Here is a 72089-nt window from a genome sequence, read left to right as displayed (position 1 = left end):
GATGTGTGAATAAATAGATCACAATGTGTCCCTAGCAAGCCTCTAGTTGGCTAGCTCACTAATCAATAGATGATCATGGTTTCCTGATCATGGACTTAGATGTCATTGATAACGGGATCACATCGTTGGGAGAATGATGTGATGGACAAGACCCAATCCTAAGCATAGCACTAGATCATATTGTTCGTATGCTAAAGCTTTTCTATTGTCAAGTGTCTTTTCCTTCGACCGTGAGATTGTGCAACTCCCGAAAACCGTTGGAGTGCTTTGGGTGTATCAAACGTCACAACGTAACTGGGTGACTATAAAGGTGCACTACAGGTACCTCCAAAAGTGTCTGTTGGGTTGGTACGAATCCAAATCGGGATTTGTCACTCCATGTGATGGAGAGGTATCTCTCGGCCCACTTGGTAGAACATCATCATGAGCTCAATATGACTAAGGACTTAGTCACAGGATGACGTGCTACGGAATGAGTAAAGAGACGTACCGGTAACGAGATTGAACAAGGTATAGGTATACCGGCGATCGAATCTCGGGCAAGTTCTATACCGATAGACAAAGGGAACTGTATACGGGATTGATTGAATCCTTGACATCGTGGCTCATCCGATGAGATCATCGTCGAACATGTGGGGGCCACCATGGGTATCCAGATCCTGCTGATGGTTATTGGCCGGAGAGTGTCTCGGTCATGTCTGCATGCCTCCCGAACCCGTAGGGTCTACACACTTAAGGTTCGATGACGCTAGGGTTATAGGGAATTGTTATACGAGGTTACCGAAGGATGTTCGGAGTCCCGGATGAGATCTCGGACGTCACAAGGAGCTCCGGAATGGTCCGGAGGTAAAGATTGATATATAGGATGGATGGGTTTGGACGCCGGAAATGTTTCGGGCACCACAGGCAAAGTGTCGGGACCACCGGAAGGGTTCCGGAGGGCCACCAGGAGGGGCCACAAGCCCCGGAGGGCTACGTCGGCCAAGTGCGGGAGGGAACCAGCCCCTAGGTGGGCTGGTGTGCCCCCCACAGCCAACCCATGCGCACCAAAGAGGGAGGGATGGGAAACCCTAGGCGCTAGTGGGCCTAAGGCCCACCTAGGGGTGCGCCACCCCCTCTCCCTGCCCTGGATGCCGCACCTCCCATCTCGGGGGGGGGGCTGCCACACCACCTAGGGTGGGAACCATAGGGGTGGCACACCCCCTCCCCTCCTCCTATATATAGAGAGGTTTTTGGGGCTGTTTGGCACAGAGTTTTACATCTCCCTCGGCGCATCCTGATACGTCCATTTTGCATCATGCTTTCATGTTGATATTTATCACTTTTTGGGTAGTTATTTCACTTCACGGTACAATACTTATGCCTTTTATCTCTTATTTTGCAAGGTTTACATGAAGAGGGAGAATGCCGGCAGCTGGAATTCTGGCCTGAAAGTGGAGCAAGTTTGAGATACCTATTCTGCGCAACTCCAAACGTCGTGAAAATTAACGATGATTTTTTTCGGGATTTATAAAAAATACTTGGCCGAAGAAGTGCCAGAGGGGCGCCAATAGGTGGCCACAAGTCTGCTAGGTGCGGCCACCCCCCTGGTCGCGCCTAGGGGTTTGTGGGCACCCAGCTGGCCCTCTGGCTCCCCCCTCTGGTTACAAGAATGTTTCATCCGGAAAAAAATCAGAAGGAGTCTTTTCGGAGGATTCGCCGCCGCCTTGAGGCGGAACTTGAGCAGAACCATTCTAGAGCTCCTGTAGGACGATCCTGCCGGGGAAACTTCCCTCCCGGAGGGGGAAATCGTCGCCATCGTCATCACCAACACTCCTCACATCGGAGGGGACTCGTCACCATCAACATCTTCATCAGCACCATCTCATCTCCAAACCCTAGTTCGTCACTTGTAACCAATCTTCGTCTCGCGACTCCGATTGGTACTTGTAAGGTTGCTAGTAGTGTTAATTACTCTTTGTAGTTGATGCTAGTTGGATTACTTGGTGGAAGAGTGTATGTTCAGATCTTTGATGCTAGTCATTACCTCTCTGGTCATGAATATGAATATGCTTTGTGAGTAGTTACTTTTGTTCCTGAGGACATCGGATAAGTCATGCTAATTGTAGTCATGTGAATTTGGTATTCGTTCGATATTTTGATGTGTTGTATTTTTTTTCCTCTAGTGGTGTTATGTGAACGTCGAGTACATAACACTTCACCATTGTTTGGGCCTAGAGGAAGGCATTGGGAAGTAGTAAGTAGATGATGGGTTGCTAGAGTGAGAGAAGCTTAAACCCTAGTTTATGCGTTGCTTCGTAAGGGGCTGATTTGGATCCACTAGTTTAATGCTATGGTTAGACCTTGTCTTTATTCTTCTTTCGTAGTTGCAGATGCTTGCGAGAGAGGTTTATCATAAGTGGGATGCTTGTCCAAGTAAGGGCAGTACCCAAGCGCCGGTCCACCCACATATCAAACTATCAAAGTAACAAATGCGAATCATATGAACATGATGAAAACTAGCATGACAGAAATTCCCTTGTGTCCTCGGGAGCGTTTTTCCTCCTATAAGACTTTGTCCAGGATTGTCCCTTGCTACAAAAGGGATTGGGCCACTTTTCTGCACCGTTGTTACTTTTGTTACTTGCTACTTTCTACGAATCATCTTGCCACACAATCACTTGTTACCGATAATTTCAGTGCTTGCAGATATTACCTTGCTGAAAACCACTTGTCAGATCCTTCTGCTCCTCATTGGGTTCGACACTCTTACTTATCGAAAGGACTACGATAGATCCCCTATACTTGTGGGTGATCAAGACTCTTTTCTGGTGCCGTTGTCGGGGAGTGAAGCGCCTTTGGTAAGTGGAAGTTCGTAAGAAAACTTTCATATAGTGTGCTGAAATTTATTGTCACTTGTCACTATGGAAACTAATCCTTTGAGGGGCTTGTTCGGGGTATCTTCACCTCGAACGGAAGCATAGAGAGTTGCTCCTCAACCTGTTGCACCTACTGAAAACATTTTCTTTGAATTTCCTTCGGGTATGCTTGAGAAACTGCTGGCTAATCCTTTTACACGAGATGGGACAGCACATCCAGACTTGCATCTAATCTATGTAGATGAAGTTTGTGGTTTATTTAAGCTTGCAGGTTCGCCCGAGGATGAGGTCAATAAGAAGGTCTTTCCTTTATCTTTGAAGGATAAGGCGTTGACATGGTATAGCCTATGTGATGATACTGGATCATGGGACTACAATTGGTTGAAATTGGAATTTCATCAAAAGTTTTATCCTATGCATTTAGTACATCATGATTGGAATTATATTTATAATTTTTGCCGTCATGACAAAGAAAACATCGCTCAAGCTTGGGGAGGCTTAAATCAATGTTATATTCATGCCCCAATCATGAGCTCTCGAGAGAAATTATCATTCAGAACTTCTATGCTCGGCTTTCTCATGATGATCGCACCATGCTTGACACTTCTTGTACCGGTTCTTTTATGAAGAGAGATATTGACTTCAGATGGAATTTATTGGAGAGAATTAAACGCAACTCTGAATATTGGGAGCTTGAAGAAGGTAAGGAGTGAGGTATGAATTTCAAGTTTGATTGCGTTAAATCCTTTGTTGAAACAAATACTTTTTGTGACTTTAGCGCTAAGTATGGACTTGCCTCTGAGATAGTAGTTTCATTGTGTGAATCATTTGCTGCTCATATTGATCTCCCCGAAGAGAAGTGGTTTAAATATAATCGTCCCTTAGATGTCAATGTAGTTAAACCCAATCCAGTTGAAGAGAGAGTCATTGCCTATAATAATCCTGTTATTCCCAGTGCTTACATTGAGAAACCACCTTTCCCTGTTAGGATAAAGGATCATTCTAAAGCTTCAACTGTGATATGTAGAGGCCACATTAGAACACCTACACCCCCTGAGAAAATTAGAGTTGAACCTAGCATTGCTATTATCAAAGATCTTCTGTCCGACGATGTTGAGGGACATAATATTCACTTCTGTGAAGATGCTGCTAGAATTGCGAAACCTCACGCGAGAGACAAACATAGGCATGTTGTTGGTACGCCCGTTGTTTCTGTTAAGATAGGACATCATTGTTATCATGGTTTATGTGACGTGGGTGCTAGTGTTAGTGCAATACCTCAATCCTTATATGATGAAATCAAAGACGAGATTGCACCTATTGAGATAGAACCTATTAATGTCACTATTCAGCTTGCCAATAGAGATACTATCTGCCCTGTGGGAATTGTTAGGACGTTGAAGTCTTATGTGGTAAAATGAAGTATCCCGCTGATTTCCTCGTTCTTGCTACCATGCAAGATAGCTTTTGTCCCATCATATTTGGCAGACCCTTCCTCAATACCGTCAATGCTCATATTGACTGTGAGAAGCAAACTGTCACCGTTGGCTTTGAAGGTGTGTCACATGAGTTCAATTTCTCCAAGTTTGGTAGACAACCTCATGAAAAAGAGTTGCCTAGTAGGGATGAAACTATTTCCTTAGCTTCTATTGCCGTGCCTCCTACTGATCCCTTAGAGCAATACTTTCTTGAGCATGAAAATTATATGCACATGGATGAAAGGGATGAGATAGATAGAGTTGTCTTAGAACAATATCCTATCCTTAAGAATAATTTGCCTGTTGAACTGCTTGGGGACCCACCCCCACCAAAGGGTGATCCTGTGTTCGAGCTTAAACAGTTGCTTGATACTCTTAGGTATGCTTATCTTGATGAAAAAGAGATATATCCTCTCATAATTAGTGCTAGCCTCTGAGAGCATGAAGAAAACAAATTAATAAAAACTCTGAGGAAGCACCGTGCTGCTATTGGATATACTCTTCATGATCTTAAGGGCATTAGTCCCACTCTATGCCAGCACAAGATTAAAACTGATCCTGATTCCAAGCCAGTTGTTGATCATCAAAGGAGATTAAATCCTAAGATGAAAGAGGTACTAAGAAAAGAAATACTAAATCTCCTGGAATCAGGTATTATCTATCCTGTTGCTCATAGTGATTGGGTGAGTCCGGTGCATTGCGTTCCTAAGAAGGGAGGCGTTACCGTTGTCCCTAATGATAAGGATGAATTGATCCCACAGAGGATTATTACTAGCTATAGGATGGTGATCAATTTTAGGAAATTGAATAAAGCCAGTAGGAAAGATCATTACCCTTTGCCTTTTATCGACCAAATGCTAGAAAGACTGTCTAAACACACACACTTCTGCTTTCTAGACGGTTATTCTAGTTTCTCCCAAATACCAGTTGCACAATCTGATCAGGAGAAAACCACTTTCACCTGCCCTTTTGGTATCTTTTCTTATAGGCGTATGCCTTTTGGCTTATGTAATGCACCTGCCACCTTTCAAAGATGCATGATGGCTATATTCTCTGACTTTTGTGAAAAGATTGTCGAGGTTTTCATGGATGACTTCTCCGTTTATGGGTCTTCCTTTGATGATTGTCTCAGCAACCTTGATCGAGTCTTACAGAGATGTAAAGACACCAATCTTGTCTTGAATTGGGAGAAGTGCCACTTTATGGTTAATGAAGGCATCGTCTTAGGATAGAAAATTTCTGAAAGAGGTATTTAAGTCGATAAGGCTAAGGTTGATGCAATCGAGAAAATGCCATACCCCACAGATATCAAAGGTATAAGAAGTTCCCTTGGTCCTGCTGGTTTCTATAGAAGGTTCATTAAAGACTTCTCTAAGATTTCTAGGCCTCTTACCAATCTCTTGCAAAAGGATATTCCTTTTATTTTGACGATGATTGTGAGGAAGCCTTTGAAATACTTAAGAAGGCTTTGATAACTGCACCTATTGTTCAACCACCTGATTGGTACTTGCCTTTTGAAATCATGTGTGACGCTAGTGATTATGTTGTTGGTGCTGTCCTAGGGCAAAGAGTTGATAAGAAGTTGAATATTATTCACTATGCTAGTATAACTCTAGACAGTCCCCAAAGAAACTATGCTACTACGAAAAAGGAATTTTTAGCAGTCGTGTTTGCATGTGAAAAGTTCAGGTCTTACATAGTTGATACCAAAGTCACTATTCACACTGATCATGCTGCTATTAAGTACCTCATGGAGAAGAAAGATGTTAAACCTAGACTTATTAGATGGGTTCTCTTGCTACAGAATTTGATTTGCATGTTGTCGACAGGAAGGGTGCTGATAACCCCGTAGCAGATAACTTGTCTAGGTTGGAGAACATTCTTGATGACCCACAACCTATTGATGATAGCTTTCCCGATGAGCAACTGAATGTCATCAATGCTTCACATAGTGCATAGTGGTATGATGATTATGCAACTATATTGTTGCCAAATACATACCACCTAGTTTCACATACCAGCAAAATAAGAAATTCTTCTTTGACTTGAGACATTACTTCTGGGATGATCCTCACCTTTATAAGGAAGGAGTAGATGGTGTTATTAGACGTTGTGTACCTGAACATGAACAAGGACAAATCCTACTGAAGTGTCACTCCGAGCCCTACGGAGGACACCATGCGGGAGATAGAACTGCACACAAGGTATTGCAATCAGGTTTCTATTGGCCCATTCTCTTCAAGGATGCCCGTAAGTTTGTCTTGTCTTGTGACGAATGTCAAAGAATAGGTAATATCGGTAAACGTCAGGAAATGCCTATGAACTATTCACTTGTCATTGAACCATTTGATGTTTGGGGATTTGATTATATGGGACCTTTTCCAAAATCCAACGAGTATACTCATATCCTAGTTGTTGTTGATTATATTACTAAGTGGGTAGAAGCTATCCCACTAGTAGTGCTGATCACAACACCTCTATCAAGATGCTTAAAGAAGTTATTTTCCCTAGATTTGGAGTCCCTAGATATCTAATGACCGACGGTTGTTCACACTTCATTCATGGTGCTTTCCATAAAACGCTTGCTAAGTACGATGTCAACCATAGAATTGCGTCTCCCTATCACCCTCAGTCTAGTGGTCAAGTAGAGCTAAGCAATAGAGAGATTAAACTAATTCTGCAAAAGACTGTCAACAGGTCTAGAAAGAATTGGTCTAAGAAGCTCGATGATGCACTGTGGGCTTATAGAAGTGCCTATAAGAATCCCATGGGCATGTTTCTGTACAAAATGGTGTACGGTAAAGCATGTCTCTACCTCTTGAGCTAGAGCATAAAGCTTATTGGGAAATCAAAGAGCTCAACTTTGATTTCAAACTTGCTGGTGACAAGAGGTTATTTGACATTAGCTCACTTGATGAATGGAGAAGTCAGGCATATGAGAATGCCAAGTTGTTCAAAGAAAAGGTTAAGAGGTGGCATGATAAAAGGATACAAAAGCGTGAGTTCAATGTAGGTGATTATGTCTTGCTATAGAATTTTCGTTTAAGATTCTTTGCAGGCAAGCTTCTCTCTAAATGGGAAGGTCCCTATATTGTTGAGGAAGTATATCGTTCCGGTGCTATAAAGATCAACAACACGGAAGGTAATTGTCCAAGAGTGGTAAATGGGTAGAGAATTAAGCATTATATCTCAGGTACTCCCATAAATGTTGAAAGCAATATTATCAATACCATAACTCCGGAAGAATACCTAAGGGATATTTATCAGCCTGTTTCAGACTCCGAAAACAAAGAGGTATGTGATTCGGTAAGAAATCAGACTCCAAAACTTTTCCAGTAGGAATTTTTCTCCGTTTTGGAATATTTGAAAAAACATAAAAATTGGAAGTAGTCCAGAAAGCGCGCGAGGAGGCGACAAGCCTGCCAGGCGCGGGCCCACCCCCTGGCCGCGCCTGGGGGGCTTGTGGCCACCTCGTGTGCCTCCCGGACTTCGTTTTCGTGCGGAGTACTCCTTCTGGTCTGGAAAAATAATAATTATATATTCTCCCGAAAGGTCTGACCCTCGTATCATGCAGATTTCCTCTGTTTTTCGTTTCTAGCCGGTTTTCTGTCGCAGATTTAGAGCAAGATGCCGTCTCAGGAATCTATGGGGGAGAACAATCTCCCTCAAGTTTATGGAGAAGTAAGTGCTGATGTGAAAATGATGGAGGTCATGGAGGCTAAGGAAAGGCTACCTAAAGAAACCAAGGTCAAAACTAAGGAGAAGAATCAGGCATGGGACGAAGTGCAATCTGTGCTCAACAAGGAAGAAGTTGAAGAAGTGGATTTCCTCCAACCCTACCTCCACCTACTGTCTCCATCCTTGATTGAACTCTTGAGGTTTTGTGAAACAACTCGTGCTCGCAATACTTATCTCACCCGTGAAGTTGTTTTGCTGGAGAAACATATCACAGATCTCCAAGGTATAAATCAAAGATTGATGGCCCTCTCGGAATCAAAGACTGCAGCAACTCCACCACCATCACCTCCAAAGGAAGAAAACTAAGCATGGGTATGGGCAGTCCCCTTGGCTTTTGCCAAGCTTGGGGGAGTTGCCCCGGTATCGTATCACCATCACATCTTTTGCCTTTACCTTTGTTTTAGTTTGTCCCTTTTCAGTTTTCTCTTTCTCTAGTAGAATAAAAGTCTTAGTATTTTAGTCTTGAGTTTTTCTTTGTGTCATCCCCGATGTATTCGAGCTCGTGAGCCATATAATAAAGAGTGTCTTAGTTGAGGGCTTTGCCTCTAGTCATGATCAAAAGATTGAGAAAAGAACAAAAGCATGAAAGATCATGTAATGATCTTATGGGAAGTGATGGTTTCACACATAAAAAGAATGTTGACTAAAACTTGTTGAGGGTAGACTAATGTAGACCTTGGTCATTGTTGCAATTAATAGGAAGTGATAAAGAAGGAGAGGTTCACATATAAATATATCATCTCTGACACCATCTATGATTGTGAACACTCACTAAACTATTGCATGCCTAGAAGTAGATGTTGGACAAGGAAGACAACATAATGAATTGTGTTCGCTTGGTTCCGAACAATGTTATATGACTAGAGATCCCTAGCATGTGATGATTGCTTCCACCTCATATTAGCCAAACCTCCCGCACTAAGTAGAGATACTACTTGTGCATCCACAAACCTTCAACCCAGTTTTGCCATGAGAGTCCACCATACCTACCTATGGATTGAATAAGATCCCTCAAGTAAGTTGTCATCGGTGCAAGCAATAAAAATTGCTCCCCTAACATGTAAGATCTGTTAGTGTGTGGAAAATAAGCTTTGTACGAACCTATGATGAGGAAGACATAAAAGCGACAGACTGCATAATAAAGTTCTTTATCATAGGAGGCAATATAAAGTGACGTTCCTCTGCACTAAGAGGACACGCATCCAAACCTCAAAAGCGCATGACAACATCTGCTTCCCTCTGCGAAGGGCCTATCTTGTACCTTTACTTTTTGCCCTTGAAAGAGTCATGGTGATCTTTACCAATTCCTTATTTCGCCTTTATCTTGGCTAACGTCATATGCTAGGGAAAGATCTATATTCATATGTCAACTTGGAGGTAAGTATTCATGAATTATTGTTGTTGACATTACCCTTGAGGTAAGTAGTTGAGAGGCAAAACTATAAGCCCCTATCTTTCTCTATGTTCAGCTGAAACTTTGATCTCATGAGTACCACGTGAGTTGTAGCAATTGTAGAGAACGAAAAGATGATTGAGTATGTGTATTTGCTTTACAAGCTCTTACTTGACTCTTTCTGATGTTGTGATAAATTGCAATTGCTTCAATGACTAAAGGCTATCGATTGTTACTTCTCGGTAAGGTTCTTGATCCATACTTTACTTTGTGAAGGAATTGTCACTTTAGCATGAGAGATTTTATGTTGGTATTGCTGTTCTGATCATGATCATGATGCCTTCATGTTCGTATCTTGTTTTGTCGACACCTCTCTCCCAAAACATGTGGACATATTTATTGAGCTAGGCTTTCTCTTGAGGACAAGCGAGGTCTAAGCTTGGGGGAGTTGATATGTCCATTTTGCATCATGCTTTCATGTTTATATTTATCGCTTTTTGGGCTGTTATTTCACTAAACGGTACAATACTTATGCCTTTTCTCTCTTATTTTGCAAGGTTTACATGAAGAGGGAGAATGCCGGCAGCTGGAATTCTGGCCTGAAAGCAGAGCAAGTTTGAGATACCTATTCTGCGCAACTCCAAACGCCATGAAAATCAACGATGATTTTTTTCGGGATTTATAAAAAATACTGGGCCGAAGAAGTGCCACAGGGGCGCCAGCAGGTGGCCACAAGCGTGCTAGGCGCGGCCACCCCCTGGTCGTGCCTAGGGGGCTTGTGGGCACCCAGCTGGCGCTCTGGCTCCCCCCTTTGGCAACAAGAAGGGTTTCGTCCGGAAAAAAAATCAGAAGGAGGCTTTTTAGAGGATTCGCCGCTGCCACGAGACGGAACTTAAGCAAAACCAATCTAGAGCTCCGGCAGGACGATCCTGTCGGGGAAACTTCCCTCCCAGAGGGGGAAATCATCGCCATCGTCATCACCAACACTCCTCACATCGGAGGGGACTCATCACCATCAACATCTTCATCAGCACCATCTCATCTCCAAACCCTAGTTCATCACTTGTAACCAATCTCCGTCTCACGACTCTGATTGGTACTTGTAAGGTTGCTCGCAGTGTTAATTACTCTTTGTAGTTGATGCTAGTTGGATTACTTGGTGGAAGAGTTTACGTTCAGATCTTTGATGCTACTCATTACCTCTCTGGTCATGAATATGATTATGCTTTGTGAGTAGTTACTTTTTTCCTAAGGACATGGGATAAGTCATGCTAATAGTAGTCATGTGAATTTGGTATTCGTTTGATATTTTGATGTGTTGTATGTTGTTTTTCCTCTAGTGGTCTTATGTGAACGTCGACTACATAACAGTTCACCATTATTTGGGCCTACAGGAAGGCATTGGGAAGTAGTAAGTAGATTATGGGTTGCTAGAGTGACAGAAGCTTAAACCCTAGTTTATGCAGTGCTTCGTAAGGGGCTGATCTAGTTTAATGCTATGGTTATAATTTTTCTTAATTCTTCTTTCGTAGTTCTGGATGCTTGCGAGAGGGGTTAGTCATAAGTGGGATGCTTGTCCAAGTAAGGGAAGTACCCAAGCACCGGTCCACCCACAGATCAAACTATCAAAGTAACGAACGCGAATCATATGAACATGATGAAAACTAGCATGACAGAAATTCCCGTGTGTCCTCGGTAGCGTTTTTCCTCCTATAAGACTTTGTCCAGGCTTGTCCCTTGCTACAAAAGGGATTGGGACACTTTGCTGCACCGTTGTTACTTTTGTTACTTGCTACTTGCTATGAATCATCTTGCCACACAATAAATTGTTACCGATAATTCCAGTGCTTGCAGATATTACCTTGTTGAAAACCACTTGTCAGATCCTTCTGCTCCTCGTTGGGTTTGACACTCTTACTTATCGAAAGGACTATGATAGATCCCCTATACTTGTGGGTCATCACAACCCTGCTTCCCTCCTTCCTCCTCTCCCACGGTGCTTGGCGAAGCCCTACCAGTAGACCTCGTCTCTCCATCGACACCCCGCCGTCGTGCTGCCGGCGATCTTCCCCAACCTCTCCCTCCTCCTTGCTGGATCAAGGTGCGGGAGACGTCACCGGGTTGCACGTGTGTTGAACGCGGAGGTGCCGTGGTTCGGCACTAGATCGGAATCACACCGCGATCTGAATCGCCGCGAGTACGACTCCATCAACCGCGTTCTAGCAACGCTTCCGCTTAGCGATCTTCAAAGGTATGAAGATGCACTCACCCCTCTCTCATTGCTGGTCCCTCCATAGGAAGATCTGAATATGGCATAGGAAAATTTTGAATTTATGCTACGTTACCCAACAGTGGTATCAGAGCCAGGTTTTCTATGCGTAGATTCTATGCACGAGTAGAACACAAAAGGTTGTGGGCGATGATTTGTCAATTGCTTGCCGCTACTAGTCTTATTATTTTCCGGCGGTATTGTGGGAGGAATCGGCCCGGACCGACCTTACACGTACGCTTACTGAGACTGGTTCCACCGACAGACATGCACACCGTGCATAAAGGTGGCTAGCGGGTGTCTATCTCTCCCACTCTAGTCGGATTGGATTTGATGAAAAGGGTCCTTATGAAGGGTAAATAGCTTTGGCATATCATCGTTGTGGCTATCAGGTAGGTAAGAAGGCGTTCTTGCTAGAAACCCAAATCAGGCACGTAAAACTTGCAACAACAATTAGAGGACGTCTAACTTGTTTTTGCAGGGTTTGACATGTGATGTGATATGGCCAAAGTTGTGATGTTGCATGTGTGATTTATGAGATGATCATGTTATTGTAATAGGATTCATGACTTGCATGTCGATGAGTATGAAAACCAGCAGGAGCCATAGGAGTTGTCTTAATTTATTGTATGAGATGCAACGCCATGTGTTTACTACTTTTACTTCATTGCTAACGGTTAGCTATAGTAGTAGTGGTAGTAGTAGTTGGCGTGACGACTTCACGGAGACACGATGATGGAGATCATGGTGTCACGCCGGTGACAATGAGGATCATGCGATGCCTGAAGATGGAGATCGAAGGAGCAAAGATGATAATGGCCATATCATGTCACTATATGATTGCATGTGATGTTTATCATGTTTTTCATCTTATTTCTTAGAACGACGGTAGCATAATAAGATGATCCCTCTTAAAATTTCGAGAACGTATTCCCCTAAGTGTGCACCGTTGCGAAGGACCGTTGTCTCGAAGCACCACGTGATGATCGGGTGTGATAGATTCTAACGTTCGCATACAACGGGTGTAAGCCAGATTTACACACGCGAAACACTTAGGTTGACTCGACAAGCTTAGCATGTACAGAAATGACCTTGAATACAAGAGACCGAAAGGTCGAACATGAGTCATATGGTTGAATACGATCAACATGAAGTTGCTCACCATGACGATTAGTCCGTTTCACGTGATGTTCGGACACGGGTTAGTCAACATGGATCATGTATCACTTAGATCACTAGAGGGATGTCAATTTAAGTGGGAGTTCATACTTAATTTGATTAAATGAACTTAATTGTCATGAACTTAGTCTAAAAGTTGTCTTTATAAATATTGTAGATGGCCAGCGTCAACCTCAATTTCAACGCATTCCTAGATAAAAACAAGCTGAAAGATGATGGTAGCAACTATGCGGACTGGGTCCGCAACTTGAAGCTCATCCTTGAAGCAGCTAAAAAGGCTTATGTCCTTGATGCGCCGCTAGGTGACCCTCCTGCTCCTGCAGCAGCCCAGGACATTCTGAATGTCTGGCAAACGTGGAGTGATGAGTACTCTCTGGTTAGGTGTGGCATGTTATACAGTTTGGAAACGAGGCTCCAAAGGCGTTTTGAGCAACACGGTGCATATGAGATGTTCCAAGAGCTGAAACTAGTTTTTCAAGCTCATGCCCGTGTTGAGAGATATGAAGTCTCCGACAAGTTCTTTAGCTATAAGATGGAGGAGAACAATTCTGTCAGTGAGCACATATTCAAAATGTTTGGGTTACACGGTCGTCTGACTTCACTTGGAGTTGAACTTCTGGATGACGCTATAATTGACAGAATCCTCTAGTCTCTCCCACCAAGCTACAAAGGTTTTGTGCTGAACTACAACATGCAAGGGATGGAGAAGACCAATCCCGAGTTGTACTCGATGCTCAAGTATGCAGAAGTACAAATCAAGAAAGAGCATGAAGTGTTGATGGTCAATAAGACCAGCAGTTTCAAGAAAGGCAAGGGAAGAAGAACTTCAAGAAAGACGGCAAAGCCGTTGCCGTGCCCGGTAAGCCAGATACTGGGGAGAAGAAAAAGAATGGACTCAAGCCTGAGACTGAGTGCTTCTATTGCAAGGGAAAGGGTCACTGGAAGCGGAACTACCCCAAGTACGTAGCGGACAAGAAGTCCGGCAACGTTAAAGGTATATATGATATACATGTTATTGATGTGTAGCTTACCAGCGCTCGTAGTAGCTCCTGGGTATTTAATATCGGTGTTGTTGCTCACATTTGCAACTCAAAGCAGGAACTGCGGAATAAGCGGAGACTGGCCAAGGACAAGGTGACGATGCGCGTCGGGAATGGCTCCAAGGTCGATGTGATCGCCGTCGGCACGTTGCCTCTACATCTACCGTCGGGATTATTATTTAAACTTTAATAATTGTTATTTAGTACCAGCTTTGAGCATGAATATTGTATCAGGGTCTTGCTTAATGCGAGACGGCTACTCATTTAAGTCAGAGAATAATGGTTGTTCTATTTATATGAGTGATATGTTTTATGGTCATGCTCCGCTGGTGAATGGTTTATTCTTGATGAATCTCGATCGTGATGTTACACATATTCATAGTGTGAGTACCAAAAGATGAAAAGTTGGTAATGATAGTCCCACATACTTGTGGCACTGCAGCCTTGGTCATATCGGTGTTAAGCGCATGAAGAAGCTCCATACTGATGGACTATTAGAGTCTCTTGACTTTGAATCATTTGACACATGCGAACCATGCCTCATGGGCAAGATGACTAAGACTACATTCTCAGGAATAATGGAGAGAGCACCGACTTATTGGAAATAATACATACTGATGTGTGTGGTCCAATGAACGTTGAAGCTCGCGGTGGCTACCGTTATATTCTCACTCTCACCGATGATTTTAGTAGGTATGGGTATATCTACTTGATGAAGCACAAATCTGAGACGTTTGAAAAGTTCAAGGAATTTCAGAGTGAGGTAGAGAATCAACGTGATAGAAAAATTAAGTGTCTATGATCTGATCGTGGAGGACAATATTTGAGTCATGAGTTTAGCACACACCTAAGGAAGTGTGGAATCGTTTCACAACTGACGCTGCCTGGCACACCGCAACGCAACAGAGTGTCTGAATGTCGTAATCGCACTTTATTAGATATGGTACGATCTATGATGTCTCTTACCGACTTACCGCTATCATTTTGGGGATACGCATTAGAAACCGCAACATTCACTTTAAATAGGGCACTGTCTAAATCCGTCGAGACGACACCGTATGAACTATGGTTTAGCAAGAAACCTAAGCTGTCGTTTCTTAAAGTTTGGGGCTACGATGCTTATGTGAAGAAACTTCAACCAGAGAAGCTCGAACCCAAAGCGGAGAAATGCGTATTCATAGGATACCCTAAGGAAACTATTGGGTATACCTTCTATCTTAGATCCGAAGGTAAAACCTTTGTTGCCAAGAACGGATCCTTTCTAGAGAAAGAGTTTCTCTCGAAAGAAGTAAGTGAGAGTAAAGTAGAACTTGATGAGGTGATTACACCCCCTCTCGAACCGGAAAGTAGCACAACATGGGAAATTGTTCCTGTGGCACCTACGCCAACTGAAGAAGAAGTTAATGATGATGATCATGAAGCTTCAGATCAAGTTGCTACTGAACCACGAAGGTCCACAAGGGTACGTTCCGCACCAGAGTGGTACGGCAACCGTGTGATGGAAATCATGTTGTTAGACAATGGTGAACCTTTGAACTATGAAGAAGCAATGGCGGGCCTGGATTCCAACAAATGGCTTGAGGCTATGAAAGCCGAGATAGGATCCGTGTATGAGAGAAAAGTATGGACTTTGGTGGACTTGCCCGATGATCGGCGAGCCATAGAAAATAAATGGATCTTCAAGAAGAAAACTGATGCAAACGGAAATGTGACCGTTTATAAAGCTCGACTTGTCGCAACGGGTTTTTGACAAATTCAAGGAGTTGACTACGAGGATACTTTCTCTCCCGTAGCGAAGATGAAGTCAGTCCGAATCATGTTAGCAATTGCCGCTTTTCATGATTATGAAATTTGGCAAACGGACGTCAAAACAGCGTTCCTTAACGGGAATCTTAAGGAAGAGTTGTATATGATGCAACGAGAAGGTTTTGTCAACCCTAAGGGTGCTAACAAAGTGTGCAAGCTCCAGCGCTCCATCTATGGGTTGGTGCAAGCATCTCGGAGTTGGAACATTCGCTCTAATGAGCTGATTAAACCGTTTGGGTTCACACAGGTTTATGGAGAAGCCTGTCTGTACAAGAAAGTGAGTGGGAGCTCTGTAGCTTTCCTCATACTATATGTGGATGACATATTATTGATGGGGAATAACATAGAGTTGTTGGTGAGCATAAAGGCCTATTTGAACAAGAGTTTTTCAATGAAGGACCTTGGAGAAGCTGCATACATATTAGACATCAAGATCTATAGAGATAGATCGAGACGCCTCATAGGTCTTTCGCAAAGTACATAACTTGACAAAATATTGAAGAAGTTCAATATGGAAAACTCAAAGAAGGGGTTCTTGCCAGTTTTGCAAGGTATGAGATTGAGTAAGACTCAGTCATCGACCACGATAGCAGATAGAGAGAAGATGAGTATTGTCCCCTACGCTTCGGACATAGGCTCTCTAATGTATGCCATGCAGTGTACCAAACCTGATATAAACCTTGCCATAAGTTTGGTAGGGAAGTACCAAAGTGATCCCGGTATGGAATACTTGACAGCGGTCAAGAATATCCTTAAGTACCTAAAGAGGATTAAGGAGATGTTTCTCGTTTATGGAGGTGACGAAGAGCTCGTCGTAAAGGGTTACGTTGATGCTAGCTTCGACACTGATCCGGATGACTCTAAATTACAGACCTGATACATGTATGTATTGAATGGTGGGGCAGTGAGCTGGTGCAGCAGCAAGCAAGAAGTCGTGGCAGCATCTACATGTGAAGCGGAGTACATAGCTGCTTCAGAAGCGGCTCACGAAGGAATTTGGATGAAGGAGCTCATCACCGACCTGGGAGTGGTCCCAAACGCGTCGGGTCCGATGACACTCTTCTGTGATAACACTAGGGCCATTGCAATAGCCAAGAAGCCCAGGTTTCACCGGAAGACCAAGCACATCAAACGCCTCTACAACTCCATCCAGGACCATGTCCAGAGTGGAGTAATAGATATTTGTAAAGTACACACGGATCTTAATGTTGCAGACCCACTGACTAAACTTCTTCCTCGAGCAAAACATGATCAACACCATAATGCTATCGGTATTCGATACATCACAATGTAACTAGATTACTGACTCTAGTGCAAGTAGGAGACTATTGGAAATATGCCCTAGAGGCAATAATAAAATGGTTATTATCATATTTCCTTGTTCATGATAATCGTCTATTGTTCATGCTATAATTGAATTAACAGGAAACAGTAATACATGTGTGAATAAATAGATCACAATGTGTCCCTAGCAAGCCTCTTGTTGGCTAGCTCGCTAATCCATAGATGATCATGGTTTCCTGATCATGGACATTAGATGTCATTGATAACGGGATCACATCATTGGGAGAATGACGTGATGGACAAGACCCAATCCTAAGCATAGCACTAGATCGTATTGTTCGTATGATAAAGCTTTTCTATTGTCAAGTGTCTTTTCCTTCGACCGTGAGATTGTGCAACTCCCGAAAACCGTAGGAGTGCTTTGGGTGTATCAAACGTCACAACGTAACAAGGTGACTATAAAGGTGCACTACGGGTACCTCCGAAAGTGTCTGTTGGGTTGGTACGAATCGAGATCGGGATTTGTCACTCCGTGTGACGAAGAGGTATCACTGGGCCCACTCGGTAGAACATCATCGTGAGCTCAATATGACTAAGGAGTTAGTCACAGGATGACGTTCTAGAGAACGAGTAAAGAGACTTACCGGTAACGAGATTGAACAAGGTATAGGTATACCGACAATCGAATCTCGGGGAAGTTCTATACCGACACACAAAGGGAATTGTATACGGGATTGATTGCATCCTTGACATCGTGGTTCATCTGATGAGATCATTGTGGAACATGTGGGAGCCACCATGTGTATCCATATCCCGCTGATGGTTATTGGCCGGAGAGTGTCTCGGTCATGTCTCCATGCCTCCCGAACCCGTAGGGTCTACACACTTAAGGTTCAATGACGCTAGGGTTATAGGGAATTGTTATACGAGGTTACTGAAGGATGTTCGGAGTCCCGGATGAGATCCCGGACATCAAGAGGAGCTCCGAAATGGCCCGGAGGTAAAGATTGATATATAGGATGGATGGGTTTGGACGCCGGAAATGTTTCGGGCACCACCGGCAAAGTGTTGGGACCACCGAAAGGGTTCCGGAGGGCCACCGGGAGGGGCCACAAGCCCCGGAGGGCTACGTGGGCCAAGTGCAGGAGTGAACCAGCCACTAGGTGGGCTGGTGTGCCCCCACACCCAGCCTATGCGCCCCAAATAGGGAGGGAGGGGAAACCCTAGGCCCTGGTGGGCCTAAGGCCCACCTAGGGTGCGCCACCCTTGTCCCTGCCCTGGCCGCCGCACCTCCCATCTGGGGGTCGCTGCCGCACCACCTAGGGCGGGAACCCTAGGGGTGGCACACCCCCCTCCCGTCCTCCTATATAGAGAGGTTTTTGGGGCTGTTTGGCACATAGTTTTCCATCTCCCTCGGTGCAGCCTTGCTTCCCTCCTTCCTCCTCTCCCACGGTGCTTGGTGAAGCCCTACCGGGAGACCTCATCTCTCCATCGACACCACGCCGTCGTGCTGCCGGAGATCTTCTCCAACCTCTCCCTCCTCCTTGCTGGATCAAGGTGCGGGAGACGTCATCGGGCTGTACGTGTGTTGACCGCGGAGGTGCCGTGGTTCGGCACTAGATCGGAATCACTCCACGATGTGAATCGCCGCGAGTACGACTCCATCAACCGCGTTTAGCAACGCTTCCGCTTAGCGATCTTCAAAGGTATGAAGATGCACTCACCCCTCTCTCGTTGCTGGTCTCTCCATAGGAAGATCTGAATATGGCGTAGGAAAATTTTGAATTTATGCTACGTTACCCAACAGTCTGGCCTCGGCCACGACCCCGCTGGCGCACCAGCGTTCGGTCCCAAGATGCAAGATGTCATGATTCCACTATTGGTTCCCTTGAAGGTGGTGACCGGACCTTTACAAACAAGGTTGGGGCTATCTCCACACAAAGCTTGGAGGCTCCCAACAAGACCACGAAGCTTCACCACAATGGAATGTGCCTCCGAGGTGACTCAACCGTCTAGGGTGCTCAAACACCCAAGAGTAACAAGATCCGCCAGGGATTAGTGGGGGAATCAAGTATCTCTTGGTGGAAGTGTAGATCAAGGCCCTCTCAAGCAATCCCTAGGAAATCAACAAGTTTGATTGGCTAGGGAGAGAGATCGGGCAAGAATAATATTTTGGAGGAACAATGGAGCTTGGGGAGGTAAGAGGTGAGCTTCTCAGGGAAGAACACACCTATATATAGTGGGGGGGGTACAATCCAACCATTACCCACCCACCAACTACACTATCCAAGTGGTACTACTTCTTTGGGAGCAGTACTACCGCTCGGCAGCTTACCAACCACGGTAGTAAGAAAATACTACCGTGCCTACTACTGTGAGGGGGGGGGGAGGATGCACAAAAAGTCCGACGGAGCAGTAGTAAAAAACTACTACTGCCCCGAGGGCGGTAGTACCGCTCATGGAGCGGTAGTAAAAAATTACTACCGCCCCTAGAGCGGCACTACGGCTGGCACCAGTGGTACTGCTGCTGGCCCTTTTGCAATGCATGAAATACAAACTTGGAGCTCCATTGTTGCAAGGGTAAGGTGGTGCACTATAAATGTGTACGTGATGATTCCACCCAAACCATTCCGATGCGGACCCCCTCTTAATAGTATGACTTTCCTACGACTCAAATCCACCAAAGAGAAACGTAGAAAGCAACCATCTTTGAGAGACTTTGAGGGGCATCGAATCGTCTTGTGCCTAGGCATGAATAATCTGCTCAATGCACACGATTAGTCCGCACAGTTATTGTCATCAATCACTAAAACCACTTAGGGAGATATATGCCCTAACAATCTCCCCCTTTTTGGTGGACTGATGACAATACATGATTTGCACAAAAAGGTATAGAGAAAGCATATGCAAGCCCAAAATCTACAAACTAGAGGCAGTCTCCCTTGGATGTGTGCATACCTACACAACCAAAGAAAATCACTCCCGTGGATTTTATAGACGAGTCAATCCTTGCAACATAATAGAATAAACATTGTGCATGGAAGCAAGGCATAGCATGTGAGCATGAAGATAAGGGCACAAGATAATAAGACTCACAAGCTACTAATAAACTAGATAATAATGAGATAAAAGATAGGGAATAGATAGCATATGTCTCATAGTTTCACCCATAAAGCAAAGACAACCAGCGAAGCAACTAAAGTTCAACAAATAAAGCAACCACGAAAACGAGAAAACTCGCAAATCCTACACTCCCTCCCCCTTTGGCATCGGGACACCAAAAAGGCGGAGAGGACACCTACGACACATGTGGTAGCTCGAACTGGAGAAAACTCAGTCATCAGACTCCTGAACATACCCCTCATCTGTCTCGTCTTCGGTTTCCGCCTCAGATTCCTAGTGAGACGCAACCCACTGCAGATTGTTCTTTTGCATCCACTCAGCCTCAGGGGTGATGTCTCGCTCAGACCCACTGGAGATGTGCATGTCGAGCTTCCTCATAATCAGCTTGTCGCGTTGATGACTCTCCTCCTGAGCGACATGCGTCCTATATTGCCCCTTCACCTGCATGGAGAATAAGATCTTCATCCCGTCTGTGAGCTTCTTGGCCCATGATGGCTCGACAGAGGAAGGCACACGTGAGTCTGGAACGATCTCATCCTCAGCAGTAGCCTCATCCTCATCAGAATCCCTGGTGGTAGCAGCAGGCGTAGTTGTGGTGCTGGCCCATTTGTTCTTCGGTCTCAGCTTGATCGGCTCATGGCGAATCCACATAGGAGCATGTAACTGAATAGCTGGAAAGGCCTTAGCCCACTGCATCTTGATTAGGTAAAACATATAGGGGCCATAGATTAGGACCTTACCGTTGAAGACTGCTGAGTGAAGCTCGCTCCACATGATGTGGGAGATATCTAGAGGTCCAGAGGAGCAAGGCTGCCCCTTCTGACACACAATAAGCATATCTACCATGTATGAGTGGACCTGGTCCTTGTTGCCAACTCGTGGAAATAGTGTGTTGCGAAATATGCGGTGCACGACATCCAGAAAAGGGTTCATAACATGGGAGACCTCACCAGATGGGGATTCCTTCACAATATAGTACGGCAGCAACTTCTCCTTAGCTAGAGCAGTAGACTGAGCATGTGGACGCAAGCCATCTGGGTGCTCAAGCCCTTCATCCTGAACATGCAGAAGGTCCATGAACTCCTTCCATGTAGCAGACAGTAGCTCCCCATTTGTCATCCAGGTCATCGTGCGGGCGTCATCAGTGTGAAAGTGGACAGTAGAAAATAAATGGCCACTACCTCAGGATCAAAATCAAGCTGAAAAGTGATGAGCTCTGCAATATGAAGCTGTTCCACCATTGCCAGAGCATCAACAAAGTATGCAGGGTCTTTCTTCAGATGTCTCATATCAATCCACTTCAAAGGAACACATATATTCTTCTTTGTTCTGATGGCGTCTTCATAAATAAGAAACTGATCCTTAGTCTAGAACATGTCACCTCCGGGGAACTGAACCCTATTGCTGACATAGGGGTTGACCCTTCGGTGAAGCTGAAACTCTGCAATTGGCATGGCATCCCAATCAACACTAGTCTTGTTCTTCTGAGCAGCCTTCTTAAAATTGCGCTTTGGAGCTTGAGAACCCTCGGGACATTAGAAGAGCAAGGTCGATTGGAACTGGCATGCTGAGGTGGGTTTGAGCGCCTGGAGCCACCACCTATGACACACAAAAGCAAACACAACACAAATACGCAAGAAGTCAAGGCAAATATCAACATGCACCAGAAAATCCCAGATAAACACTAGCCGAAAGGGTAATACAGGAGTGCTCAGGTGAGGGTGGTAAAAACGCTATATGAGCGGTAGTAATATTTTACTACCGCTCTGACAGTGGTAGTACCGCCCTGACAGCGGTAGTAAAAGTTTACTACCACTCGAACAACGGTAGTACCGCTCCACATCGGTAGTACCAGTCTAGTCAGAGCGATAGTATTGCACAGGAAAAATGTTCCAGGTCTAACCATGGAACTGTCAGATCTGGTACTACCGGAGACCCATCACACCTATGTCACCCTACAAATGAAGGATCTACGAACCAAGAACCCCTCCCCCAATCCTCCTAGTATGAAGATATGGTGACATGATATAAAGAACGAACATACATGCCCCTAACCCTAGATGCAATTAAAACAAGGAAAAAACGAAGGGAACAAGGGGAAGTACCGAGGTCCATGGCACGAGGGAGAGGATCCCACCAACTCCAATCGGAGAAGGGTGGCCAGAGAAGGAGATCCGGCGAGTCCCTTGGGCAGCAACTTTTGAGAGGAGAGAGAGGAAGGGAATAAGGCCACGAGATGAATGGGTAAGGGGGAGAAAAGAATTGCCCCTGCCCTAAAATAACCCCCTGCGGTCCTGCAGGCGCGGTATTACCATAGTCATCACGGTAGTACCGCTTGGCCAGCGGTAGTACCGCTGGCTGAGCGATAGTACCGCTCGCCCAGCGGTAGTAAAAAATCACTACCGTGCTGGGAGCGGTAGTACCGTGCCCGTGTTGACAGAAAAACTTGGAAACTTTGCTCCACCCTCCTCGACAATAAAAAGACTTTGAACTTTGACAGTGAACAATGAAAAACACAGAAAAACCCAATAAGAAGATAAGAAGAGACACATACGCACTGGAACATAGATCCGAATCTTCTGACGAAGAGAGGGCGGTGGCCGAAGACACCAATGTTTGTGCCAAATGGTATGACACTGCGAAGAATTATCCTTGGGTTCAGGACCACAGCTCGTCTTTTGATACGTCCATTTTGCATCATGTTTTCATGTTGATATTTATCGCTTCTTGGGCTGTTATTTCACTTCACGGTACAATACTTATGCCTTTTCTCTCTTATTTTGCAAGGGGGAGAATGCCGGCAGCTGGAATTCTGGCCTGAAATTGGAGCAAGTTTGAGATACCTATTCTGTGCACCTCCAAACGCGGTAAAAATCAATCATGATTTTTTTCTGGATTTATAAAAAATACTAGGCCGAAGAAGCGCCACAGGGGCGCCAGCAGGTGGCCACAAGCCTGCTAGGCGCGGCCACCCCCTGGCCGCGCCTAGGGGGCTTGTGGGCACCCAGCTGGCCCTCTGGCCCCCTCTTCTGCTATATGAAGGGTTTCGTCCGGAAAAAAAATCAAGAGGAGGCTTTTTCGTGGATTGACCGCCGCCACGAGGCGGAACTTGAGCAGAACCAATCTAGAGCTCCGGCAGGACGATCCTGCCGGGGAAACTTCCCTCCCGGAGGGGGAAATCGTCGCCATCGTCATCACCTACACTCCTCTCATCGGAGGGGACTCGTCACCATCAACATCTTCATCAACACCATCTCCTCTCAAAACCCTAGTTCATCACTTGTAACCAATCTCCGTCTCGCGACTCCGGTTGGTTCTTGTAAGGTTGCTAGTAGTGTTAATTACTCTTTGTAGTTGATGCTAGTTGGATTATTTGGTGGAAGAGTTTATGTTCAGATCCTTGATGCTACTCATTACCTCTCTGGTCATGAATATGATTATTCTTTGTGAGTAGTTACTTTTGTTCCTGAGTCCATGGGATAAGTCATGCTAATAGTAGTCATGTGAATTTGGTATTCGTTCGGTAATTTGATGTGTTGTATGTTGTTTTACCTCTAGTGGTGTTATGTGAATGTCGACTACATAACACTTCACCATTATTTGGGCCTAGAGGAAGTCATTGGGAAGTAGTAAGTAGATGATGGGTTGCTAGAGTGACATAAGCTTAAACCCTAGTTTATGCGTTACTTCGTAAGGGGCTGATTTGGATCCACTAGTGTAATGCTATGGTTAGACTTTGTCTTAAGTCTTCTTTCGTAGTTGTGGATGCTTGCGAGAGGGGTTAATCATAAGTGGGATGCTTGTCCAAGTAAGTGCAGTACCCAAGCGCCGGTCCACCCACATATCAAACTATCAAAGTAACGAACGCGAATCATATGAACATGATGAAAACCAGCATGACAGAAATTCCCGTGTGTCCTCGGGAGCGTTTTTCCTCCAATAAGACTTTTTCCAGGCTTGTCCCTTGCTACAAAAGGGATTGGGCCACTTTGCTGCACCGTTTCTACTTTTGTTTCTTATTGGTTGCTATGAATCATCTCACCACACAATCACTTGTTACCGACAATTTCAGTGCTTGCAGATTTTACCTTGCTGAAAACCACTTGTCAGATGCTTCTGCTCCTCGTTGGGTTCGACACTCTTACTTATCGAAAGGACAACGATTGATCCCCTATACTTGCGGGTCATCGTCTTTGAAGCACAAGTGCCATCAACAATGGCTAATGTAAAAGACTTGATCAATTTATACATAATGAGGGGAGGGAAAGTTCATTGAGAGAACAACACCCCCCTATGTCCATGCCTACACCTAGAGCCAAATATAATGATGAGTGAGGTCTGGTGTGCCTAGTTTCAATCTACATTACTTGAATCAATGATATTTAGCTCATGCCTTAACTCGCGAAACCTTGCTTCATCTAGAGGTTTGGTCAATATATCTGCAAGTTGCTCTTCAGTGTTGATCAAGAGGACCTCAATATCTCCTTGCTTGATATGATCTCGAATAAAATGATGACATATATAAATATGCTTGGTCTTGCTATGTTGCACCGGATTAAGAGATATCTTGATGGCACTCTCATTATCACATAGAAGAGGCACTTTGTCACAAGTGACACCATAATCCTTTAAATTTTCCTCATCCATAATAATTGAGCACAACAACTTGCGGCAGCTACATACTCAGCTTCGATGGAAGAAAGTGACACACAGTTTTGCTTCGTCGAGGACCAACTTACCAAAGAACGACCAAGGAACTGGCATCCTCCAGAGGTTGACTTCCTTCCGACCCAGTCTCGAGCCCAATCTGAGTCAGAGTAACCTACTAAACTAAAGCTTGCGCCTTTGGGGTACCATAAGCCAAAGTTTGGGGTATCAGCCAAATATCAAAAGATTCGTTTGGCTGCCGCATAGTGGCTTTCCTTTGGTGTGGATTGAAATCGTGCACAAATTCCCACACTCAGCATGATATCGGGTCTAGATGCACAAAGTTAAAGCAAGGATCCAATCATGGTGCAATATACATTTTGATCCACACCTTTACCATTGGGATCACTATCGAGCTTGCATTTGGTTGGGATGGCAAATTTGACTGGCTTGACGTCCTCGAGCTCGAACCTCTTGAGCATGTCTTGAGTGTACTTGGCCTGTTTGATGACAGTTCCTTCTCTTCCTTGTTTGATTTCAAACCCGAGAAAGAACTTCAACTCTTCCATCATCGACATCTCAAACTTCTCGGTCATCAGTGTAGCAAACTCTTTATTGAAAGATTCGTTAGGAGAACCAAAAATAATATCATCAACATATAGTTGGCATATGAACAGATCCCCTTTAACCTTCTTGGTAAAAAGAGTGGGATCAATTTTCCCAATCTGAAACCCATGATCTTGCAACAAGTCAGTAAGGTACTCATACCATGCACGTGGGGCTTGTTGAAGAACGTATAGTGTCTTCTTGAGTTTGTATGCATGAGTGGGGAGCTTGGGATCCTCGAATCCCGGGGGTTGTTTAAAATATACGAACTCATTTAATGGACCATTAAGAAAAGCACTCTTCACATCCATTTGTTGCAATTTAAAGTCATGATGACAAGCAAAAGCAAGTAACATGCGAATAGATTCAAGACGAGCGACGGGAGCAAAGGTTCCATCGTAGTCGATACCCTCAACTTGGGAGTAGCCTTGCGCCACCGGTCTTGCCTTATTTCGAATGACAACACCATTTGCATCCTCCTTGTTCTTGAAGATCCATTTGGTTCCAATGACATTATGTTCCTCCGTTGGACTTGGCACTAATTCCCAAACTTGTTTGCGCTCGAAGTTGTTAAGTTCATCATGCATAGCTTCAAGCCAATCCTCACCATCGAGGGCATCATATACCTTTTGGGGTTCAACATAAAAAACAAACGTGTGATGCATATAGAAGTTTGATAATTGTTGACGAGTGGTTACCCCTTTATTGAAGCTACCAAGCACATTCTTGAAGAAATGTTGTCGAACTCGGAGCCTGTTGGCTATCCTCGCAGCGCGGTGCTTCAAGACTTCCCTACTTGACAATTTAGGGGTTTCTGCTTGAACACTTTGAGCACTGTCTTGAGCTTGCTCACTAGATTGCCCTTTATCTTGTGGCTGCACTGGATCTTGAGCAGGTTCGGAATCTGGACCTTATCTTGGACATCATTGTGCGTGACACCATCTTCATGAGGTTGATCTTTTCCTTGATCAGGTTCATCGGGTTGAGGGCCTTCACTTTGTTCTTCGGAGGCGTGTGGGTCTAGCGAGGGTAATGGCTCCACTTGAGTAGAGCATTGTCCTTCTCCTTCGACCACAAGGGGTTTCTCAGTGGAGAGTATTTGACCAATCCCCATTCTTATTATGGCTTGAGGGGGAATTTCATCACCTACACCACAAAGACCACTTTGCTCCACTTGGGAGCCATTATTTTCATCAAAATCCACGTTACACGTCTCCTCAATGAGTCCGCTAGACTTGTTGAGAACACGGTAAGCATGAGAGTTTGTAGCATAACCAACAAATATGCCCTCTTGAGCACTAGCTTCAAATTTAGACAAACAAACACTTTTCTTGAATATGAAACACTTACAACCGAACACCTGGAAGTACTTGAGATTGGGCTTGTTCCTAGTAAGAATCTCATACGGAGTCTTGCTCAAGCCTTTGCGGAGGTAGAGCCGATTGGATGCATGACATGCGGTGCTAATGGCTTCGGCCCAAAAGTTGTATGGAGATTTGAATTCCGCCATCATGGTTCTTGCCGCGTCCATCAACGTCCGGTTCTTCCTTTCCGCCACACCGTTCTGTTGGGGGTATAGGGTGCTGAATATTGATGCTTGATCCCCTCGCCACTAAGAAACTCATTTAAGGTGTATTTCCTGAACTCAGTGTCGTTGTCACTTCTAATCATCAATACCTTTGCTTCATGTTGACGTTGAGCTTCATTAGCAAAGTTGATGACAATTTGTTGAGTCTCACTCTTACTCTTGAAGAAATATACCCAAGTGTATCTTGAGTAGTCATCCACAAACACCAAGCAATAATTTCTTCCCCCAAGACTATCAAACGAAGGAGGACCAAAGAGATCCATGTGAAGGAGATCTAAAGGCCTTTTGGAGTAGATGATAGTTGTGGGATGGCGAGTTGTTTCATGAAGATTTCCTTCAATATAAGCACTCCAAGCACGATCTCTGGCAAAACCCACATTTGTTAGTCCACGAACATGGTCCCCTTTGAGGAGACTTTGCAAAGATCTCATATTGACATGAGCTAGCCCGCGATTCCATAGCCAACCCACATCAACCTTAGCCATTAGACAAGTCGCGATCTTAGTAGGTCGCTCCGAAAAGTTCACTACATAGAGACCGGTCTCGACATGTCCAACAAAGGCTACTTTAAGAGTCTTGCTCACAAAAGGGCCACGATATCAAGATTAAATAATGTGGCAAAGCCCATAATTGCAAGTTGACGAACAGAAAGCAAATTGTATGTAAGGGACTCAACAAGCATGACCTTCTCTATAGATAAATCTTGAGAGATGACCACCTTCCCAAATCCCATTACCTTAGATGTTGAAGCATAAACAAATTGGACATGGGTGGGCATTGATGGTATTGGATGCACATCCACCACCAAGTCCTTGCTCCCGGTCATATGATTTGTTGCTCCACTATCGAGCAACCATGACACTCCACCGGAAGCAAACTCCTGCAAGAGATCAATGCTTGGATTTAGGTACCCATTTCTGAATGGGTCCTTTGATGTTAGAAACAAGGGTATTAGGAACCCAAATAGCCCACTCAATGTACTCATAATATGAACCAACCAATTTGGCATAAACATGCCCATGACTAGCGTGGCATAAAACATAAGAGGGGTTAAAATTGCCGGCATTGCTGGCGGAGGTGGGTTTGCCCTTCATGGCATGGTTAACCCCTTCCTTGTTCTTAATCTTCTTATGAGTACTCTCACCCTCTTTGTCAAAGATGTCTTTGAGATAGGAAGATAGGTTGGTCTTGTTTTTCTTTTTCTTCTTAGACTTGGGTGCAAACCCAAGTCCTTTCTTTCCTGCAACTTCCTTTTGATTACTCAAAAGATCATTTAGATTCTTCTCGCCTTAGATGCATGTCACAATGCCCTTTTCAAGTTGTTCTTTCAACTTGGCATTCTCCTCCACAAGATGCACATGCTCACAACAAGGGTTAGTAGCACAAGCATTATCAATAAAAAAAAGGAGGACAAGTAGAAATATCCTTGGTTAGTTTTACTTGGAGTTGATAATGAGACTCCTTAAGAGAGAAATGAGAACTCTTTAAGACCTTGTGGGCCTTGTCAAGTGTGTCAAATTCTTCCTTGAGTCTATCATGGCCAACCCCAAGTGCAACCTTATAAGATTTAAGCACACGAGTAAGAACACTAGCATGATCAAGATTTTTTTGTAATTTAGCATGATCAATGTTGTGTGACTCCTCAAGAGCCAAATTGTAAGTGCATCTAGTGCCCCTTAGTGATTTTGGTGGTTTGAAGACTTATAGGTTAAGTATCTAATGTGTTTATGAGTGTACACAGGATCTATAAGTCATTGAGGAGTTTCAGATATTTGAAGAATATCGACCCCTAAAAATATATGTCTTCAGTTGAAGAAATTGGTCTGAAGCTGAAGAAATGAATCGCGAAGAATTTGCGATGAAATTGATATTCCTCATGAAGATATTGATATTGAGAAGATCGGTGGTTCCTGAAGAAAATCATTCTGAAGAAATTGAAGCGTGAAGATTTTCGTTTTCTGTTTTACTTTCTTCGCATTTGATGAATAGGAACACCGTACTGTTAAAGAGGGTCAAAGTAACACTATAGAATGGATTTCCTCATGATGCTCAACCCAAGCCAAATCCTACCAAAAGTCTCAAGTGAGGAATATGAGTGACATGAGGACTCTCACAGTTGAGGGTCCCGACCGTTTCGATAAGCCACGCCAAGTCACTGATCTTATCCACTCCAACGGTCATATTATTTAAGGGCATTAATGTCAAATCATGTCGGGATGCTCCCAGGCTATAAATAGCCGCCCCCCACAACCACTAGCTGGTTGGCTGCTCCATTAGAAACTGACACTTGTCATAAGAGCAACCCAATTCCTCAGAGCTTTCTAGAGTAAATCATCAGTGAGGAAATACACCACCCACCGAAACCACAAACCAAACCTAGTGATTGAGCATCACTGAAGAAGTTGTTCCTGTGTGGGACTGAAGCCTTTTACCTTTGAGGACTGTGCATCCTCCAGACGGTTAGGTGTCATGGTCTAGAGCAATCCAGCAGTCAATTGTGGATCGTCGGGTGACCGAGTTTGTGAGGGTTTGGAAGTCTGCCCTGAAGACTTACCACGAGTGTTGGGCGAGGACTGTGTGTCCTTAGCTCAAGGAGAGTACGGTAGGGACTATGTGTTCCGGGACTGGGTGTCCTTTGGTTTCAATACCAAGCCGCTCCAAACCAGATGTACAACTGTCACAGCAGTTGGAACTGGGTCATCAACAACAGTCTTCACCAAGAATCGGGTTCTAATTCCTCAACGCTTTACATTCTCTGTATTATGTGTTGATGACTTTCACTGTAACTGTTTGAAGAATTTGCTGAAGACTTTCTATGAATTTCCTCAACCCCAAATTCTTCACTTGAGTTAATCATCATCTGTATTCTGCGTGCCTGCTTGCTGTGCAATCTGTTTTCATAATCTTCACTCTGGAATAATGCTGTTGTGAACGATTGCACAACTGATCCTTAACTGTTTCCGCTGTAAGTTAGTCATCAGTGAGGAATTTCCTCAAAAGGAATTTCCTCAGTGATGAAATTCTAAAAATCTCCTATTCACCCCCCTCTAGTCGATATCACGCACTTTCACAAATGAATACAACACTCTTCTTCTAGAGCAATGGATAGTTCTGCTATCTCATCGGCGTAATCACGACTATGTTCTTGCAACTTGGAGATAGTATCCTCATGAGTCTTAATGAGATCATTAGCTTCACCATTTTTTCCAAAAGAGCAACAAAGTGTCTTTTGGTTTCACCTTTGTTCTTACACAAGAATTTATCAAATTCATTTTCCTCAAGCTCCACTACCTCACTATTATCAACACAGTCTAGCAAAGAAGAAGAGGTAGTGAGAGTGGTCTTGATGCTGGGGGTTACCTTATTTATACCTTTGGCCATGAGGCACTTGGCGATACGGTTCTTGTTGGTGGCGCCAAAGAGAGATACCTTGGGGGTGGAAGTGGCAATGGCCACGGTAGCCATTGCCATTCCCCTCATGGCCTGAATCGTCTTCGTCATCATCGGAGGTGTATTCTTCACGGGCCACCAAGCCCCTTGGATGAGTCTTCTTGGTGAAGGTGTTATTGCTAGGGAAATACTTGGGTTTGTCCTTGCGAATGATCTTGCCCCCGTGGTCTTCCCTCTTCTCATAAGGACACTCTGCGACAAAGTGACTCACATTGCCGCAGTTGTAGCATGTCCGTACTCGTTGCTTGTTCTTGGACCCACTTGATTTGTCCTTGGCAAAGTTGGGCCTTGAGTTTCTCTTGATTCCCCAAAACTGCCTTCAAGCAAGAGCCATGTGCTCATGATAAGCGTATTTTGTGTCTTCGGGGCAGCCATCTTCTTCCTCTTCTTCTTCATCAACAATGGCCTTGGTTTTTAAGGCAAGATTGGGTGATGATGTCTTTGATCAAACACGAGCAAGAGCATTGTCGACGGTCTTGTTCATAATATCCATAGCAATGAACTCATCCAACACTTCACCTCGGGTCAAGGAGTGGAAATCTGGTCTTTGCCGAATGAAGGAAGACATGGCTTTGTTGAAAGGCATGATGGCCTTGAGAAACTTACACTTGATCCAAGTGTCATACATATATTTGCTCCCATGGTCTTGGAGAGCAACATCGAGGGTAGTCACCCTTCGATAAAGATCACGGGGGTCCTCATCTTCTAGCATCACAAACTCATCGGCCTGATCAAGGACCACTTCAAAGTTGGACTATTGAATGCTTGATCTCCCCTTGTACAGCACCATGATGTGCTCCTAACACTCCTTTGCACGAGTGAAGGGGAGCAGGTGTGGGAAATCTTCTGGACGAACTACGTATTGAAGGAGGAACAACGCGGAATGATTGTATTGGTTGTCCGCCTCTTCTCTTGGAGTAAGGTTCCTTGGATCATGAGGGTAATGGCCTTGTTCGATGACTCTCCAAAGATTTTTCGAGATGTGATTCAAATGAGACTTGATGAAAAAAACAAATTAGCGAAATCACCTTTAACAAGTTTAGGAGGAGGACCTAGGTTATTAATATGTGGTTTAGGGACAGGTCCTCCATAGACTGGGGGAGGGGGAATCGAGGCAAAAGTCCCCATCCCATTCTAGTCATGAGGGTAGGATGTTCGAGTACCTTTAGCCGCTTCCTTATCGGAATTGGCCTCCGACACTGATGAGGTGGGTTTAACCACAAGCAACGGGTCGGGAGAATTCTTCATCACCTCAAGTAATTCTTTACGCATGGATTTGACTTTGGTCGTCACGGACGTCTTGAGTGAAGCCATGGCCTCATTCAAGTAGTCCCCTATGACCGAAACCAACTCCACGGCCTCGGACCCTTCGGGCTGAACCTCACCATCGTCAACCATACTCTTCGGGTGGTGAGACCCTTAATAAGGAGACTTGGCTCTGATACCAATTGAAAGGATCGATATGGTTGACTAGAGGGGGTGAATAGGCAACTGCCAATTTTTAGCTTGTCTTAACAAATTAGCGTTAGCAACAAAAGGTTCTCTATGTGAACAACTAGGTGAGCAACCTATATGATGCTAACCACAAGGATAACAAGTGCAATAAAGGAACACACCACAACAATAACAAGTACAAAGTAAAGGTAAGAGATAACCGCAAGTGGAACCGGTGGAGATGAGGATGTGTTACCGAAGTTCCTTCCCTTTGACAGGAAGTACGTCTCCGTTGGAGCGGTGTGGAGGCACAATGCTCCCCAAGAAGCCACTAGGGTCACCGTATTCTCCTCACGCCCTCACACAATGCGAGATGTCGTGATTCCACTATTGGTGCCCTTGAAGGTGGTGACTGGACCTTTACAAACAAGGTTGGGGCTATCTCCACACAAAGCTTGGAGGCTCCGAACAAGACCACGAAGCTTCACCACAATGGAATGTGCCTCCGAGGTGACCTCAACTGTCTAGGGTGCTCAAACACCCAAGAGTAACAAGATCCACCAGGGATTAGTGGGGGGAATCAAATATCTCTTGGTGGAAGTGTTGATCAAGGCCCTCTAGAGCAATCCCTAGGAAATCAACAAGTTTGATTGGCCAGGGAGAGAGATCGGGCAAGAATAAGCTTTTGGAGCAATAATGGAGCTTGGGGAGGTAAATGGTGAGCTTCTCAGGGAAGAAGACACCTATATATAGTGGGGGGGGTACAATCCAACTGTTACCCACCCACCAACTGCACTAGCCAAGCGGTACTACTGCTCGGCAGCTCAGCAACCTCGGTAGTAAGAAAATACTACTGTCCCTACTACTGTGGGGGGAAAAGGATGCGCAAAAAGTCCGACAGAGCGGTAGTATAAAACTACTACCGCCCCGAGGGCGGTAGTACCGTTCATGGAGCGGTAGTAAAAAATTACTACCGCCCCTAGAGCGGTACTACCGCTGGCCCTTTTGCATATGCATGAAATACAAGGTTGGAGCTCCATTGTTGCAAGGGAAAGGTGGTGCACTATAAATGTCTACGTGATGATTCCACCCAAACCTTTCCGACATGGACCCGCTCTTAATAGTACGGCTTTCTTACGACTAAAACCACCAAACAGAAACGTAGAAAGCAACCATCTTCGAGAGACTTCGAGGGGTATCAAATCGTCTTGTTCCGAGACATGAATAATCTGAAATGCTCAATGCACGCGATTAGTCCAAACAGTCATTCTCATCAATCACTAAAACCACTTAGGGATAAATATGCCCTAACATGTTCCACCTCTCCTCCGTGCAGTTTGCGGTCGGTGACGACCGAGAATGCACCTCCTGAAGCATCATCATCCGACCACCTCGTTGCCGGTGAACGAGAGCTCCCCAACGCCCCTCTCCACCACCATGCTGTTGGCGGCAAGGCCGTGAGCACGACAATGGCAGAAGATCCTTCCCCCGCGCCCCAAATCACCGGCGGTGAGCCCCTCTCCTCCATGTCTCGAGGAGGGTGATTATAGGCGGTGATGACAAGTTGATGAATATACTGCTCGCTCCTCGTTGGTTACCCCAAGTGGAAGGTTGAGATGTAGTCAGCAGCAAGTTTTCCCTTACACGGAGACTGTAAGGTTATCGAACCAGGAGTACTTCGAGGATCAACAAGTAGGTGTCCCCTGCCCTGGCGCTAGCAGAAGACGTGGACCTGCAAACACACAAATAACTTTGCTCCCAACGAGTACAAAGAGGTTGTCAATCTCTCTGGCCTTGTAGTTTGCAAAGGATCAAAACACAAGTGGGACTAGTGCTAGTGACTGCAACGGAAAAGTAAATGAAAGTAGTAAATGATGGAGGTGTAAGCAATGGTGGTGATATGGACGAGAGTCACATGATGTTCACTAGTGATGTCTCTCTCCCAAAAGACGATAAACACCTATGCTTGGGTAAACAAATTACAGTGGGCAATTGACAGAAGTATAAACGCACCGCAATGCTAATTATGGTACTTGAAAGTTAGAGGCTCAATAGTAATGGGAAGTATGCCAAGACAAGTAGACCGTTTATTCATTAGAATCTACTTACTAACCATCCACCTTGAGATATCTATCTAGAACATCTCGCTGGTTTTAAGTTGCGAGCCCCACCCAAAGTGTAAACTCAAAGCAACATACAACTGCATTAACGAACTATGCGTAAGGTACACAATCCTTGAAAACATGGTCACAAGCACCGTTGTTTTATACCTGGTGGCAACAACACATCCCCTAGTCTCATGTTTCTGTCACTCAATCTAGACATCAGGGGGCATGAACCCACAATCATGCATAACGCCCCCTCTTGGAGTTACAATCTACTACACGGCCAAAGCAATACAAAGCAATGGAGAACATGCATAAATCACTAAAGAACATAATATAAAAGGATAATAAAATATATAATTCATAACAATCTGAACATAATCTCATAATCCATCGGATACCAACAAACCGAGCATAGCAAAAGAAGGAAAATTACATAGATGCCTTGATCATGTAGGATAGCTCACAAGGGCTAATCATGGAAGCACAAGATTGGAGAGAAGATATCACATAGCTACTAGTCATGGACTCATGGTCCAAGGAGGAGTACTCACGGCACGTTCGGGAAGCATTCATGACGGTGGAGAAGCTCCCGGAGGTCAATCCTCCCTCCGACAGGGTGACGGGAAAAGGTCTCCTGACGCTCCCGATCTCGGAAGCGCTGAGGCGGCGAAACGATGGAGAAATTCGTGATTCTGGATGTTTTGGAAGTGTTTCGTCATGGAGGAGTAAATATAGGCCAAAGGAGGGCGTCAGAAGAGGTGGGACCCACCCAGGCGGCCTGTGGGCGCAGCCAGGGCCCTGGCCATGCCGGGAGGTCGCCTGGGCAGGCCGTGGCCCCCCTCTGGCCCATCTTCGGTGATCTCGAAGCTTCCGTGACACTGATTTTTATATATTTCTCTCTGGATTTTTGGGCTTTGGAAAATTGGGTAAAAGCCCCTGCAAAAAAGACATCAGCAGACAGAAACTAGCACTGGGTGCACTGAGTTAGTAGGTTAGTACAAATATGTGTAAAAAGATATAAAAGTGTAGTAAAACATATAACAATGTCACCCAAAAGATCATGGAGCAAGCAGAAATTATAGATACGTTTGGGACGTATCAACATCCCCAAGCTTAATTTCTGCTCGTCCTCGAGTAGGTAAATGATAACACAATAGTTTGTGTGGTGACATGCTAAGACACATATAAGAACTTCAAAGTAAAGCAAGTAAGATATGCAATTCAAGTCAAGACAATAACAAGCAAGTGTCTATATCTAGTGTTGAAATTAGCAAAGTAAGAACATAATGGTGCAAGAGCTCTCTCTGTCTGTGACTCGAATGTCTTCAAATGGTGTTTGCGTGCAAGAAGTGGGAGATAAGTTGAGAGTATAAAATATTTTTTAATTGAAAACTCAATCTACTAAACCTCACACTTGGTCTCCTTCGGAATCATATTTTTACTCATCCCCAGACCACTAGTCAGGTACAAGTCAAAATGATCCTCTCCCTTTCGACTTTGAGCACTCATGCAATGGATGAGCATAAGCAAGATATGTTGGCACATAGGATGGCAAATAGAATAATGATGGGGAAGGAAGACAAAAAGGGTGTGAAAGGCTCACATCAATGAGGACAACCATAGGCGAGAGAAAGACAAATGATAGATATGATGTGAGGAGTAGGGATTGCCATGTAACTGATGCACATATGAGCTAAGGTAAGCTCTCAAATGGAACTAGTGGGGGTGCATCCAACTTGCTTTCTCATGAAGACCTAGAGCTCATTTGAGGAGGCTCATCATTGGAATATACAAACCAAGTTCTAGAGTGTAAGGGTCCCCACATAGTTATGCATGAATGATAATCTCTATGGAGTACAAATATAGCAATGGAGTACGAATGTGTATATTTCAAAAGGAATAGTAGTGTTGCCCCCTTCTCTCTTTTATTTCTTTTATTTTTATTTTTATTTTTATTTTTTTGTGGCCTGTTTGGCTCTTTCTTTTTATCTCTCATTTGTCCTGTTTGGGATCTTTTCATTTGTCCACTTTGGGATCTTTTCCTCACTTAAGGGCAACACTCTATGTTTTACATGAATAAAAAGAAGATCATCGCACTTTATAAGAAGTATTCACATAAAGACAAGTGAAAACTATCATGATGTATGCAAATGTATGCCTCTGCCAGTGTAGAAGGATATGCAATGAAACTAGCGCATCATGTAGCAATAATAAGAGCAAGGCCCAACTAGCATGCGGCTCCTCGATCAAGCAAAAGCATGTATGCCATGAAGATCAAGTCCTGAGATGGTGGATGTTGCATGGCAATGTATCTCGGAAAGGCTATGGAAATGCCTTAATAGGTAGTTATGGTGGCTGTTTTGAGGAAAGATATAATGAGGGTTATGATGACAAAGCGTATCATGCCAAGGGTTTGGATGCACAAGCGAAGTTTGCACCAAACTCTCAAGATGAGAAAGGGCAATGCACGGTACCGAAGAGGCTAGCAAAATATGGATGGTGGAAGTGCCAACAATCGAATACTCACATTAGTCCGAAGAACTCATACACTTATTATCGGTAACTCTCTATCTAGTTAGGAAATTCACAAAGAGACAAGTACCCCGAGGAGGAGTGTTTGGGGGTTTGGTTATCCTTGCGCATCCTCGACTCATGGTAACGTGAGGGTACTCTATTTCTTCCAACCCCTCCAGAGGTTAGCGATCAATCTAGTAGCTAGAGTTCTCAACTAATTTTTAGTTTTTGAAAAACACATGGATTTCCCAAAATACGACACCTATCACTAATAGGCTTAAGCTCTTGGCACCAATAGTCCAAACATTACTCCAATAAATTCCTCGAAACTATTGGAAGTTACTACTATACTTAAATAGAAACCTCAGTTACCTACTCATGCAAGACACACAACTCAGTGCAACGAGCCAACTCACTAAACAAGATAAGCATGATAACTCAAGAGAGTTCCAAAAGCAACCTAAATAAAAGCTCTTAAAAATATATAGCATGAAAACCTATGTTGTGTTCTAGGGTGGAATGGAGTGTGTTTCTCTCCCAAACAAGGTAGGCTAGGTTACGACTTGTTATGAATAGCAAGCAAAACTAAAACGAACTAAAAAGTAAAGAGCGGGACGCTCCAAGCATAGCACATAACATATGAAGTGATAAAAATATAGCATGGAGATGGACGAACTGATGATTGTTGATAGAGAAGGGGATGCACGGGGGCATGCCCAAGCTTAGACGCTAGAGTCTCCTTGAATATTTCTTTGGGGTGCATGGGGCCATCCCCAAGCTTGAGCACTTGACACTCCTGGATCTTCTTTCATCATCTTCCATCGCATACTTGAAAACTCCCTTCCTATGAAACTCATCATAAGCTGATTAGACTTGTTAGTACCCATGATAAAATAATTCATTACCTACTGGAAATAAAGATTTTCATGAAAAGCTACTGTTTCTCATGATTGCCAAAAGGTTTTTGCAAGGTAAAAGCAAGCTTAAGATATGCAAAAAGATGAAAACGCAAAATGTGGCAGAATCTGTGAAAAACAAAACAACAAGTAGTAAATAATTTGTTCGCGGCACTTCTGCAACTCAAATAAAAAAACTTGGAAGAGATGCCAGAAATACAATTATATAGAGCATGCTGTCAAAAACTTTCAGTTCAAAAATATGATCTCGTGATTTTTGGCGAATTGTTCCGTCAAGCAGACATAATCTGTTTCTGGACAGCATGTCACAACTTTCTTGCAATCGGAGGCCAAAACTTAGCACAAAGCTTAAAAATAAAGATAGAATGATGTTGCTACAGTAGTAACAAGCATCAATACCACTAAAACTGAAAGTAAAAACAAATTGTGTTGCCTCCCAACAAGCGCTTTCTTTTATGCCTTTGAGCTAGGCATGATGCAAAAAGATCAAGTGTTATAAACTCCATAAGAATAACTTGATCGAATTATGGACTCATAAGGTAACTTAATCTTATTTCTAGGGAAGTGTTCCATTCCATTTTAAGGGGAAATTGGAATCTAATGGTCCCTTCTTTCATGTCAATGATAGCACCAACGGTGCGGAGAAAAGGACGTCCCAAAATAATTGGACAAGAGGGATCACACTCAATGTCCATAATAAGAAAATCAACGGGCACATAATTATCATTGACAACAATAAGAACATCATCAATTCTCCCTAAAGGTTTCTTTACGGAATAATCAACAAGATGAACACCAAAAGAACAATGATCATAAGGTTTCAAATCAAGCATATCATACATTCTTTTGGGCATAACGGAGGCACTAGCTCCAACATCACATAAGGCAAAGCAAGAGATATTATTCAATTTAATCTTGACCATGGGATCCCAACCATCTTCTAGTTTTCAAGGAATAGAAGTCTCTAGCTTAAGCTTCTCCTCCCTAGCTTTGATAAGAGCATTGGTAATATGCTCGGTGAAGGCAATATTGAGTGTACTAGTGTGGGGGTCTTTAGCCATTCTTTGCAAAAAAAACTGATCACTTCGGAAAGACTACAATTGTCAAAATCAATATCATCGCTATTAAGTAGAATTGTAGTGTCATACTCTATATTTGATTTGCTCTATATTATAAGAGTTTGGATGTCTTCCCAAGTTTGGGGACGTTTAGGAGCAACTTCAAACCAAAGATCCTGTTTCTTCCCGGGGAGACCATGCCAAGGGCATAATTCTCCATAATGATTAACATAGTCACAAGGTCTATTACTTTTATAAATAACCTCAGTGGCAATTGGAGGAATAGAAGAGAAGGTAAAATCATTGTTGTTGTGACTACTGAAGTCACACAACTTGGTGTTATCAGTGGAACCCATAGCAGCAACAACAAGCAAGAACAAAGCAACTAATTTTTTGTGGTTTTTGGTATAAGAATCTAAAGAAAAAACTAAAAAACAAACTAAAAAGACTAAAAAGCAAAAGTAAAAGATAGCATGCAACTCCCCTATCTTGAAAACTGGAGTCCCTGGCGACGGCGCTAGAAAACTTGCTTGATGACGAGTTGATGAATATACTTCTCGCTCCTCATTGGTTACCCCAAGTGGAAGGTTGAGATGTAGTCAGCAGCAAGTTTTCCCTTACACGGAGACTGTAAGGTTATCGAACCAGGAGGACTCCGAGGATCAACAAGTAGGTGTCCCCTGCCCTCGCACTAGCAGAAGACGTGTACCTGCACACACACAAATAACTTTTCGCCCAACGAGTCCAGAGAGGTTGTCAATCTCTCCGGCCTTGTAGTTTGCAAAGGATCAAAACACAAACGGGAATAGTGATAGTGATTGCAACAGAAAAGTAAATGAAAGCAGTAAATGATGGAGGTGTAAGCAATGCTGGTGATATGGACCGGAGCCACATGATGTTCACTAGTGATGTCTCTCTCCCTAAAGACGATAAAAAACTATGCTTGGGTAAACAAATTACAGCTGGATAATTGAAAAAATTATAAACTCACCACAATGCTAATTATGATACTTGAAAGATAGAGGCTCAATAGTAATGGGAAGTATGCCAAGACAAGTAGAACGTTTATTCATCAGCATCTACTTACTAATCATCCACCTTGAGATATCTATCCAGAACATCTCGCTGGTATTAAGTTGCGAGCCCCACCCAAAGTGTAAACTCAATGCAACGGACAACTGCATTAATGAACTATGCGTAAGGTAAACAATCCTTGCAACCGTGGTCACAAGCACCGTTCTTTTCTTCCTCGTGGCAACAACACATCCCCTTGTCTCATGTTTCTGTCACTCAAGCTAGACATCAGGGGGCATGAACCCACAATCATGCATAACGCCCCCTCTTGGAGTTAGAATCTACTACTCGGCCAAAGCAATACAAAGCAACGAAGAAAATGCATGAAGCACTAATGAACATAATATAAAAGGATAATCAAATATATAACTCATACCAATCTGAACATAATATCATAATCCATCGGATCCCAACGAACCGAGCATAGCAATAACAGGAAGATTACATAGATGCCTTGATCATGTAGGGCATCTCACAAGGGCTAATCATGGAATCACAAGATTGGAGAGAAGGCATCACATAGCTACTGGTCATGGACTTATGGCCCAAGGAGGACTATCCAAAGCATGTCCGGGAAGCGTCCATGGCGGTGGAGAAGCTCAAGGAGGTCAATCCTCTCTCCGGTAGGGTGCCGGGAAGAGGTCTCTTGACGCTCCCGATCTCGAAAGCGCTGCGGCGGTAGAACGATGGAGAAATTCACAATTCTGGATATTTTAGAAGGGTTTCCTTGCGGAGGAGTAAATATAGGCCAAAGGAGGGCGTTAGAAGAGGTGGGACCCACCCAGGCGGCCTGTGAGCACGACCAGGGGCTAGGCCGTGCCGGGAGGTCACCTGGACAGGCCCTGCCCCCCTCTTGCCCATCTTCGGTGATCTGGAAGCTTCTGTTACGCTGATTTTTATATATTTTTCTCGGGATTTTTGGAGCTTCGGAAAATTGGGTAAAAGCCCCTGCAAAAAAGACATCAGAAGACAAAAACTGGCACTGGGTGCACTGAGTTAGTAGGTTAGTCCAAATATGTGTAAAAAGATATAAAAGTGTAGCAAAACATATAACAATGTCACCCAAAAGATCATGGAGCAAGCACAAATTATAGATACGTTTGGGACGTATCAGGAGGGACCCCCTATCATCCCCTCACCTAACTCTCTCCCACTGATGGCTGGGGCCGAGTCGTCTAGTTTGATACGTCCGCACGTGTGTGCGAGGCTCGCGCGGGCCGCTCTACTGGCTAGGCCGGCTTGGCCAGCCACTTCTGGCCCGGTTGCACAGTGTCGTTTATCTTTTTTCTTTTCTTTAAGAATCTCAAAAATCCCCAGGTTGAAATAAAAGTCCAAATGCAGTAATTCCAAATCCTAAATTTTTTCTAAAAACCTAAGCTATTTAATGGTATGGCTTGTGTAATTTTTACAAAAACATTTACGCAATGTTTTATTTAAAATCCTAGTTTTAAACATTTTAACCTTTTGGTGAAATGTTTTTCTCAAATTTTTACACTTCAAAAATAAAACCCAATAATTTTTGCAATACCTACACTCACCCTAGTATTTTACCAAAATAGGTTGACATTTGTCTGAGTACATGATTTTCCCTGTTTTTGTGGTGTTCTTATTTTGCCCCTTACTATTGCAACAATAGATTGCGTTGTTGACGAGGGATTTGGACCAAAAGACTTTGAAGACCCCAGAGATTTTGTTGAGCAAGGCAATCAACCCTTTGACCATGTCTAAGAAACCATTATTTTGCATGTCGTATAGCACCATATTCTATTGCATTTGATTCATGATGAGTCGATGAACACCTTGGTGGGTTGCCCCCGAGATACTCCTCATTGATACTTGCACTTGGGCATGACCCTACCACCTATTAGGGTTCTGTTGGTGGGAGGTAGTTAGGTTGCTAGTAGTTACTACGTAAAAGGGATGGGACTATGCATGGTGACAATGATATGAATGATTTCAAAGGATTTCAAAAACCCTGCTAGGTGCCACTAATGTCCAAGGGAGATGGTATTGAGATGGGTGACCATCTGGGAAAGAAGTGGTGTACCGAAAAAGGTTTCGTGTGTGTGGTTTCAAAAACGGGATTAGGTTTAAGGATTGCTGACCATCCCAACATTACCTTTGCGACCACAATACCCCTTATAGGACGAGACTTTGTTGATTACTTTGGTCGATGCTACCAAAGAGCCCGCATCACTAGTGGCGAGAGTGGCGTGGTTACTCTCGAGACGGGGTCATGCCAGGTAGGGCAACCATTAGTTGTTTTCATAGGCATCGGGCACCCTGTTGGTCCCTTCATGGATGGTGCAATCTAGAGCGAGGCTCGTATGATGTACATCATGAAGGCTGGGTACCAATCGAGTGGACTCTTTGTTTAGTGTCGCTAGGGAAAAGGCATTGTTCTGGTGCTTACCTCGGGTATGTAATATACCACGAGTCATGGATGACACAGAAGCTCATATGTCTTGTGGGTACAGCGCGCAACCTCCGTAGAGTGTAAAGCTATTCGAATAGTCGTGTCCATGGTCAAGGATAGTTGGGTAGTCCTGCTTAAAATACATTAAGTTGTTTTCGCATAAACCAAGTGTGCGTGTGTGAAAAAGGTGATGGTGTGAGAAAAATGATACTTGAGCTAACTCAGACGACTTGGTATGGGAAATGAACGTGGGACGTTCAATCCCTGCTTATGATGATAACTATAACTTGTTCATATGTATATCTGCGGCATGATTGATATTTTTAATTTAGCATTAGGAAGGACATGACAAATTATTATGTCTGTGAACTCAACAAATTAGATATGTGCTATTTCAAGCTTGGATATATCAATGCATATGGAGTATTTCATAGCAGTTGAGATATCCAAAATTGTTTACCTTTGATTGCTTCGGTCCTTAGGGCAATCCGGAATTGCAGTGATAAGTGATCATTTGAGTTCCACTATTTGGTGACTGAGAGTAAAGAGCCTGACCACACAATAAGATAAAATAAAACACTTACTTCCACCATATTGACGGCTATAGCTGAAATGGTACCATACATTCAAACGATTATACCTGGAGTTACTGATCCCAAATCTTTGTCATTTAAAGTTGCTTTTGCACCACTGGCACATGTCCATGTTGGTATTCTCACATTCAATGATTCTGCAAAAAAATATGGAGGCTAACTTTGCATGCCATGATATGAATTTCATGCCAACAAAACTCAAGAAGAAATACCTTTCCAGATTTTCATGCCAAAGGAACTCTAGAATATTATTTTTCGCACCGATTTAGGCTTCACTCTAAAAGATTTCGTCAGTTGCAGTCTAAAATATTATTTCTCCTTACTTATTGTTGTGTGTGTTCCTTTCAGGAATCAAACAAGGAATAACGACGCGGCGGTGCAGGACGGACGGAGGGCTCTGAACAGCGGGAAGTGGCCCCCAAGATAGAGGTGAGCAATGCAGGCTGTGGTTGGCCCTGAATTTGCATGTTGGTTCGGTTATCTGATGCCCAATGGTTACATATGATGAGTTTAGTCTACATTATTCCTGTGCGTTTTGAATCCTCCACCGAAATAGAAAGACTAACCTGCCCGTACAGTCCCCACCCAAATGCAAGAAGTGCTCCTGAATCTGCAAACAAGTGCTAGCTGTTAAAAAGGTGTAGGGGAAATCTCGACTAAAATTTAAGGGGCCTGTGTTTTGATGAAGTAACGGGACAGGAGCACTGCCCTTCTATCGAGACCAAACATGATTGGTACTGTCTATACATGGATACGATAAAATAAAAGGCGTTGTTCAGTTCTGCGACTCTCGGGTACTAAATTCCCGCGAATTCTGTCTGCTGACAGACGAATGTAGCGGACATGGCAGATTGCTTTTCCAGCAGGTGGTTGTGGACAAACTGAAGAGAAGGAGGACATAAGGCATGAATCATAGTACTACATTTTCCCTCATCTCTTGTGTAGAGCTTGGCATATGATACTCTAGATGGAAGCTTCCTATTGTTTTGTAAGACTATATATATTTCTCATCTTTCAAAGACCCTGATGCATGTTGAAGTCTTGCAAGGATCTTTTATGTCAAAAGAGGGGTTCTGGTGTGTGTGTTCGTTCATACCTGAAACACCCTCTTTTCCTTTCCTTGACTTTCCTTTCCTTACCTTTCCACCAGCAAGTTTTCGTTCATTTGTTGGCTTTTCTGCTGTCAAAGGTGGTTACGCTCCTGTTCAGATTCAGCACATACTTTTGGACTTTGAATGCACGGGTTGCTTGCTGACCATCAAGACGGAGGATTAGGATCAAAACTATTGGAGTATTACAGAATTGTCAAGTAGGGCATGGCAAGTCCAGTTTTGTTTAATCTCTCTTAATATAAAGACGGTAATCATGCAACTTTATCCGGACGGGAAGAAAGAAAAGAGCTCCAAGCCAGACCGGATGAGCGAGTAAGTGAGTAGGCATGCAGGGCGAGCATCGCTTTCGTGCCCGCATCAGCTCGTTGTTTTCAAAGGGATTTGGTATTGGGCAGCTGAGCTAACCAGCAGGATAACTGAGGCATACGTGCGTGCGCGCACACGTAACGTCCACACGTGTGCGTGCGTGGCCACGGTGCCATGAATTAGTCAATCAGTCGAGCAAAGCAACCAGCTGATCAAGCTTCAAAGCGTTTTGTTTGTCTGTCTGTCTGTGTGGCAGACAAGGGGAGGAACAAGGACATGATGGCTTCATGCTAGAGCCCATAGTGTCTCCTGCTCCCAAATCCTGGCAAATGGCAACCCCAGGCCCAGCTCATGTTGTAGTATACCGCCAGGCTCCCAGCTGGTGCCATGATCTCTTCCTTACACGACTACATACACACACAGTGCAAATGTAGAAAGAGATGCACATGGCATGGCATGGCATTCTTTTTCAGCATCAGCGTCATGCCAGGCTGAAAATCTAATTAAATTGATTTGCTTGGGGATAATCAGGTTGAAAACTTGTTTGCCAGTCCAAATTGGCCTTGGTTTCAAAATAGCAGGGGCAGGGACCTTCCCATCAAAATCTTCCCACCACATTAAGATGTTCATGAATACATCCTGGGATATATTTCACAACATTAATGGTACATGCCAGTACAATAGAGATTCATATGTTTGGATTAGTAAGATTTTACTTGAAATGAATAGTATAATAGTTCCTTAAATCAATTTTTTCCACCAAATGTAAGAAGGAAGAGTAATCAGACATGCTATATGTAAGAAGGAATAGTAACGAGACAAGATAAATACTGCATATGCATTGTTTTTACCTTCAGCTGCTTAGCAACATCCTTGGCTGATGAACCAGAGACTTCAATCCATGTCTTTGAGAAGAGAGCACATGCTGACAGCATGAAGACCACATAGAACAATGCATGGAATGGATTCGCCAGAATATCACCCGTACTGCAGTTTCCATAAAAGGGTCAGTATAATTAACAGTATTTTCTAACATACCCCAGTTTCCATAAATAGGTAAGCATAATTAACAGTAATTTCTGCACTAAGCAAGGACAAGAGATACATTATTCACCTTGAAGGTGTAGTTACATAATAAGCAAGACCACCAACAAGGATAGGATGGCCAGAATATTCAGATTCTTTCCATATACCGACAAATAGATAACTATCAGAAAGACCAACACAGTAGCAAGTAAATTGGTCACATTTGGCATATTCTGACGGTATAAAGCCTCTCGTAGGGCACGGACTTTGTCTGATCGAGTAATCAACAGATGGAACAATGCAATGCTAAAGGAAAAAGAGGTATGTCTATGCCAATCACATGTCTGCATATAAGGTATACAGTAATATTTCACAACTTATCCTACATTAATTATTATCAGTTGTTGAATATGAGAGGACACCGAGGCGACAACCCACCATTACCCAACTGTCTGGTTTTTTCATACACGACCAAACGGACACTACTAACAACACTGTTTCGTCTTCCGACGATGATGACAATCTGTCGACCCAACTCCGTATGATGGTTCCCATAGCCCGCAACCTCACGGCTTTTCGACCAGTGCAGCATGTCGAAACCCCAAGTGGTATCGCCCTTACCCAATGACATATTTTTCGTTAGCAGTGTTACATTTCATAACCAAAGTGGTCCATAAAATGGTTCTTTAGGAAATCATTCTCGTGAAGCCAGCTACAATGATCATCATGCATCACTTGGAGGAACACGTAGCACCACTGAGCATGATACTGTTACATATATAGCACCAACGCTCAACACCTCACAAGTTGTTCCTCAACAACTTGCTTCAAGCGCAGTCATTACATCAGACAAAAAATAGAAAAGGCAATACCAACATATAGCTCAGCGGGATCAAATTAATAAGGGTGCTCTGAGTTGGTATGCACGAATGTCCGATGAGAGAAGAGCCGAATACAACCATAAGCGTCGTGCATTATATAAAGAACGGAAGGCAGCATGAATGGATATAGTTAACCATGAGCAAGTGTCGCAAACATGTGCTTCCTCGCTTGGTATGCAACGTAAGCCTTTCAGCAACATAAGCAACACATTTAATAATGGTACATTCGTAAACTTGTGGCCTACTGTGTTAATGTGTGTTCTATTTCCTCTTGTGTGCTACATATGTGCATGGCTGCAACATCAGCAAGTACAAACCATCAGATCGGAGATACAAATGTTGGGTGCAACGCGGCGACTCATAATCATGGGAATGAAAATCCCACGTGTTGCATACCGGGAGTTCAGAATCCAAAGGGTGCTCAAAGTTGGTATGCTAGACTCACCGATGAGCAAAGAGCGGAATACAACCATAGGCGGCGTGCAATATACAAGGCAAAGAAGGCTCTTACAAATAATAGAGTTAACAAAGAACAAATGTCGCAACCAGATGCAACTTCTGTGCTTGGTGCTCAACGTACCCCTTTCAGCAACATAACCAACACACTTCAAAATGGTACGTGTTCGTCGACTTCTACAATGTACTGTATCACTTAAAAAATAATGTGTTTCATTTCCTCACGTGTTGTATGTATGCTTACGACTGCAGCCTCAGGGAGTACTGACCATCGGACCATGGATGTTGGTGATGCTAGGAGCCATTACCAACCAGCACACTTGTCAGGAGGTGAGAACTGTTATACGATCAAAATTCCAAATCCATACAAAATATGATCAAAATTCGTGACTTGTCTGCCTCCTGGTGTGTAAGGTACCAACTGTACGGGTGCAACCTCCATAAGTGTTGATCATCAACATGATGAGAATTATGTGGGCTGCAGCCGACAAAGCGGTCGTGGTTCACATGTACGTATTGATCAACATGAATCAACACAATCCGGGGACAACTTAGATGCTTAACCCGCAATCTATTATTTTTGCTATGGACGAAGATTCTCATATTGATTGGCTACACACTAGTCCAACTTACCAGCGACACAGAATACCCGTTCAAGATAAATCTCACATCTCAGTTAATGAGGGGATGCATTGGCAGGAAAGCTATCTACCCAACTTAGGTATGCATATGAGTAATTGTTCACTCATTTTTTAATATATTGTTGCATTTCCTGATTATTTACTGAATTGGTATCGGATGCAGTTGCATCTTCTGAGAGGAAATGGCGTCGTATGAAAGAAAAATATGCAGGAATGACCGGTGAAGAAAAGGATATTGTGTTGCATAGAAAGCGTGCATATAAGATGGGAACACAGCATACTCTGCCATTATCCGACCAATCCCACATTACTCAGGCAGGAAGTGCAAGTACATCAGCCATACATAGGCAACCATTCATACAATGCAACCGTAGTGGTGTGTTTTCAACCGTTGTACTCCTTTCAGCTTAATTATTATCACCGCTGCATTTTCCTTCGATTTGAATGTGTCTGCCATCTAATAGTCAATATTGAACATACCTTTGGGTGGTGTGCATGCAGATGGCATTAACAGTGATGAAGAGCCTGATCTAGCGGGAATATTTGAGCCTACTGAGCCATCTGCAGAAGTTGAAGGTATAAATGCTTTCAGATTTCATGAAGTATTACCATAATAATAATTCATAGTAACATAATATTGCCGAAATATATTGTTTTCAACTGATTTACTATATTTCCTTTCCTCGAAACCCTGCACAACATACAAGATGAGCAGCCAACGTATGCTGATGATGAGGAATGTAGGATATTTAGTGGACAAGGTGACCTGTATCAAGAATGCATATATCCTGATAGCATACATATAATGACACATTTTCACCCCATAATTACTGTAGGTGATGACTTTCAATCATATAGAGTGATGTCTGATGGTTCGCATGCTTTTGAGACTCATGATCCATATGACTACGTCTATGATAATCTACCCACCTGGCATCATGTTTTGAAGCCAGTCAAAGACTGTGACCATTGTGGAGCAATGAGGTTCCAGTATGAAGGTCCAGCCTTCTGTTGCAGAAAAGGTAAGGTCAAGGTATTTATCCCAGAGGTTTCTCAACAGCTGCACCAATTGTTTACATGCCAGGTAGATAAGGATGCAAAGTACTTTAGAAAACACATTCGATATTTCAACTCTCACTTCGCCTTCACAAGTCTTGGAGTTACCCTTGACCATCGGGTCAACACGGCGGCAAGAACTGGTGTATATACATTCCGTGCTCATGGTCAGCTGTACCATCGTCTAGACCATTTGGTACCAGGTGGTCACGGACCCAGGCATCTGCAACTGTACATTTATGACACGGATGAAGCCTTAGAACATAGAATCAAGCGCTCTCCAGATCTTGGTATCGATCTCATATAGAACATTCTGCGTATATTGGAGAACAATCCATATGTGCAAACTTTTAAGAGACTTTGTTCTGTTCCAGACCTAACAGAATATAGGATTACGCTGAATACAAATATAAAATTGGATCAGCGGAGGTACAATGCCCCTACAACCTCTGAGGTGGCTGCAATGTAGGTTGAAGGGAGTGACCCGCAACACACCTTTGATAGAAGTGTTATGGTGCATGGACAAGTGGGGCGTCCTATATACATAAGAGCCTACTACAGGTGCTACGATCCTTTGGCATACCCATTATTTTACCCGGCCGGGGAGACCGGATGGAACCGTTGGCTGCCATATGAGGGAGCACCTCCCGCGCAGACAGGCAATGAGGACAACGATGACAACCAGGACGATGAACATGAAGCAAGTAAAGGTGTCATAACAATTAGGATACGAACCATGAATTCCTCCAACCTTCCTTAGTAGGACCCTACATAATTTCTTGTTGCAACCATCTTGTAGATGACAACGAAGCACAATATGAGGACGAAGGTACCGAGTCTAAAAAATTTGTCAGTGCGAGGGAGTATTACTGTTAGAAGTTGCAGATGAGGGAAGGAGTTTTTAACATCGTAACGTTTGGGGGGCGTCTTTTCCAACAGTGGGTTGTTGACATGTACATCAAAATGGAGACTATGAGGCTTGATTTCTACTCGAAGCCTCAGAATCAAAAGCGAATACGTGCTGAGCTCTACCAGGTAACATAAATCTCCACTCACATGAACGTACTACGACAATTTGTCACGCACCTGTATGTTAGACAATAACTATGATAATCCAAACACCAAGAATGAGCCTAATGTATTTTCTTGTTGGTGGTCATCATGCTTGATTTGTAAAAGCAATAATCAATGATGAAACCGAATCATTTGTTCCATAGGGTGTTGTTGACACGATTGCTTCCGGAGAGACGCGCTGCTCAAATTGGAAAAAGAATCGTGCTTCCTTGGACTTTTCTGGGAGGTGATCGAGACATGCAGAGAAGATTCCTTGATGCTTACTGGGAGGAGATAACTTCAAGACTTGCATCCGGACAAACACCACAAGACCGTCCTGACCTGGTGGCCAGAGTATATAGGGCGAAGATACGAAGTCTGAAAGATCTTGTCATAAAAAAGAAGTACCTTGGTCCGGTTGCAGCGTATGCTCATGTTACTGAGTTCCAAAAGAGGGGTCATCCGCATGAGCACTTCCTGCTGATCATGGACTCCGATAGTAAGCTCACAAGTCCAGACGCCTATGATAGGGTAATCTCCGCGGAGATCCCTAGCCGTGAGAAGTACCATGTGTTGCATGGTCTGGTTATCAAGCACATGCTCCACGGACCATGTGGTATTCTCCAGAAGAATTTTCCTTGCATGATAGATGGCAATTGTTGTTTTTGTTACCCTCGACAGTTCTGCCCTGCAACACAACAAGGAAAGGACTCATACCCTATCTATAGGAGAAGGGATGTGGACGTCGAGTAAAAGTTAGGAATGCAGTGTTGGACAACAGATGGGTTGTGCCATACAATCCCGGACTGCTTATGAGATATAATTGCCACATTAATGTTGAAGCTTGCTCGAGCATAAAAGCAGTAAAATATTTGTACAAGTACATATACAAGGGACATGATCGTGCTTCCTTCACACTTGACCCTGCGGAAAATAATGGCGGTGTGATAAATGAGATTCGGCAATACAGAGATGCAAGGTGTGTAACACCACCTGAGGCGATGTACAAGATATGTGCTTTCCGTATGTATGGTATCTCTCCTGCAGCGTTGCAACTACAACTGCATTTTCCCAAAGTGCATACTGTTGCATTCAACGGTACGAATAACCTAGAGGATGTCATGAACCGACCGTCCTCTTCCAAAACTATGCTCATAGAATACTTTAGGATGAATGAGTTGTACCCTGAAGCACGAAACTTGCTGTATAAAGAGTTCCCATAATACTTTCGATGGATTAAGGGTAAGAAAATGTGGCAGAAAAGAAGCCGGAGGGGTCGGGGACAAGTTGGAAGGATTGTTTATGCCCGCCCTGCTGATGGTGAGAGGTACTTCATGAGAGTGCTTCTGAATCATAGAAGAGGTGCCACTTCCTATGAGGATTTGAGAAATGTCAATGGGAGCCTTTGCTCGACCTTCAGAGAAGCGTGTGAGCTCATGGGCCTAATAGAGACTGACGAATCACTTGATGAATGCTTGACTGAGTCTGCTACTTTTCGGATGCCATGTGCTCTAAGAAATCTTTTTGCAACTATTCTGGTGTTCTGCGAGCCGACCAACATCTGTGCATTGTGGGAGAAGCATTTGGAGTCAATGTGTGAGGATTACCGTCGTACCCAGTCCACCCTGTTCGTGCTGGAACAAATGGTCCTTAGAGACATTAGGTATTTGGTGCATTCGATGGGCAAAGATATTAAAAGCTATGGCCTCCCGAAGGTGGTTGACACTGGTGATGGTTCTGTCGACCTCCTGTGTGAGGTTCGAGAGAAGTTGTCGGTCGGTGTGGATCAAGAGCATCTAGATCTGTATACATCCCTTAACATTGAGCACAGGGCTGGGTTTGAGGAAATCTTTGATCATGTGGAGACCAACCGGAGACAGGTTTTCTTTGTTGATGGCCCAGTGGAACGGGGAAGACTTACCTATACAAGGCGCTTCTTACTAAAGTCCGTTCATTGGGTAAAATAGCTGTTGCAACTGCAACATCTGGAATAGCTGCATCAATCATGCCTGTTGGTCGTACCGCCCACTCCAGGTTCAAAATTCTGATTAAACTCATGGATAATAGCATCTGCAGCTTCACCAAGCAGAGTGGTACTGCAGAGTTGCTTCGAAGAGCATCGCTCATAATCTGGGATGAAGTTGCCATGACGAAGCATCAAGCAGTTGAGGAACTAGATAGGTCGCTACAGGATATCATGGGATGTACTTTGCCATTTCGGGGAAAGGTTATGGTGTTTGGAGGGGATTTTAGACAGGTCCTCCCCGTGGTCACGCGAGGGACAAGAGCACAGATAACTGATGGTACGCTCCAAAGATCGTACCTTTGGGAGAAAATTAGAAAAATACGCCTCACGTGTAATATGAGAGCACAAACTGACCCGTGGTTCTCCAAATACCTCTTGAGAATTGGCAATGGAACGGAGGAGACGATCGGTGATGATTATGTGCGTCTGCCTGATGACATTGTGATAGGTTACACACCTGGTGACGCATCAGTCATGAAGCTTATTGAACATGTGTTCCCATCTCTTCATGAGAATGCATCATCCGGTGCCTACATGAGCACACGTGCTATTGTTTCCACTAAGAATGACCACGTGGACGACCTAAATACAAAGATGATTGACAGATTTCCTGGACAAGAAAAAGTATACTATAGCTTTGATTCCGTCGATGATGATACACGCAATAACTACCCAATTGACTATCTGAACAACCTCACTCCAAATGGCTTGCCTCCCCACATTCTAAAAGTTAAAGTCAATTGTCCTGTCATTCTGCTTCGAAATATCGATCCTAACAATGGCATATGCAACGGAACGAGATTGATGATTAGAGCGTTCCAAAATAACGCAATCAACGCCGAGATTGTTGGTGGACAACATGCTGGAAAGAGAGTGTTCATCCCTAGGATCCCGATGGCCCCCTCAGAGGATATTTCACTTCCTTTCAAGTTTAAGAGGAAGCAGTTCCCTATTCGTCTGAGTATTGCTATGACCATAAACAAAGCCCAGGGGCTAACCATCCCAATTGTTGCTATTTACCTCCCGGAGCCTGTATTCTCGCACGGCCAGCTTTATGTTGCACTGTCAAGGGGTGTGTCAAGGCAGACAACTCGGGTTCTAGCAAAGCCAAATAAAGAAATAGATCAAACGGGTAAAAGCACCAAGAACATAGTGTACAGAGATGTCTTGGAGGGCTAACATAGGTTTGCTCTCTAAACTTTGGATTCTTGGTTTGGTGCCTATACAAAAGATAACTTTTTTTGTATTAAAATTGTATGTTTTAATTGCATCTTTTGGTGTTTGGTGTGCTACCGCATGTATGCACTACATAATATCTATACTTGGTAAGCTCCACCTTGGATCATTACGTTCATTCATGCTGACACTATTTCAGCAATTTGTATGACAAAAGCTACATCATTGTTCAGATTTGATTAGTTTCATGGTTTTATCAAATAAAACAATGGTATTAATAACAAAATGCTATCATATTTTTATTTATCATGGTTATAAGTAAAACCCAATCATTGTTATGATGAGCGCTTATCATGGTTTTATCATGGTTATTATTTATTCTGTACGTACATTGCTGAGACATGATGATTGGACTTTTTTTTTCTTTTGTGGGAGACAGTTAAGGATGGCACACCTTGCTGGAGATTGGAGAAGATTGTTGTTTATGAAGTTTAAAGTAGTATAATTATCATCCTGGGTAAGTTTCATACATTTTTTCCAAGCTGCATTAAAAATAACCTCAGATTTCTTTTTTTAGCCGTCATTTTGGTCAAATTTTTGTACAGAGTTTGCACTTGTGTACGATGGTGACAAGTTAGATAAGTTTGCTGCTGTCAAGATGACAAGGTGTTTATGAAGTTTAAAGTAGTATAATTATCATCCTGGGATGTACTTTTTTTAGCCGTGCCTGAGCGATCTCCCTCTCTCTTCAAGTAACAAGAATTACAAAACAGATATATAACTGTCACTGTAAACCATCCAACAAGCCGACGATGAAAGCCGTGTTGCCAGGAAAGACGGCACGACAAAAAACATCATGCTATACCTCTTCTTGGTAACCTTCAAGATGTATACAGTGCAAACTCTTTAAGCAGTTCTGTGTTTATTGGCTTCCCAGGAGAAAACAGTAACTGAAACCTCTATAGTATAGTTTGATGATGGGGGTCCATGGGGATCTCTAGGTGCTGTCTCTCTTGTCATCCTGGCGCTCTCAGCTTCCCTATTGCATGCTCTTCTTGGAAACAAAGGCCTTATGACAGTATGTACAAGGGTGACAAGATTTTTCCGTGATTCATACATACTAATATGATAGAACTGTAATCTATACATCCAGTGGATGTGCCCTTCAGGTTGAACACTTGTGGGTGGCAGAGGCTCCTTTAGTTTGGCTGGCTACCTAGCTGTATCAAGTCTTTCTGTGAGAGATTGGTAATCGAATGCGCGATTACACGTGCGCTCGACTTCATGTAGCCTCCTGAACAGGGGGTGGGGCACGTGTATGTCATTCAAAGGAGAGGAACAAAAAACACAAAATGCAGGAGAAGCCGCTCACCTGATGTCATCATGACAAGTGGAATGTTCTGATCTTTTGCAAATTTGAACACCTTCTCATCTCTAATCACCACACCTTCAGGGCTTATCTAGAATTTGGGGAGAAAGCAGGCAGCAGCAGTATAACGGTATAACACTGATTAGTGTAGGGAACAGAAGCAAAACAAAGGCAATAATATGATGTTTATGAGTATTTATTGTTTATTATACTTCTGTGCCCAATGATTTTCCAGTTTGCCGTTGTGGCATTATGGACAGAAAAATCTAGCTTAGGAAGAGAATTATTGAACTATACAAAAGTCATGTTGCAATTAGGCGTTCATGATTAAGTTCTGTAATCTTTAGGTTAATACCACTAGAAATATTGAGCAAGTTGCAGCTACATTCTACACAGGGAGTTACTTATCGGAGATCACTTCATGGACCTAAAGTTTTGTGTAAGTTACTATTGCAAACACACATCATTATTTTACCTTGTTTCTAAGTCTTGAGTTTACCCAGTCGATGGTGTCTGAATATGCACGGGATCCAAAACTACGCACCACGCCGGACAATCATTCCTTGGCGAAACTTCTTCATAGTTGGCCTGGGACGGACTATAGCATTTCATCATGCAGATGGGTAATACTGGTTCCTTATCTATTATATGTATTTTCATGATTGTTTTTTTCCTAATACATATACTATTTGTAGATCGTATTACCGCATGCTACCCTTGATCACTTTATCTTGTTTATCATCGACCAACATGCCAAAACTGTCTCTATATTGGACTCCCTTGGCAACTATACCTCGATGGAGCTTAAGATGATTCAGGACCTTTGATATGCATTGAAACTCCAGAAGATCACGTTTTATTTAAACCAAGCACTCAAAGTAGTGCATCCCGAATGGAACGATGATATTTTTTATTGGCATCGTCGATTACCAGCTTGTGTTCCAAAAAGCTCAGATTGGTGAGTGCCTTTGAAACTATTAAATCATCTTATTTAGTTTACGCAACGCTCTAGATAATGACAATGAATTTATCTACAGGAACTTGTCTGGTTATCATGCTTTTAGTTCTGTGCTCTCATGGAATGGAAAATATCTAAATCCACCGATTTGCAAGGTCAGTATTTCTTGTGTCACATTCTAACATTCTACTACACACAAACTTCAAAGATAATAACTTACTGTCGTCATTCAGGATGGGGACCGACTAAGGAAGCGATTTTTGGTGCACTTGCTCAGTTACATTGACAATGAAGCTGCACACAATATTCCGGATGTTGCACGAGCAATGATTAGGAGTATTAGAAAATGCTAAGACAATAGTGTATTTTTTGTGTCCATGCATGTGATGTTACCCGGAAATGTTTTCTTGAATTGTAATATTTTAGGTGCGACCAAACTATCTTTCTATTCATGTTAATTTGAACATATATTTGCACTAGGGTTAAGTGTGGATCGGACTATTTGGTTTAAGAAGGAAGAGAGGGCACATCAAACTACAAATCTCTTTCTTTAAATTTATGTGACAATTTGTAATGTGAGACCTGATTAAGTGTGGGTCGGATTATTTGGTTTTTGAACATATCGAGTACCCAGGCCTACATGATGCCATTTTTTCTATCTAATATAATACTAATAATTCTAGGTAAAGTTTATATACATTTGAAAAGACCATTAAATTTAATTCAGCCCGTTTTTGTCAAATTTCGATCAAACAAGGCATATAGATCTTAAATGAATAAGAAGTCAAGTGTTTTGTTCATTCTAAGTTTTTTCTTGTGGCTGTTGAACTTGGAGATCCTCTTAATGACAATTTTTTTATTCATGTTAATTTTGACATCTATTTGTATATCAGTCGAGACGTGCATTTGCAAGTGCATGTTTACTAGTAGACCATGAAGTAAAACATTTATGTAGCATATAGTTGTATGTAGATGTTATTTAAAAATATATAATACAATATAATGTTATTTATATTATATATATATATATATATAATGTTATGTAGAGTAACACTATTCTTATCTTAGGATAATAATATTCTGAAAACTCCTATGGTATATAAGGCCGACACACGTTGAGAACTCCGGTGAAACTAATGAAACAAATCTCACCTGTCCCACCTCCATCTCCCACATATTCCACCTCTCTTTCCTACCCCGTGCCAAACTCGCCCCCACCTCCCTCCTCCTACTGCAATGCCGGCCACCTCGGACCGACCCGCTGACGGGCTCCTCCTATGGACCCTCTGCCGGCCAGCTCCAACGGACCTGCAACCGGCCTCATCCCCAGGTCCGACGGCCGTGTACCGTCCTCCTCCAGTGACGCCTCCACCCCCACCCCTAGCCCTCGCGACACGATCTGGAACCACCGCCGGCCACCCACTGCCAGTCAAGTAATGGAGCAATCACCACACCTTGTATTCCATCCCTTAAGGGGTATATATACAGTTACAGAGAGGTGAGGAAATCGTGGGGGGAAGCTACAACGGACGTGAGCCGTCATGCAGAGCATGCGATCGTGAAGGAGAGGGACTCGGGGCAGGCTGTTAGCCACGCCATGAGGATCCGGAAGACGCGTTCGAACACCCCCCTAGTCCGAACGTGAGGTTCGCGAACGTTAAGACTGGAGCGGAACTCGTCGAAGACGGATGTCGGGAGCCCTTTGGTGAAGATGTCGGCGAACTGAGAGCTCGTGGGAACGTGCTAGACACGAACTTCTCCCAGCGCCACGCGTTCACGAACGAAGTATAAGTTGATCTCCACGTGCTTCGTCCGCTGGTGCTGCACCAGATTGCGAGACATGTACATGGCGCTGACGTTGTCGCAGTAGACGACGGTGGCGCGAACAGGAGGTTGATGAAGCTCGCCGAGGAGTTGACGAAGCCAGGCGGACTCAGCGACAGCGTTGGCCACAGCACGGTACTCGGCTTCGGCTCTTGAGCGGGACACCGTGTTCTGCCGCTTTGAGGACCAGGTGAGCAGGTTGGGGCCGAGGAAGACGCAATGCCTGGACGTGGATTTCCTGGTGTCCGGGCAGCCCGCCCAGTCGGCATCTGAGTAGGCGATGAGCTCAGAGGCGGCGGAGCGGTGGATCAGCAGACCGAGATGGGTGGTGCCACGGAGGTAGCGCAGGATGCACTTTGACGAGCTGAAAATGGGCGTCGCGGGGCGCATGAATGAACAAGCAGCATTGCTGGACGGCGTAGGAGAGGTCCGGCCGCGTGAGTGTGATGTACTGGAGAGCACCTGCCAGGCTGCGGTAGAGCGTCGGGTCGTGGAAGAGGGGGCCGGAGTCGACGGAGAGCTTGGCGAGCGTGTCGACCAGCGTGCCGATGGGCTTGCAGTTGAGCATGCCCGCTCGATCAAGGATCTCAAGAGCGTACTGCTCCTAAGAGAGAAAGAGCCCAGCCGACGTGGTCGTGACGTTGATGCCGAGGAAGTGGTGCAAGACGCCGAGATCCGTCATGGAGAACTCCGTGTGAAGCGACGCAATGATGCGTTGGAGGAGGTCGTCGGAGCCCGCGGTGAGGATGATGTCATCCACATACAACAGCAGGTAGGCGAGGTGGTGTCCCCGCTGCAGGATGAACAACGAGGAGTCCGAGCGCGACGTCGTGAAGCCGAGAGCAAGCAGGTAGCCGGTGAAGCGCGAGAACCAGGCTCGCGGCGCCTGCTTGAGGCCGTAGAGGGAGCGGTTGAGGTGGCACACGTGCGAAGGTTTGGCGGCGTCGACGAAGCCGGAGGGCTGCTGGCTGTAGACGGTCTCGGCGAGGTGGCCATTAAGAAAGGCGTTCTTCACGTCCAACTGATGGATGGGCCACGACCGGCCGGCGGCGAGGCTCAACACGGTCCGGACCGTGGCCGGCTTGACGACGGGGCTGAAGGTTTCCCCGTAGTCGACGCCAGCCTGTTGCGTGAAGCCGCGAAGTACCCACCGCGCTTTGTAGCGAGCAAGCGTGCCGTCGGTGTTGAACTTATGCCGGAAGATCCATTTTCCTGTAACCACATTAGCACCTGCAGGACGGGACACCAAACACCACGTATCATTCCGCGTTAGTGCATCATACTCCTCGCGCATGGCGTTGTACCAGTTGGGGTGTTTGAGGGCCACGCGATAAGAGGAGGGAATGGGGCTGATGGTGGAGGCAGTGGTGTGGAGAGAGATGGGCTGTTTGGGTAGGGCGAACCCTGACTTGGCCCTGGTGCGCATGGTGTGGGTGTTGGATGGTGGAGCTACCGGAACAACGCGGGAAGGGAGCGACGTGGGCGCAGGCGCTGGGGGGGCAGCAGGCGGGGGGGACGTGCGCGCAGGGCTGCATGGGGGTGTAGCTGTGGGACCCGCGGAGGATGGTGGACTGGGTGGTGGCGTGGGGATCGGTGTGGCGGGCCCGGCACGGGGGCTGGTGGAAGCGGTCGGCACGTCGTGGGGACACGCGGAGCGGGCGGGCTGGTTGGCGTGGACCGTGTAGGGCGGGAAGGAGCGGCAGTGGATCCGAGCTGCGCGGATCCCGGAGGGGATGTAGACGAGGTAGGTAGGGCGCGGCGTTCGGGGAGGATACGGGCCCCGGGATTTCCTGCGGCTAAGGGAGTGCGCGCAGGGGGTGTGGCAGGGAAATAGGGGAAAACAGTTTCGTCGAACGTGTCGTGTCGGGAGATGATGACGCGCCGTGTGGACAGGTCGAGGCAGCGATAGCCCTTATGTTCGAGAGCTTATCTAAGGAAGACACAACGAATGGCACAGGGGCAAGTTTGTGAGGGCTGGTGTCGTATGTGTTCGGGAAACAGAGGCACCCGAAGACTCGAAGATGGTCGTAGGTGGGATGGCGGCCGAGCAGGCGAAAGAAATGTGTTTGGCGCTGGATAGCGGACGAGGGACGACGATTGAGGACATGGGTGGCAGCGTGGAGAGCTCCAACCCAGAATTCGGGGGGAAGGCGAACGTGTAGGAGGAGGACCCGAAGGATGTCGTTGGTCGTACGAAGAAGGCGTTCGGCCTTGCCGTTCTGTGGGGATGTGTGTGGGCAAGAGAGCCGGAAGGAGGCGCCATGGGAGGAGAAGAGAGAGCGTAAGGCCGTGGTGAGGAACTCACCCCCGTTGTCACATTGCATGCACTGAATGGTGACGTGAAATTGTGTTTGTACGTAGGTGAAGAAACGGGTGAGAACGGCGGATGTGTCGAATTTGTGCCGTAGGGGAAATGTCGAGGAGTAGTGGGAGAAATCGTCGAGGAGCACAAGGTAATATTGAAAGCCAGAAAAACTACACACGGGGGAGGTCCACAAATCACAATGAACTAATTGAAACGGTGCAGTGGTGACAGAATGAGAAGAAGAAAAGGGCAGCCGTGGCTGCTTGCCTAATTGACACGAGCTACAAACACGAGGGTTGTTCGTGCCATTATTACATGAAGGTAAGAAATCTTTAGCTAAAATGGAAATGGAGGCATTGCTAGGGTGGCCAAGGCGAAGGTGCCACAAGTTGCTGACGACAGAGAGAGCGTGTTGGACGTCGGAGTTGCCGAAGAATGGGTACAAGTCGCCATGGCTATTGGACCTCATCATGACGCGCCCCGTCGCTAGGTCCTTCATAGTGAAACCATAGGGGTCAAACTCAATTGTACAGAAGTTGTCAATGGTAAAACGGCGAACGGAAATGAGGTTGCGGATGATGGATGGTGTGACGAGGACGTCATTGAGGGTGAAGGAGGATAGTTTGGCGCGACCGACAGCGGTGATGGGGAGGCGAGACCCATCCCCAACGGTGATGCCCTGGGTGTGATGCACCAAGGGGGAAGAATAAGAGGTGAGGGTGGACATCTTACCAGCTACGTGGGAGGTGGCGCCGGTATCGAGGATCCAGTCGGAGGCGCCGCCTGCATGCTGCTGCTGTTGCATCGACAAGTTGTGGAGCGCGACGTTGAGCTGGTGGTACTGCTCCCAGGAGGGGCCACTCGCGGCAGGCGGCGCGGCGATGGGGTACGCCTGGTGCGGTGGAGGTGGACGAGGCCCGAGAACGCCGGCGGCGTTGGGCGCGAACCACGGTGCGCGGAGGTGGTGCGACTGGGGAGGGAATGGAGTGTCCCATGGGGCGAAGTAGCCGAGCCATGGGCGGGCAGGCTGAGCGGCAGCGGGGGTAGGAGAGCCACGGCCGCCCGTGTTGGAGGCACCCGAAGAGGAGCCGCGGCTACGCCCGCGGCCACGCCCACGGCTGCGGGGTGGCCTATCGCCGGGGGTGGGGGTGGCCGATGCCTTGCCCTTGCCGTTGGCGGGGGCGCCGGTGCGGTCGCTGCCGGCGTCGGGGGAGCGGCCGATGGTGAGCGCGGTCAGGGAGCCCGTGCCCTACCCATCCAGGCGGGGCCGCTCGTTGGCAGGGAGCTCCTCCATGAGGAGACGGGAGCGGGCCTGAATGAAGGACGGGAAGGGGTCCTGCATCGGAAGAAGGGTAGCCATGACCTGGAAACGGCGGCCGAGCCCACGAATGAATTGGAGGGTGAGGGCGTGGTCGGAGATGGGGGCACCGACATCACCGAGCGCGTCGGCGAGCGCCTTTAGGCGCCGGCTGTACTCGGCGATGGAGAGGTCACCCTGCATCATGTTGCGGAACTCGGCCTCGAGGATGATGGCGCGCCCCGGTTGGTTGTCGCGGAAGAGCAGATGGAGTTGGACCCAGACGTCGCGGGCGGAGCTCTCGGGGGACATCACGACGTCCTGGAGGTCTTTGGCGATCACCTCGTACATCCAGAGGACGATGGTGATGTCGTCGTTGTGCCACACGGCGGTTTGTTGGAGCGGGGCCGCAGCAACGTCGAGGTGGTGCTGGACGTTGTGGCGGCAACAGATGAAGTAGAACAGTTGGCGCCACTTGGAGTAGTTGCCGGTCTCCAGCTCGAGCTTGCGGGAGAAATGGTGAGAGATGGAGGCAGGGAGGCTGTTGGCGGTGGAGGGGCCGACATCGGGTGTGGTGGCGCCTGGGGCGCCGAGGGTGAGGTGCGAGACCAGCTCGCTGCCGGCGGTGCGCAGGGCCACCGCGGGAGGACGAAGGAGGGCGGCGCTGGGGGCGGCGGCCAGCCCGATGGTTGAGGAAGAGGGCTCAGCAAGGGCTCCTTTCCCCGATCGGTGGTGGAGGGAGCGCGAGCGGGGATGGGGGCTGGAGGGGTGTCGAGACTAGTCGAGCGGGTAGCAGGAGGAGGGGTGTGAAAATCGGCCGAGCGAGTGCGGCGCAGAAGATGATTCATGGCGGAAGCGTAGGATCGGAGAATCTGATACCAAGTCAAGTAATGGAGCAATCACCACACCTTGTATTCCATCCCTCAAGGGGTATATATACAGTTACAGAGAGGTGAGGGAATCGTGGGGGGGAAGCTACAACGGACGTGAGCCGTGCATGCAGAGCATGCGATCGTGGAGGAGAGGGACTCGGGGCGGGCTGTTAGCCACGCCGTGAGGATCCGGAAGACGCGTTCCAACACTGCCCACCTTCTAATCAGGAACTGCCAGAGACCACGCCCATGCTCTGCTCCCACCTTCCATTCCACCTCTTGATCCAGAAGATCCGCCAGCCACACACCCCTGTGCGCAGCGTCACCCCGGATCCTTTACATGGACTTTTTGCTATAGGGACTAAAAAATGTCCCTTTTAGTCCCATGTGAAAGAAACGTGAGGGATTTTTAGGAAATAAAAGGGGGTATTTGGGACTAAAGGAAGAAGTCCCTATGGAAGGGTCTTTTTGGGATTTTTTCACACCTTTTCTAACAGTGCCCCTACTTTTAGCATGTCATTTAATAACTTTTAGTACATTACTAGGGGTAACATGGTCTTTTTGCATGTCATTTAGTGACCTCTAGTCCCTGTTTAGTCCCTTGAAAGAAACGGATAGGGACTAGGGACTTTTTAGGTAGGACTAAAAAAAAGTCTTAGGACTTTTTAAAGAAACAGAGCCTTCATCATCTGGGTGTAATGGGTAAGGCGTGTTCCTGTGGCTTCTTCTGAAGTTCGGCCTGTCCAGCCTCTTCAGTTTGATGTGTGTGTGCTCGTTATCCGTGGATCTTGCCACCCTAGAGTAACACTTTAGTTCCTACTCCTCTCAAACTTTGTGTGGTGTGGGTGACGAACGAGATGAAGGCAAGTAGGAGGAAACTATGTATCAGAAGAGATTCTGCTACTGCACATAGCCTGCAGGACGACTGTTGTTTGCGTTGTACTTGGACGGCTGTAAGTAGTGCTACTCGACGTTCGTGTGTGTGTTTTTGCAGCTCATTTTGATAGTTGGTGCTAATTTACATCCACGCACGTTCTTCTGTATTGTTGCTACTTAGTGAATAAAAAAGTGGTAAACAAGAAAGTGTGTGATGGTAAGAATTCAATTATTTTCAATGGGGTGTTGTTTGCACTGGAACATCAGGTGTTTGTGCTAATGTCCGTGAAAGACATTGTAGTGCTAAATGAAGAGAATTAGATAGATTAATATAAAGCCAGTGCTCTGCGCCGGCGGCCGGCCGCGCGCGGGTCGCGCGATCTTCCAACCGCCGCGCGTCCGCACCGTTAGATTTCCATGCAATATATTTTTTCCCGATGCAGCCAAATTTTGACGCGTGCAACAATTTTCGTCAATGGTTGCAAAAAAAAACTGCAGTAAAAAAATATTGACGTGATCGTAGAAAAAAAGAAGTTGATGGTGTGTGGTAGCAAAACTCAAACGCCGATTGTAGCAAAAATCCACGTGAACGTGTATGCAACTTTTTTAGTGAACGGTTGCAACAAAAAATGATGCCGGTTGTAGCAAAAATTAACACGGTTGTAGCAAAAGTCAAAATGCCGGTTGTAGCAAAAATCCAACGAACTCGAGTTGCAACCAACCGTAGATGCAGCTTTTTTAGTGGACAATTGTAACAAATGAAAAACGCTAGTAGCAAACTTAAACAGTAGTTGCAGAAAATTTACACGGTAAAAAAGTTACATCCACTAACCAGCGAAGCGTGCGAAAAATGTTACATGGCCCGCGCGAGCGCGCCGTTTGAAAACGTTTCCCTTAAAATATAATTGTTCACTGGATTCAGATTTAAGTGAGCTTATTCTCACAAGTATGTTTTAAAAAAAAGATCGGTATCTACATACAAGTTCACGAAAAATAGACCCCGAAGAGAGTTTAAAGACAACCAAAATCATTGTTTATTTTTTTTCGTGTTACACATAAGAAGTTCAAATTTAGAAAACAATACAATCCAATGTTTTTAAAAAGGGGTTTTCTCATGTCTAAAATAGAAAACCAAGAAGTTCAAAATAAAAATAATGGAGGAATTCAAATTTTACATTAAAAATTCATTTTCTAAAAAAACTTCAAAGTATAAATTAAAAAGAACATACCAGTACAAACGTTTTACACAGAAGAAGTTCAAATTTAAAAAAACATCAGTTAGGTTCTGGACTTCTAGTAAAAAAATCTCGATCTGTTGTTTGCTTTTCCTAATAAATTGCAGCTGAACTTTGTGACGATGTTAAGAAGTTTGGTCTGTTTACCTGTGTGATATTAGTTTTGCACACATATAGGAATTGAAACTGCGTCCTTTATCTTTATCAGTATGTATTGATACAGACCAATGCTAACAGACAAATTAGAAATTAGTGTATGTTATGCGCATTACTGAAGTCAAAATTATCTGAAATCACATTTATCCAACGCGTTCAAAAGATGGTGTGGCGAGTCTCAAACTCTGAAGCGACGTGTCTATCGAAACATGCTGCAATTACATGAAAGAATAACATCTGCACAACATATGCGGAAGTAAACCTAAGCACTGACATACAAAAGAACTAAATAAATTCCAAACTTAGTCAGTTCAGCACCCACGTTGCGTAACATTCACAAGATCCATAGGAAGATACCAAAGGGCACTTGGCTATCATACAACAGTACCGATTGAGTACAGACAAAGTACGAGTAGCCACACTGTGTCTGCAATTCCTACTGTTTGTTGTGATGTTTAAAAACAATTGAGTTTTCGTTGAAGTTTAAATAAGTCAATATGAGTGGTTACATGTAAAAATTAAATAATTTTAAAAGCCTACGGAAGTCCAAATTTTAGAAAAGGAGCAGTTCCATGTTTATACAAAATCTTGATTTTCATCATTATTAAAGAATGAAAAACAAGAAGTTCAACAATAAAAAAACAAGAAGTTCAAATTTTAAAAGTAGAGAAGTTCAAAAATCATAGAAAAGGTTGTCATCGTTTCTAAAAATTAGAAAAAGTATAGGATTCAAAATTTAAATAAAAAACGGTCTAATATTTATTAGAGAACTAGGATATTTCGATGCTAAAAGAAATAAACCAAGAAGTCCAAATTACAAAAATAGAGAAGTTCGTTATTTCTAAAAAAACTCAGATTTTCCCTGTTACTAAAGAATAAAAATGAATAAGTTCAAATTAAAATAGAGGAGTTGTTCGTTGTATACGGAAAACTCAAATTATTTGTTATTTCTAGGAAATATAAAACTATTAAGTTCAATTTTAAAATGATTTCTAAGGTTATTTCAATTTGTATTTTAGAAGTTGAAATTGCAAAAAACAGCGGTTGAACTACAACATAGAGTGTCTTTCATATTAGAAATAAACAATAAAAAGGAAAAGTCTAAAAAGACTTTTGCTACAAGTTCACGTGGTCGGTCCACGAAGTTCCAAAATTCTTGTAAAGGAGGTTCATCGTGTATTTACTTGTGCAAAAAACACAAAAATGTGTTTAATTTATTTGTCTCAATCCATTACAAATTTTAAATAGAAAGTGCTCTAAATTAAAAAGTTCCTCCTATTCCACAACTTTCCAATGGTATATAAATATTCTTATTATAAAAAACAGTTTAAAAAATTGGTGTATGTTGTTCGAAAAGAAAAGTTTAACTGTATAAGAAAAAAAATTATGTCTATTCAAAAGGTTTCTAGTGGTATATCATTTCTGCAATTCCGACAAAACAGGTGTTGAATTACAAACAAAAATACGCGACACAAGTTGAAAGTGAAAACAACGAGTAATTCAACTACTACACGGTATGCATTTGATATGAGAATAGAAGAATAAAAAACTAAAAGCCTAAAAGGTTTGTTGAAAGAAGTACATGTGCTCTGCGTGGGGAAGTTCAAAAAATCTTGCAAGAGAGGTTCACCTTGTTTTTCCATGTCCAAAAACACATAAAAATTGCTTTTTGTGTTTTAAAATAATTATCTGAATCCACAAAGAAGTTTAGTTATTATTTGGGGCAATTGTGTTTTGAAAAAGAAAATGAAAAATTTAAATTAAAAAATGGAGAAAGTTCACGTATTACATAGTGTGTGTGCTTAATATGAGAAAAGTGAATAGAAAGGCAAGGTCCAATTTTTTTGTTGCTATAAGCTCAAGTCCTCGGTTTGTACAAAAGGATTATCATTTGTATAACACCAACGAATGGGTGAGAAATTACAAACGAATATACGTGACACAAGGTCAACGTGAAATGAGCGGAAAGTTCAATTACTATGCTGCATGAATTTGACATGAAAATATTTTAAACCGTCGCAAGTATGTAAAAATGATCAACATAGAAAAGTTGCGTTTTCAGAGCAGATTTCCATAGGTGTATCATTTACTCCATTCTGGTAAATGGCTGGAAAGTTACTAGCAAAAATAGCACGTGAAATCCAGAGTGAAGTACAAGTAAACAAGCCCAAAAGGTCAAGTACTTCATTCGGTGCATTTTTTAAAACCTGTTTCGCGCTAAAGGCACAATGCATAATTGTATTGTTTTCGAAATTCCTTGAAAACGGCTAGGAATCACAGAAAACTATCTACACAAAAACGTTTTGCATTTTTCGTAGCTTTTCAACGGTATATTATTTGCCCCATTCCGATAAAGTTTGTAAAAACTACGGTCAAAAAACGTTTTTAGCCATTTTTAAAACCGTCTTAAAACCGTAAGGAATTAGAAAAAATAATCTACACATAAGTGTTTTGCATTTGTTCAATCTTTCCAACGCCATATCATTTGCCCCATTCCGAGAAACCATTGAAAAATTAACGCGAAAATATGAACTTGATACAACTTCTGCCATTTTCTAAATTACCTTTACACCGTAAATAGTTGGAAGGAACTTTTTATATGAAAAACTGCACATTTTTATAAGTTTTCTAAAGCCATATCATTTGCGTCAGTCGGACTTGCTGTTTTCAAATTAACCCCAAAGTACGAACCAGGTTGTTCGGTTTCAGAAATTCCATTTCTGGAATTACTCTTTAACCGTAGGGAATTTGGAAAATATTTCGAAAAATGAAATGAGCGGATTTGCAGTAGCTATCCGACGCCATCTCATTTTCCTTATTCTGATAAATGGTTTAGAAATAGGCTCGAAAATACGTTTCAGGTTTTTTGTATGAACAAAAACGATTTTCAAAACTGCTCTTAAACCATGAACATTTTGACAAAAATTCAACCTAGGCTGTCACGAGGGTGTCTATAGATTTCCGACGGTATAACGCAAGCCGCATTTGGAAAAAATTAGTCGAAGTTCAACCTAGCACTTGGGAAAGGTCAACTACTACACTACATGAATGTCATATGGAAATCTTTTAAATCGTCGCAAGTTTGAAAAAAAGCATCAACACGAAAAAGTCATGTGTTTACAATAGTTTTTCATCCGTATATGAGTTGCTCAATTCCGGTGAGTGTATGGAGAGTTACGAGCAAAAAAACACGTAAAAAATAGAGTAAAGTTCATGGAGACAAGCCAAGAAGTCCACGTTCTTCACGCGGTGCATTTTCGAAGAATGTGTTTCACGCTATTGGCAGAACGCATGATCGCATTCTTTTCAAGATTGCATAAAACGGCTAGGAATCATAGAAAACCATCTACATAGAAAAGTTTCGCATTTTTCATAGCTTTTCAACGATATATTATTTACCCCATTTCGATAAAGTTTGTAAAAACAGCGGCCAAAAAACGTTTTTTGCCATTTTTAAAATTGTTTCAAAACCGTAGCGAGTTGGAAAAAACAATATATATATATATATATAAGTTTCGTATTTGTTCAAGCTTTTCAAGGCCATATCATTTGCTCCATTTCGTCAAGCCATTGAGAAATTAACATGAAAATACTAACTCGGTACAACTTATGCCGTTTTCGAAATTACTTTGAAACTGTTAATAGTTAGAAGAATTTTTTATATGAAAAGATGCGAATTTTCATAAGCTTTGGAACACCATATCATTTACATTGATCGGACTGGCCGTTTTCAAATTAACTCCGAAATACTAACCCGACTCCTTTATTTCAGAAATTCTGCCATTTTTAAAATTGCTCTTTAACCGTAGGGAATTTGGAAAAACTTCGAACATATGAAATGAGTGGATTTTGCAGTAGCTAACCAATACCATCTCATTTGCCTCATTCTGATAAAAGGTTCGGAAATATGATCGAAAATACGATTCACGTTTTTTATATGAACAAAAATGGTTTTCAAAACTGCTCTTAAACCGTGAGCATTTTGACAAAAATTCAACATAGGCCGTTACTAGGGTGTCCATAGCTTGGAAAGGTATATCGCAAGCCCTATTTGGACACTTTTAGCAGAATTTTAACCTAGCACCCGGGGAAGTTCAAGTGCTATTCCTGAGACGAGTCAGCCTAGGATCAAAATTTTTATTCTCATCCTAGGATCAGAATAGTGTTTATATATATACATAATGTTCATAACTATCTGAGGTTCAGAATAGTTATTCTCATCCAATGTTAATTATTCGCATGTTCTTGACCATTGTTGCTTCCTAGTTGGTCGCTTCCCATTCTATTGCTAGCCTTCACCTCTACTAAACGAAAATGCTGCTTGTGCATCCAAAATCCGAAACCCAGTTATCCCACATGAGTCTATCATACCTACCTATATGCAGTATTACCCTACCGTTCCAAGTAAATTTGCATGTGCCACCTCTAAATATTCAAACAACTCATGGAACGATGGGGCGACCGATATCTTCCATGCTAAGTAAGTTATTCTCAAGACGGGCGTTTATTCGTCGTCATTGCGTGAGAGAGGTTGGTAAAAAGGATGCCGAGTCCTGCATAATCAAAATCAAATTAAAACTAAACTCCTTGGGAAAGTTGATATGTTGGAGAGCACCCATGAATTAGGCTAGCCATGGTTGTGAATGAATGGTGGATAGGAGTAAACTTTACAATTCCGTTTGGGAACGACCAATAATGAGTTTAGCATGGAAGATATTGAAAACCATTGTTGAAACATTGACAGTAGAGAACACCACTCAGAAACTATATTTTCAATCTGCTTTAAAATTTGAGCTCTCGCACCTCTGCAAATCAATGCTTCCCTCTCTGAAGGGCCTATCTATTTACTTTCATGTTGAGTCATCACCCTCTTACTAAAAGCACCAGACGGAAGGGCACTATTGTCATTCTTATGCATTGAGTCTAGTTAATGTTGGATGTGAGCATGAACCGAATCTTTTCTACTTTGAATTATAATGTTTAATCATTGCTTGAAACTGAGAGCCGCTCTGCAATTATGTTTTGCACTCTCAGAAAGGGATAGCGAGATACCATGTCACCATATTATATCATGACTGTTTTCACATATTGTTGGCATGTGAGATATCTTGTTAGTGCTTGCTAGTTGGTTATGTATTATCATGATCGACTATGATGATTGATTCGTTATCATGGATATGATTACTTATGATTTATGCTGAAAACCTGAACACTAGCTAACATATATACATCAGTAAGAACAAAAGAGTTTGTAAAAGTTTTCTTTATTTATCAACTTAATTGCTTGAGGACAAGCAATGAGTTAAGCTTGGGGGAGCTGATACGTCTCCAACGTATCTACTTTTCCAAACACTTATGCTCTGGTTTGGATTCTAATTTGCATGATTTGAATGGAACTAACACGGACTAACGTTGTTTTCAGCAGAACTACCTTGGTGTTATTTTTGTGCAGAAATAAAAGTTCTCAGAATTGGACGGAACTTTTTGTGAATTATTTTTGGAATAAATAAGGAATTTTGGAGCAAAGAACCACCAGAGTGGGGCTGCGTGTGGGCCACAAGGCAACATGGCGCAACCACCCCCCGACTGCACCCTCATGCCTTGTGGGGCCCACGCGGCTCCTCCAACCGTAATTCCAGTCCTATAAATTCCTATTCTCGAAGAAAAAATAGGAGAGAATATTTCATCACATTTTACCTATTCTTCCCTCGGAGGGCTGATTTGGAGTCTGTATGGGGCTCCGGAGAGGGGGATTTTTCGATGTCATCATCATCAACCCTTCTCCATCAACAATTCCATGATGCTCAGTAATTCCTTAGTAGGCTCGCTGGATGGTGATGAGGTTTGGATGAGATTGATCATGTTATCGAGTTAAGTTTGATAGAGCTTGATCCCTAGTATCCACTATGTTCTGAGATTGATGTTGCTATGACTTTGCTATGCTTAATGCTTGTCACTAGGGCCCGGTGCTATGATTTCAGATCTAAACTTTACGTTCTCGTTGAATATGAAAAGTATTTTGATCATATCTTGCAAGTTGTACGCACCTATTACGTATCTTGATCCACATGCCCCAAGGTGACAATAGGTGGGATTCTTTCCGGTGATTGCCGTAATTTGAAGAGTTCATGTATTCACTATGTGTTTATGCTTTGTTATGGTTCTCTACTAAAAGGAGGCCTTAATATTCCTAAGTTTCCAATAGTACCCTGCTACACGGGAGGGTAGGAAAAACATGTCATGCAAGTTCTTGTCGCAAGCATGTATGACTATATACGGAATACATGCCTACATTATATTGATGAATTAGAGGTAATTCTGTGTCGGTCTAGTGTGTAACTGTTACATGATTGATGTCATCCATATCTTTCCATCCTCATCCATGTGCCCATGCTTTACAAATACTGAATCTTGCTAAGTTACTACTGCTGCTGTTACTGCCACACGTGTTACTCAACTCCTACAGTTACTATTGTTACCAAAATTACTGCTATCACTCTTACGCTACTACTATTATTCGCCATGCTACTAAATCCTTTGCTGTATAGGGATATCCCAAGTGCGTCTGAATTGACAACTCAACTGTCAAGGCCTCTAAATATTCTTGGCTCCCCTTGTGTCGAATCAATAAATTAAGGTGAAATACTACATGTGAAGACTGTCGCGATCCCCTATACTTGTGGGTTATCACGTACCTGAACGAGGGTGAGCTAAATATTTGAACTTGAGTTTCATCAAGATCATGAATTCTTCCGTTCCTTGATATCCAGACGAGAGCTTCTAATAGTGGGGGAGAGTTGCAACATCCCAAGAGCATCATTCCAACTTTGTAACCATTTCCATGTGTGAACCTTGTGTTCTTGTCAACTTTGGTTTGAGTTCGTATATAGTTTGCTTTACGATTTCACTTGTGCATCATGGCATCATGTCATTCATATCAAGTTGTGCATCTTGTTATGTTGAGTGTTGATGTGGTGTTTGTGTGCATTGCAACCTTGTGGTGAGATTTAGTGTTTTAACTCCTAGCGTTTCAAGCAAAAAAACACTTCCCTCTCTCATTATTTTTTTCTCAAGTGTACCTTCCTTGCCTTAATTCATGTTCACCTTTTGTCAAACTCCCTTAAATATTTCCATAAAACCCTCCTTCAAATTTCAGCCTTTTCCAAGTTGATTTGATTGGATATTAAAATGTATCAAGTTTGAATTGAATTCGAACTTGGTATATTTTCTATCTTCTAAAATGTCCACACCAATTTTGTAAATTAGTGCATATTTTTTGAGCCTAAAGTAATTTTCACTTCTTCACTAAACTCCTCTCCTTCCTGTGGTTTTAATTCTTGAATAAATGTTTTAATAAAAAGAATTTTTTTTTCTATAGAGAGAGAGAGAGAAGCAGCCGCATCATCCCATCAGCGCAGCAGCCTAGCAACAGCTGCGTGGCACCTTACCACGTGGACGCCGTCCCTCCCTCTAGTCAAACCAGATGCCCCAACCCGACTCATTCGACCGCACGAGACACACCAGAGTGACCCGAGTTCAACCCCCCTGGGCGCACTATTAAATCCATGTGTTGAATTTATATGTGAGTATGACGTGTGGGTTCGTCCAGTCAGCCTCTTTGTGTTCGAGCGTGGCACCAGGCCCACACACGAGTGGGAGTGGCTAGCCAGCCCGTCGGTGACCTTAGCTCAGCTGCTCATGTTTTTTTTCAATTTTGGGCATATGCCTAATGTGGAATGTCTTAGGTTACCATTTTAGGTAGGTTCTCACTTATGCAAATGTTGGCATTTTTAATTTAACAACATATGCACATTATATATGTTTTGGGGGTAGAAAAATCTATAGGATCCATCTGTGCATTTAGTTTTGTCATTTGAGCAAGTTGGCGTGCATGTTATTTTAGTTATGATGCCCTTGCACCCCATTGTAAACTTGTCAACATGAAAATTGCCCTTTGATGTGTGTACTAGCCCCTGGTAATTTTACATGGCATGTAAAGCCATGTTAAAATGTTGGTTTCTTGCTATCAACATGCTATGGTAATATTGTTGTTTAGAAGGGTCAAAATAGTTCTACATCTGGAATCTGCTACTCCCTCCGTCTGGAAATACTTGTTGGAGGAATGGATGTATCTAGATGTATTTTATTTCTACATACATCCATTATTATCTATTTTTGCGACAAGTAATTCTGGACGGAGGGAGTACATTTTATTGCTATGTTTCCATGTGAATTGCCATGAATCTACATCACCTTTGTGCTTGGTCCAATGTAGTGAATTATAGATCATGTTATCCCCTGTTAGCTTGTGCCATTAGTTTTCAAGTACAGGTTTTGCGTCCAAGCTAATTTTGCTGTCAAACATGTCAATCTGATAAAACTACTTTGCCTTGCACCATGCTAATTTTTTCTAAGTCTGAGAAACTGCTTAGTTCAAATTGTCATGTTGAGTGGATGATAGCCATGAGTCTGTGCATAGTTTGATGTTACTCATGGGGAGTTATTTGTAGTGCATCTTGTCCCCTATGATGGTGTAGAATTTCATGCCACGGAAGTCCCTGTAGCATATAGTTTCATTGCTGTCAATATGCCATCATGATAACTCTCGTTGTGAAAACTGGTATTTTCACTAAGTCATTAACTCCTATTCTGATATGCCATCTTGTGAGCTCATTCGCTATTGAACGATGTTTTTATTTTCACTACGTCATTAAGTGTTATTCCAATATGGCATCTTGTGAGGTCATTTTCTATTGAGCTCATTTGCTGCTATGAGATGAATTGTTGTGCATCATGTAGGCTACATCCCCATATCCTTGTTGTGCATGATAGTTTGCTGTAGCTGGTAGATTTGATGCGTGCAATATGACATGTTGCTGATTTTGGACAAA

Source organism: Hordeum vulgare, chromosome 4H, assembly GCF_904849725.1.
Source record: "Hordeum vulgare subsp. vulgare chromosome 4H, MorexV3_pseudomolecules_assembly, whole genome shotgun sequence".
In the NCBI taxonomy this organism is placed as follows: domain Eukaryota; kingdom Viridiplantae; phylum Streptophyta; class Magnoliopsida; order Poales; family Poaceae; genus Hordeum; species Hordeum vulgare.
This window is presented reverse-complemented; position numbering follows the sequence as displayed.